This window comes from Salvelinus alpinus, chromosome 2, assembly GCF_045679555.1.
Source record: "Salvelinus alpinus chromosome 2, SLU_Salpinus.1, whole genome shotgun sequence".
In the NCBI taxonomy this organism is placed as follows: Eukaryota; Metazoa; Chordata; class Actinopteri; order Salmoniformes; family Salmonidae; genus Salvelinus; species Salvelinus alpinus.
This window is the reverse complement of record NC_092087.1, coordinates 93,300,309-93,372,397: the sequence shown is the minus strand read 5'-3', so window position 1 is coordinate 93,372,397 and position 72,089 is coordinate 93,300,309. Positions and strand designations below refer to the sequence as shown.

The 72,089-nt window shown below is 43.4% G+C and overlaps 1 pseudogene; it reads left to right on the top strand.

The window, feature by feature from the left end:
* Positions 1-12,191: 12,191 nt before the first annotated feature.
* LOC139541717 (GTPase IMAP family member 8-like) lies at positions 12,192-26,079 on the top strand (annotated as a pseudogene).
* The last annotated feature ends 46,010 nt before the right edge of the window (positions 26,080-72,089 follow it).

The window sequence follows — 72,089 nt, the reverse complement described above, 5'->3', positions numbered from 1 at the left end:
AGGACCCTAGTACACTACTTTAACCAGGACCATAGTGCACTACTTTGACCAGGACCCTAGTACACTATTTTAACCAGGACCCTAGTGCACTACTTTGACCAGGACCCTAGTGCACTGCTTTGACCAGGATCCTAGTGCACTACTTTAACCAGGACCCTAGTGCACTACTTTAACCAGGACCCTAGTGCACTACTTTAACCAGGACCCTAGTGCACTACCATTTAGAGTTTCTGTAATACACATGATATACAGTGTGCTATATATGACACTCAAGGTGCAGGTTTATAGTCACCAGACTTGTTCTGGTTTGTTGTCATATCTGTTGACATAGTGAATGACCATGACATCCAAGACTATACAAAAATGAATTGTTCCTGTTCTACACTTCCTGTATATACTCGTTGTTTGTTGGTAAAGTCTGTTTGTTCAGGGAAGTGGAAAGAACAGGAGGCAGAATGAGTGGAAATATAAAGTGAAGAAGGAGATTTAAGATGGCTTGTTGACAGCAACAGCAGTTGTTCTGTAGGACGTAGCAGCACCAGTAGTAGTTCAGAAGGTGGTACTGTAGCAGCACCAGTAGTTGTTCAGACGGTGGTACTGTAGCAGCACCAGTAGTTGTTCAGACGGTGGTACTGTAGCAGCACCAGTAGTAGTTCAGAAGGTGGTACTGTAGCAGCACCAGTAGTAGATCAGAAGGTGGTACTGTAGCAGCACCAGTAGTAGATCAGAAGGTGGTACTGTAGCAGCACCAGTAGTAGTTCAGAAGGTGGTACTGTAGCAGCACCAGTATTAGTTCAGACGGTGGTACTGTAGCAGCACCAGTAGTAGATCAGAAGGTGGTACTGTAGCAGCACCAGTATTAGTTCAGACGGTGGTACTGTAGCAGCACCAGTAGTAGATCAGAAGGTGGTACTGTAGCAGCACCAGTATTAGTTCAGACGGTGGTACTGTAGCAGCACCAGTAGTAGATCAGAAGGTGGTACTGTAGCAGCACCAGTAGTAGTTCAGAAGGTGTTACTGTAGCAGCACCAGTAGAAGTTCAGACGGTGGTACTGTAGCAGCACCAGTAGTAGTTCAGACGGTGGTACTGTAGCAGCACCAGTAGCAGTTCAGAAGGTGGTACTGTAGCAGCACCAGTAGTAGTTCAGAAGGTGGTACTGTAGCAGCACCAGTAGTAGTTCAGACGGTGGCACTGTAGCAGCACCAGTAGTAGTTCTGACGGTGGTACTGTAGCAGCACCAGTAGTAGTTCAGAAGGCGGTACTGTAGCAGCACCAGTAGTAGTTCAGAAGGGGGTACTGTAGCAGCACCAGTAGTAGTTCAGAAGGTGCTTCTGTTGCAGCACCAGTAGTAGTTCAGATGGTGGTACTGTAGCAGCACCAGTAGTAGTTCAGAAGGGGGTACTGTAGCAGCACCAGTAGTAGTTCAGAAGGTGGTACTGTAGCAGCACCAGTAGTAGTTCAGAAGGTGGTACTGTAGCAGCACCAGTAGTAGATCAGAAGGTGGTACTGTAGCAGCACCAGTAGTAGATCAGAAGGTGGTACTGTAGCAGCACCAGTAGTAGTTCAGACTGTGGTACTGTAGCAGCACCAGTAGTAGTTAGGAAGGTGGTACTGTAGCAGCACCAGTAGTAGTTCAGAAGGTGGTACTGTAGCAGCACCAGTAGTAGTTCAGACTGTGGTACTGTAGCAGCACCAGTAGTAGCTCAGAAGGTGGTACTGTAGTAGCACCAGTAGTAGTTCAGAAGGTGGTACTGTAGCAGCACCAGTAGTAGTTCAGAAGGTGGTACTGTAGCAGCACCAGTAGTAGTTCAGAAGGTGGTACTGTAGCAGCACTAGTAGTAGATCAGAAGGTGGTACTGTAGCAGCACCAGTAGTAGCTCAGAAGGTGGTACTGTAGCAGCACCAGTAGTAGTTCAGACGATGGTACTGTAGCAGCACCAGTAGTAGTTCAGACGGTGGTACTGCAGCAGCACCAGTAGTAGTTCTGACGGTGGTACTGTAGCAGCACCAGTAGTAGTTCAGACGGTGGTACTGTAGCAGCACCAGTAGTAGTTCAGACGGTGGCACTGTAGCAGCACCAGTAGTAGTTCAGAAGGTGGTACTGTAGCAGCACCAGTAGTAGTTCTGACGGTGGTACTGTAGCAGCACCAGTAGTAGTTCAGAAGGTGGTACTGCAGCAGCACCAGTAGTAGATCAGAAGGTGGTACTGTAGCAGCACCAGTAGTAGTTCAGACGGTGGTACTGCAGCAGCACCAGTAGTAGTTCTGACGGTGGTACTGTAGCAGCACCAGTAGTAGTTCAGACGGTGGTACTGTAGCAGCACCAGTAGTAGTTCAGACGGTGGTACTGTAGCAGCACCAGTAGTAGTTCAGACGGTGGCACTGTAGCAGCACCAGTAGTAGTTCAGAAGGTGTTACTGTAGCAGCACCAGTAGTAGTTCAGAAGGTGGTACTGTAGCAGCACCAGTAGTAGATCAGAAGGTGGTACTGTAGCAGCACCAGTAGTAGTTCAGACGGTGGCACTGTAGCAGCACCAGTAGTAGTTCAGAACGTGGTACTGTAGCAGCACCAGTAGTAGATCAGAAGGTGGTACTGTAGCAGCACCAGTAGTAGTTCAGATGGTGGTACTGTAGTAGCACCAGTAGTAGTTCAGACGGTGGCACTGTAGCAGCACCAGTAGTAGTTCTGACGGTGGTACTGTAGCAGCACCAGTAGTAGTTCAGACGGTGGTACTGCAGCAGCACCAGTAGTAGTTCTGACGGTGGTACTGTAGCAGCACCAGTAGTAGATCAGAAGGTGGTACTGTAGCAGCACCAGTAGTAGTTCTGACGGTGGTACTGTAGCAGCACCAGTAGTAGTTCAGACGGTGGTACTGTAGCAGCACCAGTAGTAGTTCAGACGGTGGCACTGTAGCAGCACCAGTAGTAGTTCAGAAGGTGGTACTGTAGCAGCACCAGTAGTAGTTCTGACGGTGGTACTGTAGCAGCACCAGTAGTAGTTCAGAAGGTGGTACTGCAGCAGCACCAGTAGTAGATCAGAAGGTGGTACTGTAGCAGCACCAGTAGTAGTTCAGACGGTGGTACTGCAGCAGCACCAGTAGTAGTTCAGAAGGTGGTACTGTAGCAGCACCAGTAGTAGATCAGAAGGTGGTACTGTAGCAGCACCAGTAGTAGATCAGAAGGTGGTACTGTAGCAGCACCAGTAGTAGTTCAGAAGGTGGTACTGTAGCAGCACCAGTATTAGTTCAGACGGTGGTACTGTAGCAGCACCAGTAGTAGATCAGAAGGTGGTACTGTAGCAGCACCAGTATTAGTTCAGACGGTGGTACTGTAGCAGCACCAGTAGTAGATCAGAAGGTGGTACTGTAGCAGCACCAGTATTAGTTCAGACGGTGGTACTGTAGCAGCACCAGTAGTAGATCAGAAGGTGGTACTGTAGCAGCACCAGTAGTAGTTCAGAAGGTGTTACTGTAGCAGCACCAGTAGAAGTTCAGACGGTGGTACTGTAGCAGCACCAGTAGTAGTTCAGACGGTGGTACTGTAGCAGCACCAGTAGCAGTTCAGAAGGTGGTACTGTAGCAGCACCAGTAGTAGTTCAGAAGGTGGTACTGTAGCAGCACCAGTAGTAGTTCAGACGATGGTACTGTAGCAGCACCAGTAGTAGATCAGAAGGTGGTACTGTAACAGCACCAGTAGTAGTTCAGAAGGCGGTACTGTAGCAGCACCAGTAGTAGTTCAGAAGGCGGTACTGTAGCAGCACCAGTAGTAGTTCAGAAGGGGGTACTGTAGCAGCACCAGTAGTAGTTCAGAAGGTGCTTCTGTAGCAGCACCAGTAGTAGTTCAGATGGTGGTACTGTAGCAGCACCAGTAGTAGTTCAGAAGGGGGTACTGTAGCAGCACCAGTAGTAGTTCAGAAGGTGGTACTGTAGCAGCACCAGTAGTAGTTCAGAAGGTGGTACTGTAGCAGCACCAGTAGTAGATCAGAAGGTGGTACTGTAGCAGCACCAGTAGTAGATCAGAAGGTGGTACTGTAGCAGCACCAGTAGTAGTTCAGACTGTGGTACTGTAGCAGCACCAGTAGTAGTTAGGAAGGTGGTACTGTAGCAGCACCAGTAGTAGTTCAGACTGTGGTACTGTAGCAGCACCAGTAGTAGTTCAGAAGGTGGTACTGTAGCAGCACCAGTAGTAGTTCAGACTGTGGTACTGTAGCAGCACCAGTAGTAGCTCAGAAGGTGGTACTGTAGTAGCACCAGTAGTAGTTCAGAAGGTGGTACTGTAGCAGCACCAGTAGTAGTTCAGAAGGTGGTACTGTAGCAGCACCAGTAGTAGTTCAGAAGGTGGTACTGTAGCAGCACTAGTAGTAGATCAGAAGGTGGTACTGTAGCAGCACCAGTAGTAGCTCAGAAGGTGGTACTGTAGCAGCACCAGTAGTAGTTCAGACGATGGTACTGTAGCAGCACCAGTAGTAGTTCAGACGGTGGTACTGCAGCAGCACCAGTAGTAGTTCTGACGGTGGTACTGTAGCAGCACCAGTAGTAGTTCAGACGGTGGTACTGTAGCAGCACCAGTAGTAGTTCAGACGGTGGCACTGTAGCAGCACCAGTAGTAGTTCAGAAGGTGGTACTGTAGCAGCACCAGTAGGTGTTCTGACGGTGGTACTGTAGCAGCACCAGTAGGTGTTCTGACGGTGGTACTGTAGCAGCACCAGTAGTAGATCAGAAGGTGGTACTGCAGCAGCACCAGTAGTAGATCAGAAGGTGGTACTGTAGCAGCACCAGTAGTAGTTCTGACGGTGGTACTGTAGCAGCACCAGTAGTAGTTCAGACGGTGGTACTGTAGCAGCACCAGTAGTAGTTCAGACGGTGGTACTGTAGCAGCACCAGTAGTAGTTCAGAAGGTGGTACTGTAGCAGCACCAGTAGTAGTTCAGAAGGTGTTACTGTAGCAGCACCAGTAGTAGTTCAGAAGGTGGTACTGTAGCAGCACCAGTAGTAGATCAGAAGGTGGTACTGTAGCAGCACCAGTAGTAGTTCAGACGGTGGCACTGTAGCAGCACCAGTAGTAGTTCAGAACGTGGTACTGTAGCAGCACCAGTAGTAGATCAGAAGGTGGTACTGTAGCAGCACCAGTAGTAGTTCAGACGGTGGTACTGTAGTAGCACCAGTAGTAGTTCAGACGGTGGCACTGTAGCAGCACCAGTAGTAGTTCTGACGGTGGTACTGTAGCAGCACCAGTAGTAGTTCAGAAGGTGGTACTGCAGCAGCACAAGTAGTAGTTCAGAAGGTGGTACTGTAGCAGCACCAGTAGTAGATCAGAAGGTGGTACTGTAGCAGCACCAGTAGTAGCTCAGAAGGTGGTACTGTAGCAGCACCAGTAGTAGTTCAGACGATGGTACTGTAGCAGCACCAGTAGTAGTTCAGACGGTGGTACTGCAGCAGCACCAGTAGTAGTTCTGACGGTGGTACTGTAGCAGCACCAGTAGTAGTTCAGACGGTGGTACTGTAGCAGCACCAGTAGTAGTTCAGACGGTGGCACTGTAGCAGCACCAGTAGTAGTTCAGAAGGTGGTACTGTAGCAGCACCAGTAGTAGTTCTGACGGTGGTACTGTAGCAGCACCAGTAGTAGTTCAGAAGGTGGTACTGCAGCAGCACCAGTAGTAGATCAGAAGGTGGTACTGTAGCAGCACCAGTAGTAGTTCAGACGGTGGTACTGCAGCAGCACCAGTAGTAGTTCTGACGGTGGTACTGTAGCAGCACCAGTAGTAGTTCAGACGGTGGTACTGTAGCAGCACCAGTAGTAGTTCAGACGGTGGTACTGCAGCAGCACCAGTAGTAGTTCTGACGGTGGTACTGTAGCAGCACCAGTAGTAGTTCAGAAGGTGGTACTGTAGCAGCACCAGTAGTAGTTCAGACGGTGGTACTGCAGCAGCACCAGTAGTAGTTCAGACGGTGGTACTGTAGCAGCACCAGTAGTAGTTCAGACGGTGGTACTGGAGCAGCACCAGTAGTAGTTCAGACTGTGGTACTGTAGCAGCACCAGTAGTAGTTCAGACGGTGGTACTGTAGCAGCACCAGTAGTAGTTCAGACGGTGGTACTGGAGCAGCACCAGTAGTAGTTCAGACGGTGGTACTGTAGCAGCACCAGTAGTAGTTCAGACTGTGGTACTGTAGCAGCACCAGTAGTAGATCAGAAGGTGGTACTGTAGCAGCACCAGTAGTATTTCAGACGGTGGTACTGTAGTAGCACCAGTAGTAGTTCAGAAGGTGGTACTGTAGCAGCACCAGTAGTAGTTCAGACTGTGGTACTGTAGCAGCACCAGTAGTAGTTCAGAAGGTGGTACTGTAGTAGCACCAGTAGTATTTCAGACGGTGGTACTGTAGTAGCACCAGTAGTAGTTCAGAAGGTGGTACTGTAGCAGCACCAGTAGTAGTTCAGAAGGTGGTACTGTAGCAGCACCAGTAGTAGTTCAGAAGGTGGTACTGTAGCAGCACTAGTAGTAGATCAGAAGGTGGTACTGTAGCAGCACCAGTAGTAGATCAGAAGGTGGTACTGTAGCAGCACCAGTAGTAGTTCAGAAGGTGGTACTGTAGCAGCACCAGTAGTAGTTCAGAAGGTGGTACTGTAGCAGCACCAGTAGTAGTTCAGAAGGTGGTACTGTAGCAGTACCAGTAGTAGTTCAGAAGGTGGTACTGTAGCAGCACCAGTAGTATTTCAGACGGTGGTACTGTAGCAGCACCAGTAGTAGATCAGAAGGTGGTACTGTAGCAGTACCAGTAGTAGTTCAGAAGGTGGTAGCAGCACCAGTAGTAGTTCAGAAGGTGGTACTGTAGCAGCACCAGTAGTATTTCAGACGGTGGTACTGTAGCAGCACCAGTAGTAGTTCAGAAGGTGGTACTGTAGCAGCACCAGTAGTAGTTCAGAAGGTGGTACTGTAGCAGCACCAGTAGTAGTTCAGAAGGTGGTACTGTAGCAGCACCAGTAGTAGTTCAGAAGGTGGTAGCAGCACCAGTAGTAGTTCAGAAGGTGGTACTGTAGCAGTACCAGTAGTAGTTCAGAAGGTGGTAGCAGCACCAGTAGTAGTTCAGAAGGTGGTACTGTAGCAGCACCAGTAGTAGTTCAGAAGGTGGTACTGTAGCAGCACCAGTAGTAGTTCAGAAGGTGGTACTGTAGCAGCACCAGTAGTAGTTCAGAAGGTGGTACTGTAGCAGCACCAGTAGTAGTTCAGAAGGTGGTACTGTAGCAGCACCAGTAGTAGTTCAGAAGGTGGTACTGTAGCAGCACCAGTAGTAGATCAGAAGGTGGTACTGTAGCAGCACCAGTAGTAGATCAGAAGGTGGTACTGTAGCAGCACCAGTAGTAGTTCAGAAGGTGGTACTGTGTCAGCACTAGTAGTAGATCAGAAGGTGGTACTGTAGCAGCACCAGTAGTAGTTCAGATGGTGGTACTGTAGCAGCACCAGTAGTAGATCAGAAGGTGGTACTGTAGCAGCACCAGTAGTAGTTCAGAAGGTGGTACTGTAGCAGCACTAGTAGTAGATCAGAAGGTGGTACTGCAGCAGCACCAGTAGTAGTTCTGACGGTGGTACTGTAGCAGCACCAGTAGTAGTTCAGAAGGTGGTACTGTAGCAGCACCAGTAGTAGATCCTCTTGCAGCTTGTTTATCGGGGTACATTTTTGTATTTTTACAGGTGTTTTAACGTGTACATTTTCATGGTTCAATGCCTTTAAAAAGACTGAAAGACCCTGACATATAAAGATTTGGAAGATAAGAGGTTGGAGTGGGGAAAACACTCAGAGTGATGTAAGTGTAGCAGTAGAGTAGATTAATACTGTACAATGAGAATCAACAGACGTCAGATACACTGAGTGCAGACAAGCTTCTTTTATTTTGACATATAACATGATTGGTAACACTTTACTTGACATCCAGCATCATAACAGATTATAACACGTCATAACCATGTCTTAATATGTCATAACAGGTTATAACACGGTCATAGTCATGTATTAATATGTCATAACAGCTGACATAACGTGTCATAATTGGGTAATAACACTGTCATGACACTGTCATGACACATATATTTAGATATGTTGTAACATATATTTTGCAATATTTTATGGCTGGTTACGACACCTACATATGAGTGTCAAAACCCACACAATCTACCACACAAGACAAACATTCCATTACACCATAGCCTACTTTTCAACAGTAGATTTGTGTTATATAACATTTTCTGAAATGTACCATATTAAATTATCATTGTAATTGCAGACATGTACCTACCCCAATGCTCTGTTGCTGATGACTGGGATGAATGCAGGAGCAGATTTCAGGAGCAGGACAAAACACACTCTTTTTGACTGATGACTGACATACTGTAAGTGTATGATAGGCCTATCTGGCATAAATTATTATGATGACCATAATGCCTTATCACAGTGTCACAATGCTTTATCACAGTGACGTAATGCCTTATCACAGTGACATAATGCTTTTTCACAGTGACATAATGCCTTATCACAGTGACATATAGTGTATGTTCTTTGTCCAAGTGAAGGGACACAGGAGCGATATAATGCTTTATTTTGAGACACTGTTTAATTTAAAATATGATTAAAAATAATTATTCATTACAACAACAAAGGACTTAAGAAACACTTTCAAACGAAAGGAAACTTCTTGGCAGGGTCATAACCAGTCATTAAATAACGCAATGTATGTCACAAGAGGTGTAAATATATGGGTCATAACAGTGTTAAGACCATATTATGACAGGTTATGACAATTTATTTCAGCTGTTATGACATATTATGACATGGTTATAAACATGCTTTTTCATCATAATCTTATGTAGTTGTCATAACCAGCCATAAAATAACTACAATGGTGGGTTCTGTGGGTTTTGACTCTTATGTAGGTGTCATAACCAGCCATAAAATAACTACAGCGGTAGGTTCTGTGGGGTTTGTCTCTTATGTAGGTGTCATAACCAGCCATAAAATAACTACAGTGGTGGGTTCTGTGGGTTTTGTCTCTTATGTAGGTGTCATAACCAGCCATAAAATAACTACAGTGGTAGGTTCAGTGGGTTTTGTCTCTTATGTAGGTGTCATAACCAGCCATAAAATAACTACAGTGGTAGGTTCTGTTGGTTTTGACTCTTATGTAGGTGTCATAACCAGCCATAAAATAACTACAGTGGTGGGTTCTGTGGGTTTTGACTCTTATGTAGGTGTCATAACCAGCCATAAAATAACTACAGTGGTAGGTTCTGTGGGTTCTGACTCTTATGTAGGTGTCATAACCAACCATAAAATAACTACAGTGGTAGGTTCTGTGGGTTTTGACTCTCATATAGGTGTCATAACCAGCCATAAAATAACTACAGTGGTAGGTTCTGTGGGGTTTGACTCTTATGTATGTGTCATAACCAGCCATAAAATAACTACAGTGGTAGGTTCTGTGGGGTTTGACTCTTATGTAGGTGTCATAACCAGCCATAAAATAATGTAAGATATGTCACAATAGGTCTAAATATATGTATCATGACAGTGTTGTGACCATATTATGACAAGTTATGACATATGATATAGTTATGACACGTTATGTTTGCTATTATGACATATGATATAGTTATGACTTTGTCATAACATGTTATGATGCTGGGTGTCAAGTAAAGTGTAACCATTTTAAGAGTTTCTAAAATCTATGGGACAAATGAATGGTGGAAAAACGAATGGAACCATTTCCCTGTTTGACAGCTAGGCTTTATGGGTAATATGACTCATGCTGTGGTACTCTATGGAGTTGGAAAGAGCAGAAACAGATCTGGGACCAGGTTAGGCAACTATAAAGTTACAACTACAGTATAAAGTTACATTTCAAAATGCAGTTTTATATGTTATTACATTTGTAACCTTTATTTGTGTCCCATGTGTCCAACACATTTCATCTAACCCAAAGATGTGGCCTATCTTCTGATTCTGGCAAGTAGCCAAGGTTAAAGTTAAAAAGCAACTTCCAATCAGAATTCAGACCCTACCTGTCCTGAGTAGAATAATATTTGCCTAGCAGCACTCTCTCATTGGCTAGAAATTATTTGTTCCTGGGAAAATGAAACTTAACAGAATGTAAGGTGCAGCACATTGGGCGCTTTAGTATTGCATGAGTTTTAGACCATTCCATTGGTCCTTAAGGTAAATCTCCACCCACCTGCGGCACCTGGCTATGCAAAACCAGCAGGCCCACTGCTTCAGCTCTCTGTGACAACAGGGGACAACAATTAACAGATTTGTGCAACCACACTAAAAGTGAGTACTCAACTTAACTACCTTACTAATTAAATGTTGTACAACAATCTACTCTACAGTATTTGAATAACTGTAGCACAATATTAAGTAGACCTTTAATTGATACCAGGTCTGTTAACATTTATGCATAAATAATCATATGATTACATTACTTATCATCAAAATGTCAAAACAGTAAAATCATGTAGCTGTTAACAATCACATTATGCTATGTGTGTATTTATACACATGTTTTACAATTATAGAACATTGAAAGGAGAAACATGGTTAGACTTACCTTGTTTAGTGCAGAGATAGTGCAGTATACTGTATCTTGTTTAGTGCAGAGATAGTGCAGTATACTTTACCTTGTTTAGTGCAGAGATAGTGCAGTATACTGTACCTTGTTTAGTGCAGAGATAGTGCAGTATACTGTATCTTGTTTAGTGCAGAGATAGTGCAGTATACTGTACCTTGTTTAGTGCAGAGATAGTGCAGTATACTGTGCCTTGTTTAGTGCAGAGATAGTGCAGTATACTGTACCTTGTTTAGTGCATAGATAGTGCAGTACACTGTACCTTGTTTAGTGCAGAGATAGTGCAGTATACTGTACCTTGTTTAGTGCAGAGATAGTGCAGTATACTGTACCTTGTTTAGTACAGAGATAGTGCAGTATACTGGACCTTGTTTAGTGCAGAGATAGTGCAGTATACTGTGCCTTGTCTAGTGCAGAGATAGTGCAGTATACTTGACCTTGTTTAGTGCAGAGATAGTGCAGTATACTGTACCTTGTTTAGTGCAGAGATAGTGCAGTATACTGTACCTTGATTAGTGCAGAGATAGTGCAGTATACTGGACCTTGTTTAGTGCAGAGATAGTGCAGTATACTATACCTTGTTTAGTGCAGAGATAGTGCAGTATACTGTGCCTTGTTTAGTGCAGAGATAGTGCATTATACTGTATCTTGTTTAGTGGAGAGATAGTGCAGTATACTGTATCTTGTTTAGTGCAGAGATAGTACAGTATACTGTATCTTGTTTAGTGCAGAGATAGTACAGTATACTGTACCTTGTTTAGTGCAGAGATAGTGCAGTATACTGTGCCTTGTTTAGTGCAGAGATAGTGCAGTATACTGTATCTTGTTTAGTGCAGAGATAGTGCAGTATACCGTATCTTGGGTCAACACCCATCATATAGCAGGTTGTTGCTGTGAGGGACACACCTGCAGGTTTTTATCAGTACTGACTAAGGTCACACTGCTTAGACGTTGCATGAATCAACCAATGGTTGACTGACAGATTGCTGAAACACATGATGTGGTTAGCTGATATGTAAAATACCTATCCAGGCGTTGTAAGATCTGGTGTTAGCAACGTCTGAGCAGAGGAACAGAGGAACACATGCTTTGTGTTCAGACATCTCCTGATTTACACATTAAGTACTGGTTTCAGTTATACTGATTCCACTTGTTTATTGTCTGAACTCTTCCTGTCTGTCTACACAGTAGATGTGATGTAATGTAATGTAATTATTGTCTGAACTCTTCCTGTCTGTCTACACAGTAGATGTGATGTAATGTAATGTAATTATTGTCTGAACACTTCCTGTCTGTCTACACAGTAGATGTGATGTTTGATGGTAATGGGACACAACCTCTAACTGGTTTATCTGGTTTTAACAGCAGCAGCCAGGCAACGGTAGAATAGTAGCCATGTTTAGAATGTCATTTGATATGCATGTGGGTAAATTATGTACGCCCTATCTTAGGGAATGTACTGTGTTTTACAACAGAAGTACCGCATATCATTACTCTTTTTATAGTTTATAGTTTTATCGTTTTTATTGTTTAGAAGTCAAATAGATGAAAAAATAAATAATTTAGTCTTTCCTCATCTGTGAACGTTGGAACTTGGCCAAACGCTTTGGATGAGTCACTGAAGAAATGTGGACTTTGTATTTTGTAATGAGGTCATTGTCTGTTTCCATGTGTTTGATTGGCTGCAGTAGTAGAGATGGAACAAGGGACAGGAGGGACTCTGAAGATTATGTTCCTGTTGACACTCTGTCTGCATGACTTCACTGGTCAATGCCAAGGTACACACACACACATACTCTGCATGAACACACATAGTGTCTTGATAAATGGCTACTGAAAACGATCAACCTTTTGTCTGTTTCCAGTTTCAGGGCATCCCTCTAACCTGAGAATAGTTCTGGTGGGGAAGACTGGATCAGGGAAGAGTACAACAGGAAACACAATCCTGGGTAAAAATGTGTTTAAAGTGGAGGCTTCTCCAGTGTCTGTGACTGCACAGAGTGAGAAACAGAGTGGAGTGGTGAATGGGAGGAAGATTGATGTCATCGACACCCCGGGGCTCTATGACACAAAACTGTCTCAAGAAGAGATGAAAAGTGAAATAGAAAAGGCCATCTACATGTCAGTTCCAGGACCCCACGCCTTCCTGCTGGTGATCAGACTGGGGAGGTTCACAGAGGAGGAGCAGAACACTGTGAAGTGGATCCAGGAGAACTTTGGAGAAGATGCCTCAATGTACACCATCTTGCTGTTCACTCATGGTGATCAACTGAAGGGCAAAACAGTCAAAGGGTTTCTTGCTCAGGGCAAAGCGCTACGGAGACTCATCAATATGTGTGGGGGCAGATATCACTCCCTAATCAATGACAAGAGAAGAGACAACACTCAGGTTAGAGAGCTGCTGGAGAAGATCGAGGAGATGGTGGAGGAGGACAATGGAGGAGAATACTACACCAGTGCTGACTATGAAGAAGCTCAGAGAAAGATCAACGATATTACGTTTTACTGTAAACTGGCAGCGTATGGTGGTCTAGCCGCAGCAGGACTAGGGATGGTGTTTGCTTCACCAGTATTGGTGGCAGCAGGTGTAGCTGTAGGTGTCAGCCAAGGGTTTGAATGCACTAAGGCGATGCTAGGCTTTTAAAACAACAGGGGTACGTTCAGTTGGTCTTAACGTTTTGCTACGTATGGCAACGGTACTTACTGAATGATATAACAGTTCTTTCAAAACCATTTGCAATGTTATAGATATGCTAGCCGTGTGGCAGGATGGCCCTAGCAGGGTGTGAACGTGGAAAATGTTAACAAAACACTCCTGCTGCACTGTACACAATCACCCTCTCATCACCTATAGTTACAATGTTCCTCAACTCAAATCATGACCGTTTTTGAAAGCAGCCCAGGTGTTGACCATGTTTATCTTAGTGCATGTATTTAGTGTGGATATATAGTATTGTCGTGTCTTTACTATGGATTAAATGATATGACATGCTATTTTATCAAATCAATTCTCTGTAATTAATATTACCTGATTAAACTAATCATGTAAATGTAATTAACTAGGAAGTCAGGGCACCACAGAATAATGTTTATAGAGCTGTTGTCTTCCTAATAAACTCTTAAAGACCAGGTAATCTTTTACATCAATAGCAGTCAATTATGAATCGTCACCTTGTTCAGTCTCATCTGAACGTCGTAAAATGATTGGTTATCTTCCCGAACCCTGGCTAACAAGTTGAATCTGCAATACAACATGTGGTTTAATTATTTATTTACTAAATACCAAATTAGTCACACAGAACGACATATACACAGGATGGATCATACATTGATTACTAATTATGTCATAAAAGAAAACGTCCCAAGCGGATGAATCCGATATGACGGCTAGTTACACAAAGAAAGGGGGTTGGGTTTGAATGAAAGTGCGGGAAGACTGAGGAACAAAAGTATTGGGTCTCTATCAGACCTTTATGCTATCGTAAATACAGAATCTTATGCATTCTAAATAACCGCCCATTCGGAAAAGGAAAATGCAAGAAATATATTTTCTCTGAGCTGTGCTTTGATAGTTTGGTCGAAGATGGAAGGCTGGGTTGCCCAGCAGAGATCTCCCTTGTCCTTTGAAGAGTATTTCTGGGCGGATACGTTGTAGTCGTTCGTCTGGTAGTAGAACAGATACGATGTAGTACCCTGTCATTCCTTAGAGATTCTCCGTCCCTTCCCAGGCCACGCACGTCCACAGCTGCTGCTGAAAACTCGACGGCCAGGATGTATCACTTCTTTAGTGAACATAAGTCCCCCCTTGTTGGGTTCGATCTTGCTATTAACCTGCGCGTTGCAAACCAACATAAAAATGACCGTGGGTTGTCCTGGTTGTGGACCATTGTAGTGGTCCCCCTCTGGTGGTTGACCCGGGTAGGGTTTATGTGAATGAAGCAGGCCGCTCCAAGGCTGGGCAGCGGATGTCCAGTTGGTGATCACTGTTGCGGTCCCCCCTCTGGTGGTCTACCTTGGTAGGTTTTCTGGCAGCTGCAAAGCATCACAGGAATGGCCAGGAGATGTCCGGATAAGGGATCGACATTGCAGTCCCCCTCTGGTGGTTGACCCGGGCTGGACTTCTGCAAATGAAGAATTCCGCTCCAAGGCTGGGCAGCGGATGTCCGATTGGGATCGTCGTTCCGGATGTCCAGTTGGTGATCACTGTTGCGGTCCCCCCTCTGGTGGTCTACCTTGGTAGGTTTTCTGGCAGCTGCAAAGCATCACAGGAATGGCCAGGAGATATCCGGATTGGGGATCGACATTGCAGTCCCCCTCTGGTGGTTGACCCGGGCAGGACTTCTGCAAATGAAGAATTCCGCTCCAAGGCTGGGCAGCGGATGTCCGGATTGGGATCGTCGTTCCGGACCCGTCGTCTGGTTGTCCAGACTGGAAGATCTGGGCAGTAACTTAGGCATATGTTAACAACGCACACAAACTCATGAAATATATAATTAAATTTCTTTCCAAATGAGCGGCATTGTTGCACTAACTGAGGGTTGTATGGGGAAGTTGGTTATGGCTCTATCACTTTCTAAGTGTCAAAAGAAAATGAAAGAAAATGAATGAAAGCATAAACAAAACAAATAGAGTTATCCCACCTTAATCACCTAATTGGACTGTATTCTATGTAAGCCCATGGTCTTGGCAAAATGACCCTATCGTGGCATTGTGTAATGTCATATCTAGGGCTTTCCTAATTTGCGGTGTGGTACTTAGGGCACTATCCTAAGTTGATAACTATATGATAAATCTACAGTTGTAAGGCACTAGTTTTGGGCAGTCTACAGGGATGACCTATGGACTTCTGGGTAGAAAACTGGTGAGTACTGTAGCTGTAGAGTCAAAGGCCTCAAAGTAAATTTTCAACTTTACTAAGGCTTGTATTTTGCTCGGACCCTTAAGTGATCCTAGCATAAATCGTAATTGAATGTTCGTTGTACATGTGCGTTTATGCTTACACAAGCTCGCATGTCAAGGGAAGAAAACAAAGTATCCTGGTAGACTACGACTTGTTCAGAATGAGTCTGATATAATCAGGTAATTTTCAGGTCAATGCCTGGAGGTCAGTCAGAATTGGTGTCGAGGGAGTCTGTAGTGGTTTTACTGTCTTCCACTATTGCAGTGGCGGTAGGTATGAAGAAGTCTATTTCATAGCTATGTTATCCACGGAGGAGCTAACCTCACGGCGGAAGTAATCTCTAAGCACTGCACCAGTCGTATGCGGTGTGATCCTGGTTCATGACTTCTAATAACTTTCCTCCTGAATGGAGGGTTCTATTAATTAGTGGCATGTGTGTTGACCATCAGCAGAGTGTTTTGGTAATTCCCTTACACGTGTTGCAATCTGAGTGACTACTAACTCCTCTGTCGCTATTATCAATAGAAATTTGACTTGCAAGGACTCTAATCCTCTTACTGATTGTTGCTGGACTGACTGTGGTATTGGTACTGGTACTCAAGGGGACCAGTTGTCCTACCGATTTATTCTGAAATGTTCTCCTACAGGAACACATGATTAGAGCATTTTACTAATTGTCTTGTAGTGGCTACTACACATGGCAAGGAATGATTATTGTTGCCATTTGTTTTGGAGGTGGAAAAGTCCACTGGACGTCCTTTACGACCAGTGTGGTACACTGGTACACCTCAGTAATATCTTAGATGTGTTCCTCACTGTCAGGGGAGCTCACAGGGGAGTTTACAACTAGATTTGTTTTATGCTCTGGTGGCCTTGTACAGTGTTGCACGTAGTCTCGTCCCTCACACCGGCCTCGATGAGGCTCATCATGGGTCTGGGCTACTATTCCCCCCTTTTGTGTCTCGGGACCCCCCCACCAGCGGTTGGTTTTGATATCCGAGGCGCAAACAAAAAGGTTGGACCCTATGTACGAGTTGTCAGTGGTCGCGCTGTTATGAGAATGGCTGTACCCTTTCAACCAAATCTCCTGATGTTTGTGCTTCACAACGCTCAGTGGCTGTCGAGGCCTGTCAGTCACCACAGCGTCCGCGTGTGGCAACCTCTTCAGTACCTGCGAACTGAGACGAGGATATCTGTCTGTGATATCGCAAGGTGTTTCACCAGTGGGAGTCATCGGGTCAGTTGCTGGACTGACACCGTTAGTGTCATTGTAAGGGGTGACAGTCCCCCACAAAGCAGAAGATGTATCATCGGAAGCAGAGTACACTCTGCGCATCAACGTTTTTCTTGCTGAGGTGCTTGCGGAAGTGTCCGAAGGGCAAGAGAAGTTAACTACTGTATTGCATGACTGCAAGGAGGAGGAAAGTTGCTCATTCCCAGATGCAGCTGGCTCAAAATCATGAAAATAATGGTCAATCAGGTCTGCTGCTGGGATGTTTTGAGATATCGTAATATCTCCTTATTATCCGATTCTGTCCCAAGAGGTTTCGAAACGTATTTTTCACAAGGGGTGATTTCGACAGATACCCCTCGTGGGTGACTGCATTGCAGCTAGCGTTAGGAGAAGACAGTGTGGTCAGTGGAGAAGGCACTGTGACCCGTGACCATACATGGTTGGTTTTCCAATCCATTAGTGGGAGTAACCGATCCATCAAGTCAGCTCCAAGTAGCAGAGGTTCAAATTCGAGGCTGGTAACATACACAGGGTGAACGAGCGATACGTCCTGGAAGTGTAGTTTCAGCATGACTCTCAATGTGAAAGGCGATGTAGTCTGAGTGAAACCTCGAAGTGTAGTGTCGCATCATTGCACTTTTAACCAACTTTTAGTTGGCTTCAACGCCATTTTGAGATCATTGAACAATGTTTGAGAGATGACAGATATTGTCACACCCGAATCAATTAGCGCATGACAAGTTAAGCAGTCCTCCAGGACTGTTTCCAGGTATGGCCGTTTAGAGTCGTGTCTAGTGGACATATTCCCCACAAAGTGGAGTGGTCGTTGGCAACGACGTGATGTGCTATTTCTGTTCAAGGTGAAAGCAGATTGACTTTTCGGATTTTGAGTGAGCTTGGCTTTAGCAAAGCTTTTGACCTTTTTCTTTGCAACCTTTGTATCAGAGTCTATAGACAAAGCCTGTGGGCTTGTTTCTTGATCAAGCGGCCGTGGATAGGGTCTCGAGTGACAGTGGTAGAAATTAGATTTTTAACGTCCTTGCTAAGGGTGTTAATTCCTGCGGACCTGGTGTCCGGCAGTTCCCCGTCTAGTCCTTGTGACTTATCTTTTACCTATTTCACAAAATCTTTCTCCCTTTAGTTCTTCATGCAGTGGAACATTTAGAGAACATTGGTCTATGTTTTGATCATCCTTTAACCCTTTGTTACCCTTGTGCTCTGACACTTTGTGTGGGTTGGGTGCAGGAACGTAATGAACAGGTCGATTGTAGCGGTTGTCGTTTCGATGGCGAAGTACTTTACAGTTATTTCGACCACGGTGGTTATTGGATTCGTGGTTTCGTGGTAGAAACCGTTGTTGTCCACCATCTCTCAATACTCCAATACCTGTTAATGCACCATTTAACTGGAGTGAGTGCTCCTGGTCAAACTTCACAACCGAGTGGTCAGGGCTCTTAGAGTTGCCAGCTTTTGATGCCTCAAAAGCTGTGGTTGCAAGCTCTCTGAGTTGTAAGATAGGCAAGCCAACGTGGGCTGCAGGGCCCAAGTAGGTAATGAAGGTGGGATACATGTTCGATAGAAACATTTGTTTAAATGGTAACAGCTCTTCCATTCCTGTTTCAGTGAGTAGACCAAAGTAAGCTGAACGAAGCCTATGATAGTACGCTTTTGGGTGTTCGTTCCGAGCTTGTTTGACAGTGTTAGCCAGTGAGCTATCGTGTTTGCGAGTCGCAGAACCATTGAATTCTAATTTGAAAGCTGTGGCAAGTTTAGCGTAGTCATTTAGCACGTGTTGCTATTGTAGACAAATGAACCTCTTCACGTGTCTATTCAACGTTTGCTTCAACAGGTAAACCCTGTCAGAACCCGTAGCGTTCGTGTAGCCATCCAATGCGTCCTCTATGTCAGCTAGGAACGTCTCAGTATCGTTTGGCTTACCTAAAACGGGGTCAAAGGTGGGAAATTCTTGACGTGTTTGTCAAGGTATTCCGCGTCAAGCGAGCTTCATCCTGTGGGGAAGTTGGTGCCGAAGGGCCAAGAGAAGACTGAGGGACACCAGAGGGAGGCAAACTCTAAAACCTATCGTCTTCCCTCCTTTGAGTACCGGACTTCGGTTGCTTGGTTAGGTAGTCACGCTGTAGCTCGTGAGCGTTCTGGAATTCCACCAGGTTGTACCTAAGGGTGGTATTCTGCTGCATAGCAGAGTCCACTTGAGTGCTTAGATTACTGAATTTGGACACGTGAGTGTCGCACTTGCTCCTTTTGGTCTCAGACTTGTCTGTCATGGTTTGCAGATCGAGGTCTTGAGTACGGAGTGAGAGATTCAGTGATGAGATTTCCGCCGCTTTCTTAGAAAAATCCATCTTCATCACCTGAGTTCTCTCATCATTCATTTGGTCAGCGACTTCAATGAGTTCTGTTGATTTGTCATCCAACTTTGTCATTGTGTTCATTAACTGATCGTCTTTGGTCTGTGGAATTTGGAGCAGAACATTGTTACTTTTGGGTAAGAGTTCAAAGTTCATACCAAGTTGCCATACCATAAGCTCATGCTATATTCTGGCTGGGATAGTCGAAATTCATCCCTTCAGCGTGTTGATCGTCACCTCCACGTTGAAATTTGCCCTTTTTAACGTATGGACAGCAGTACTCACGTCATCAGGAACATAAGAGGTTGACTTTCGTCAATGCGCATTTGTAGTGGGGGATAGAAGGGTGTATTTCATAGTTCACAACCAATGCCTGTTCAATTGGGCGGGGCCACTGTGTGAGCATAGTTCACTTATGAAAACAATTCTCTCATTTAGAAGCTAAAATTACATTTAATCTTTTCACAAATAGTTTAATATTTAAACATTTAAATTGCACAGCAATTCCATGTGAATCTGATAACTAGAATGTGTAGACTTTCCAAGGTACAGTTTATGTCATCCTATCATCAGTAATAATGTCTCAGACGACAACTGATCTGACATCACATTTTTTAAGTACCAACGGATACTTTCAACTGGTTGGATTACCGAAAAAAAATTCCATTCCCCAACCTTTTGATGTTACCATACTCTCTCTATGTTAACAAAGGGCTTTCCAAGAGTCCATTCGGTAGTGGAGAGAAAAAGGGAGAAAGGTATTTATGGGGGGGCCATAATACTCCGCCAACAGGGCAACGTCATGACAGTATGTATTAAATGGTAGTGTATGTATTTAGTGGGGATATATTAAATGGTAGGGTATGTATTTAGTGGGGATATATAGTGTATATTAAATGGTAGTGTATGTATTTAGTGGGGTGTATGTATTAAATGGTAGTGTATGTATTTAGTGGGGATACATAGAATAAATTAAATGGTAGTGTGTGTATTTAGTGGGGTGTATGTATTAAATAGTAGTGTATGTATTTAGTGGGGATATATTTAGTATAAATTAAATGGTAGTGTATGTATTTAGTGGGGATACATAGAATAAATTAAATGGTAGTGTGTGTATTTAGTGGGAATATATTTAGTATAAATTAAATGGTAGTGTATGTATTTAGTGGGGATACATAGAATAAATTAAATGGTAGTGTGTGTATTTAGTGGGGATATATTTAGTATAAATTAAATGGTAGTGTATGTATTTAGTGGGGATATATTTAGTATAAATTAAATGGTAGTGTGTGTATTTAGTGGGGATATATTTAGTATAAATTAAATGGTAGTGTATGTATTTAGTGGGGATACATATAATAAATTAAATGGTAGTGTATGTATTTAGTGGGGTGTATGTATTAAAGTGTTTTAGATACATTTTTAAATTAAGCTGTTTTTTGATGATTTGAGGTGACAGTTGTAGCCAATGTTGTATCGTGTTTCCATATTGTCAACAAGACTATAATAAAATTAATTGATCTTGTTCTACACTTCCTGTATATACTCTTTGTTTCTTGGTAAAGTCTGTTTGTTCTGAGAGGTGGAGGAAAGAACAGGAGACAGAATGAGTGGAAATATATAGTCAAGAAGGAGATTTAAGATGGCTTGTTGACAGTAACAGCATTTGTGCTGACGGTGGTAGCAGCACCAGTAGTAGAACCCATTACAGGTGTTTTAACAAGGTATTTTCAGGGTTCAATGTCTTCAAAAAGACTGAAAGACCCTGGCATATAAAGAGACTCATTCCACTGGATATCATAAGGTGAATGCACCAATTTGTAAGTCGCTCTGGATAAGAGCATCTGCTAAATGACTTAAATGTAAATGTAAATGTGGAAATTAAGAGGTTGGAGTGGGAAAACACTCAGTGGTTTAAGTTTAGCAGTAGAGTAGATTAATACTGTACAATGAGAATCAACAGACGTCAGATACAAATCAAATCAAACTTTATTTGTCACATGCGCCAAATACAACAAGTGTAGACCTTACCATAAAGTGCTTACTTACAAGCCCTTGACCAACAGTGCAGTTCAAGAAGAGTTAAGAGTATTTACCAAATAAACTAAAGTAAAAAATTACAAAAGTAAGTAACACAATAACATAACAATAACGAGGCTATATACTGTACAGGTCAGTTGAGGTAATTTGTACATAAGGTGAAGTGACTATGCATAGATAATAAACAGCGAATAGCTGCAGTGTACAAAACAAATGGAGGGGGGGATGGGGGTTCAATGTAATAGTTTGGTGGCCATTTGATTAATTGTTCAGGAGTCTTATGGCTTAACACACAATTATTTCTGAAGGAAAAATATACAAATATATGCAAGCTATTGTGAGGAGTTTGTAATAAATACTTTTTAACAACTGAACTCATCATTATACTTTGACTGTTTTCCCCTATTTGGTCTGATGGGTCCTTCGATTGGTGACCATGACACAACACTAGATGAGAAGGCCAGTGTTTCTCAACCTTTTTCAGTTACTGTACCACCAAGTACATTCTGCTCAGCCCGGATTACCTCTAAAGTAAACCATCATTAAATTTTAACCGGTAAATAATGAGTCTTCTCGCGTACCCCCTTTAGAAAGGCCAAGTACCCCCTTTAGAAAGGCCAAGTACCCTTAGGGGTCCATCAGCCCTGGTTGAGAACCACTGGTGTAGGTCTACTGTAGAGACAGAGTCCTGGTTGATATCCACTGGTGTAGGTCTACTGTAGAGACAGAGTCCTGGTTGATATCCACTGGTGTAGGTATACTGCAGGGACAGAGTCCTGGTTGATATCCACTGGTGTAGGTCTACTGTCGGGACAGAGTCCTGGTTGATATCCACTAGTGTAGGTCTACTATAGGGACAGAGTCCTGGTTGAGAACGACTGGTGTAGGTCTACTATAGGGACAGAGTCCTGGTTGATATCCACTGGTGTAGGTCTACTGTCGGGACAGAGTCCTGGTTGATATCCACTGGTGGAGGTCTACTGTAGGGACAGAGTCCTGGTTGATATCCACTGGTGGAGGTCTACTATAGGGACAGAGTCCTGGTTGATATCCACTGGTGTAGGTCTACTGTAGGGACAGAGTCCTGGTTGATATCCACTGGTGGAGGTCTACTGCAAGGGGCAAGGGTAGAGACAGGTAGAGTCTGATTTAACACAGCTAGAGTAAAATAGATGCCAGTGCGGGGTCCCAAAAGGTTTCTTTCAGACCCTGCTGAGGGTGTCTTCTTGTGGAAGAATGGTGTCACATCTCTCCAATAGACAGACACTTGTAGAATCTGTGCCAAGGAGCATTGAAGCAGTTCTGGCGTCTTGTGGTGGCCCAACGTCCTATTAAGACACATTATGTTGATTTTTCGTTTATTTTGTCAGTTACCTGTAAGGTCCAGCTGATAGCTTCACCTCTCAGCAGGCGACAACAATTAACAGATTTGTGCAACTACACTAACAGTGACTATTCAACTTAACTACCTTACTAACTAAATTATGTACAACAATTACATTAGAAGACCTAGGCCACTAATACCCTGAGTGCCAGTCTGTTTGTGCTATCTTTACAGCTACTTGTCACTCATTGGCATGGCTTGATAGTGATCAATGGAGTTGAAAGGGCACAAACAGATCTGGGACCAGGCTAGACAACTACATCGTTACATTTTAAAATGCTGTAAAAAAAAAACACACAAAAAAATCAATCATATACCTTTTCCCCTAAAGGTGTCAGACACATTTAATTTTACTCAGAGATTTGGTATACCTTCTGACTCTGGGCAGACAGCCAAAGTTAATTTGTAAGGAGGAGGTTGATATGCAGCGACACCCAATCAGAATTCATCCTCTGCCTGTCCTGAATGTAATTATTTTTGCCTAGCAACACTCACCCATTGGCTAGAAATGACTAGTTACGAGGAAAACGAAACCTAACTGAATATAGGCTCTCACAGTCACAACAGGGGACAACAATCAACAGATCAGTACAATTGCACCAAAAGTGAGTATTCAACTTAACTACCTCACTAATTAAATGTACAACAATCTACAGTTTTTTAACAACTATAGCACTACATCAAGTAAATATTTAATTGATACCAGGTCTGTTGACCTTCATGCATAAATAACCATGTTTAGAATGTAATTTGATCTTGATACATGTTATGGGAACATTATGTTGACCTGGGAAGGGAATGTGTTTAACGCCAGTTATACCACATAGCATTCATATTTTTTAGAGTTTAGATTTTTAGAAAGACAAATTGATGAGACACATTATAATTAAGTGATAATGACCGACAATGCAGTATTAATGGCATGGGTGTTGTTAGGTGTTGTAACGGCGTTCCTCTCTCTCTTCATACGAAGAGGAGGAATAGTGATCGAACCAAGGCGCAGCAAGTTGTGAATACATAATGATTTATTAAATAAACAAAATAGACAAAGACGAAAACAAACTATACTGGATATAACTAACAAAATAACAAAACGATGTAGACAGACCTGAACAAACGAACTTACATATACACGAAGCACGCTGACACAGGAACAGACTACATAAACGCACGAAACAAACCGAAACAATCCCGTATGGTGTAACATCGACACAGACACAGGAGACAACCACCCACAACGAACACAGTGAAACAACCTACCTAAATATGACTCTTAATTAGAGGAACGCAAAACACCTGCCTCTAATTAAGAGCCATACCAGGCAACCCTAAACCAACATAGAAACACACAACATAGAATGCCCACCCAAACTCACGTCCTGACCAACTAACACATAAAACTAACAGAAAACCGGACAGGAACGTGACAGGTGTTGCAAATCTTGTCACAATGCCAGAATTTCCTCCAAACACCAGCTTCCAGGTCATTATCACTTTTATACAACGTGTTACCAACATATTAAAATGATGATGATTGACATATTTTCATTAAAAAGGTTATTTTGATGAATTGATTCATACTATTTCATCCTTCCACAAGATATAGTCCCCACACATCTAGACAGATATACCACATATCATTACTCTCTTTATAGTCCCCACACATCTAGGACAGTTACACCACATATAATTACTCTCTTTATAGTCCCCACACATCTAGGACAGGTATACCACATATCATTACTCTCTTTATAGTCCCCACACATCTAGGACAGTTATACCACATATCATTACTCTCTTTATAGTCCCCACACATCTAGGACAGTTACCTCTACAGTTATACCACATATCATTAAAGACCCCACACATCTAGGACAGATATACCACATATCATTACTCTCTTTATAGTCCCCACACATCTAGGACAGATATACCACATATCATTACTCTCTTTATAGTCCCCACACATCTAGGACAGATATACCACATATCATTACTCTCTTTATAGTCTCCACACATCTAGGACAGATATACCACATATCATTACTCTCTTTATACTTTAGATTGTTTGAAAGTTAAATAGCCGAGAAGAAATTCTAATTTAGTTTATCCTCATTTGCAAAAAATGGACCTCGGACAAAAAAGATGAGGTCATTGTAATGAGGTCTTCGTCTTTTACCATGTTTTTGATTGGCCATTGTAACAGAGATGGAACGAGGAAAAGGAGGGACTCAGAGGACTCTGTTCCTGTTGACAATCTGTCTGCAAGCCTTCACTGGTCAATGCCAAGGTATACACACACACGCACGCACGCACGCACGCACGCACGCACGCACGCACGCACGCACGCACGCACGCACGCACGCACGCACGCACACACACACACACACACACACACACACACACACACACACACACACACACACACACACACACAGTTTTCAGTAGCCTTTAATCAAAACACTATCAACTCAAGCACTTCTTGTCTGTTTCCAGTTTCAGGGCAGCTCTCTGACCTCAGGATAGTTCTGGTGGGGAAGACTGGATCAGGGAAGAGTGCAACAGGAAAGACCATCCTGGGAAAAAAGGTGTTTAAAGTGGAGGCTTCTCCAGAGTCTGTGACTGCACAGAGTGAGAAACAGAGTGGAGTGGTGGATGGGAGGAAGATTGATGTCATCGACACCCCGGGGCTCTATGACACAACATTGTCTAAAGAAGATATGAAAAGTGAAATAGAAAAGGCCATCTACATGTCAGTCCCAGGACCCCACGCCTTCCTGCTGGTGATCAGACTGGGGAGGTTCACAGAGGAGGAGAGGAACACTGTGAAGTGGATCCAGGAGAACTTTGGAGAAGAAGCCTCAATGTACACCATCATTCTGTTCACACATCGAGATCAACTGGAGGGTAAATCAGTGTAGGAGTTTCTGGCTGAGAGCAAAGAGTTACGGAAACTCATCAATATCTGTGGGGGCAGATATCACTCCCTAAATAATGACAAGAGAAAACACAACACTCAGGTCCCAGAGCTGCTGAAGAAAATAGAGGAGATGGTGGAGAAGAATGAAGGAAAACCCTACACCAATGAGATGTACCAGGAGGCCCAGAGGAAGATCGAAGAGGAGGAGGAGAGGAAGAGACAGGAAGAGGCGAAGAGAAAGAGAGAGAGGAGACAGGAAGAGGAAGAAATAAGAATAAGAGAAAAAAAATTGAATGACTGCAAGTGGTCAGCACTTGCCAGTACGGCTGCATTGGGATTGGGAGCCATGTACAGCTCTCCATTGTCTTTAGTAGCAGGGGCTACATTAGCCGCTGTTAAAGGTTATGAATGCATGGGCACCTATTTCACCTCAGGTAGTTCCAACTCAGAAGACCAGAAGGAATAAGATTTCCACATCCACCATCTCAGATTAAGATGAATTATTATGTTATAAAATATAAAATTAAGATGAATTATTGTGTTATATAATATAATTGTCATTTGATCTCTGAGAAATTAAGCTAATTTATTGTGGCCAAATTTGACATTTTAATTAACAGGATTACCAGGTACATACACATTACCAGATACATACACATTACCAGATACATACACATTACCAGATACATACACATTACCAGATACATACACATTACCAGATACATACACATTACCAGATACATACACATTACCAGATACATACACATTACCAGATACATACACATTACCAGGTACATACACATTACCAGATACATACACATTACCAGATACATACACATTACCAGATACAAACACATTACTAGATACATACACATTACCAGATACATACACATTACCAGATACATACACATTACCAGATACATACACATTACCAGATACATACACATTACCAGATACATATACATTACCAGATACATACACATTACCAGATACATACACATTACCAGATACATACACATTACCAGATACATATACATTACCAGATACATACACATTACCAGGTACATACACATTACCAGATACATACACATTACCAGATACATACACATTACCAGATACATACACATTACCAGATACATACACATTACCAGATACATATACATTACCAGATACATACACATTACCAGATACATACACATTACCAGATACATATACATTACCAGATACATACACATTACCAGATACATACACATTACCAGATACATACACATTATCAGATACATATACATTACTAGATACATACACATTACCAGATACATACACATTACCAGATACATACACATTACCAGATACATACACATTACCAGGTACATACACATTACCAGGTACATATACATTACCAGATACATACACATTACCAGATACATACACATTACCAGATACATACACATTACCAGATACATACACATTACTAGATACATACACATTACCAGATACATACACATTACCAGATACATACACATTACTAGATACATACACATTACCAGATACATACACATTACCAGATACATACACATTACCAGGTACATACACATTACCAGTTACATATACATTACCAGATACATACACATTACCAGATACATACACATTACCAGGCAACTCTTTTTGTTTATATTTTCAACTCAGGTCAGGTATGTTGGCCTATAGAGTCCCTTGGGAAACCCAACTACCGAACCATCCAATGATGGGATTTATAAATAAATGATCTGGGCTCCTGAAAGGACTGATCTCTATAACATACGTGCTATATATGCTAACTTCTGTAAAGTGGTAAAACATTTTAAACATCTCCTCCCCCTTGTTGTCCCAACAGGGTTTCACAGCCTCTGGTCCCATACTAGAATACATTTACATGTGTGGTACTTTTAATAATGAAAGAGATTTGCGTCAGTTCAAATCTGGCATCAGGACAAAATGTGATTCAGAGTCACCGAATATATTTTAAGTATTTTAATTAAACTCAAACGATAAATGGTAAATGCAATTTTTGTATATACGGGTTCACTGTATCACCACGCAGGGTAAAGCAGAGAACTGTGGAATGTACTCAAATAGCAGTTCTTATACTATGACAGCTTTAGTTCCAACTCGTCCAGTTGGCCTATCATAGTAGAGGCTGAGCACGGTTTAAACTCTTGCTCCGCCTTTGGTGGCACCCGGACTTGTCCAAGCCCCTTGGCGCTTTCCTTTGTCCACATCTGGTTGCTGGGTAGATTAGCTCCGTCTTGTGTCTCCCCCTTGATTCTTCACTCAAACAATTCCTAATATGGTACTGGTCAGTGCCCTAACCTCCCTGATTGGCCTAGAGAGATGCACCCCTCTCCTCTCCAGATTGACCACAGCTTTTATGGCCTGTGTTGGTCAGTCATTACACACCTACACACACACCCATCTGTATTGTTTGTGTGTGTGTGTAACAAAACAATATTCATCTTCAAACAATATGCATTACTAGCTGTTTGGGGTTTTAGGCTGGGTGTCTGTACAGCACTTCGAGATATTAGCTGATGTACGAAGGGCTATATAAAATAAAATTGATTGATTGATTGAATATGCTAACAGGCTATAGTGCATAAACATAAATCCTAACAATAACCATTTATCTTCAGCTGGACAATTATTAGAAAGGATCAGCTCTGAAAATGCATATCATTCTACCAGAGTCCCCTAGTCACATGACCTTGTAGAGAACGATGCACTAACAGACTCACAGACTGTATCTTCATTTCCCCATTTGATGTCTATGATGTACTATGTGTTATGATAAAGAGTGTAAAAATATATATCCAGAGCTCGTAAGATTAGTTAACTCTTGAGGTCCCTCTGGTCTCCAACATTTAGGGAAATCCTCCTTTAGTTTTATTGCCCCTATTGTTGTGATAACCTACAACATTCCTTGCATCTTGTTTCTCTGGAGCCTCTAGTGCAGGTTAGGACTCTGGTGTTGAATTATTTCAATGAAGGTTGTATTTTACCCCTTTTAACTCCACAACTACGATCTTGTCTCATCGCTGCACCTCCCCAATGGGCTCGGGAGGCGAAGGTCGAGTCATGCGTCCTCTGAAACATGACGCACCAAACCGCGCTTCTTAACACCCGCACGCTTAACCCGGAAGCCAGCCGCACCAACGTGTCGAAAGAAACATTATTCAACTGACAACCGGGGTCAGCTTGTAGGCGCCCGACCCGCCACAAGGAGTCGCTTGAGCGCGATGAGCCAAGTAAAGCCCCCCGGTCAAACCCTCCCCTCACCCGGACGATGCCGGCCTATTGTGTGCCGCCCTATGGGGACTCCCGATCACAGCCAGTTGTGAAACAGCCTGGGATCGAACCCGGGTCTGTAGTGACACCCCTAGCACTGCGATAAGGGCTTTAGACCGATGTGCCACTCTGGAGGCGGATTGCAGTTCTTTCGATTGATTGTGGTGGTTTATATTTTGAAATTGTGGTGTTGAGTTGGTTATTTGTGCTTATTTTTATTCTCCTTGTTCTATTTGTCATGTTAGTTTTCCTTCCTGTTTGGGAGAAAATGTTTGTATTCAGTGCACCATTGGGAATGAGACCCTGGTCTCGTTTAGGCTACCCTCAATAAGTAAAAGTTAATAAATAAAAAAATTATAAACAACTATTGGAAAGCTCATATTCTGAGCTAAGCATTAAAAGAGTATGGTCCACAGATCTAATTGAATCTGAACAGCCCTTTAACTGGAACAGAATATGGAAAAATATGGCATCCTGTAATCTGAACCATCAATTTATACATTGTGTGCAACCCAATCATCACCAAGTTGTACCAGGGTGCTGTTGGTATGAACGAAGGCATGACTGGTGGTCCCCGGTGCTGGTGGTATGAACGAAGGCATGACTGGTGGTCCCCGGTGCTGGTGGTATGAACGAAGGCATGACTGGTGGTCCCCGGTGCTGGTGGTATGAACTAAGGCATGACTGGTGGATTCCCCGGTGCTGGTGGTATGAACGAAGGCATGACTGGTGGTCCCCGGTGCTGGTGGTATGATCAAAGGCATGACTGGTGGATTCCCCTGTGCTGGTGGTATGCCTGAAGGCATGACTGGAGGATTCCCCAGTGCTGGTGGTATGCCTGAAGGCATGACTGGTGGATTCCCCGGTGCTGGTGGTATGCCTGAAGGCATGACTGGAGGATTCCCCAGTGCTGGTGGTATGCCTGAAGGCATGACTGGTGGATTTCCCGGTGCTGGTGGTATTCCTGAAGGCATGACTGGAGGATTCCCCGGTGCTGGTGGTATGCCTGAAGACATGACTGGTGGATTCCCCGGTGCTGGTGGTATGTCTGAAGGCATGGCTGGTGGATTCCCCGGTGCTGATGGTATGCCCGAAGGCATGACCAGCAGCATACCACCCTGCATACCACTGCTGGCTTGCTTCTGAAGCTAAGCAGGGTTGGTCCTGGTCAGTCCCTGGATGGGAGACCAGGTGCTGCTGGAAGTGGTGTTGGAGGGCCAGTAGGAGGCACTCTTTCCTCTGGTCTAAACAAAGATCCCAATGCCCCAGGGCATTGATTGGGGACACTGCTCTGTGTAGGGTGCCGTCTTTCGGATGGGACGTTAAACGGGTGTCCTGACTCTCTGAGGTCATTAAAGATCCCATGGCACTTATCGTAAGAGTAGGGGTGTTAACCCCGGTGTCCTGGCTAAATTCCCAATCTGGCCCTCAACCATCACGGTCACCTAATAATCCCCAGTTTACAATTGGCTCATTCATCCCCCTCCTCTCCCCTGTAACTATTCCCCAGGTCGTTGCTGCAAATGAGAACGTGTTCTCAGTCAACTTACCTGGTAAAATAACGGTAAAAAAAAAAAAAAAAAAATGACTGGTGGATTCCCCGGTGCTGGTGGTATGCCTGAAGGCATGACTGGTGGATTCCCCGGTGCTGGTGGTATGCCTGAAGGCATGACTGGTGGATTCCCCGGTGCTGGTGGTATGTCTGAAGGCATGACTGGTGGATTCCCCAGTGCTGGTGGTATGCCTGAAGGCATGACTGGTGGATTCACCAGTGCTGGTGGCGCCGCTCCTGCAGGCGGTGCATCATCTAGACCAACTATTGAGGAAGCCGACTAAACCATTCCAACGTTCCTACAACTACCTTCCCTAACAAGCAACGTTTGAAATGCTGCTTTGAGTCAATGACTATTATCATTGTGACTCCAGTTCACACTGAGCGTAGTAGTAGTCCATCACAACTTTTCCCCACTGATCTTTGTCTATAGCGTCTGCTGAATTCTAGGCTCGTATTTGCAGATGGCATACAAGTTTGTTTTTAAGGCATTTCTGCCAAACAAGCGGTGAAGTAGTGCCTAGCTTCTTGAATCGGGTCACATATGAACTTTCTATCATTAATGAGCTCGAAAAGATAAGAGGATTTATCCTGATTTAAAAACCCTCACATATATCCTCATCACAAGGGTTGCAAATATTGGAACTCTATCACAGCTCACGTTTTGTCCAACAAATCACGTTGGTGTCCGGTAAATAAGCAACTGTTTCGTAAGCTAAACTGACTGGTACACACAAAGAAATAGGATCCGGGTACACACGCTATGTAGTCACACCTTTTACTGGAAATGACATTAGAAACACACCTCGTGATGAGAAGGACGTCATTCCATCAAAACACACCTCGTGATGACAAGGACGTCATTCCATCAAAACACACCTCGTGATGACAAGGACTGTGAGGGAAGTCAGTGCATCATGTTGATGACTGCAGAACAAAGCAGACATTTCATACACCTGTGGTAAGAGACAGGTATCTAAATAGGAAGGACAGTCTGAAACACATCAGCACATGTGGTAAGAGACAGGTATCTAAATAGGAAGGACAGTCTGAAACACATCAGCACATGTGGTAAGAGACAGGTATCTAAATAGGAAGGAGAGTCTGAAACACATCAGCACATGTGGGATGTGTCTCCCAATGGCACCCTATTCCCTTTACATTACTTTTCACCAGGGCCCTAGTGCACTATAAAGTGTCCAGGTCAGAGTCTTGTTTTATGGTACCCATGCTTGTGAGCCTGACCTGAAATTATCCCTGAATAATCGGATTACATTTTTTTAAATCTATCATCATGTCAGTTACTGTCACGTTCCTGACCTGTTTTCTCTTGTTTTGTATGTCTTTATTGGTCAGGGCGTGAGTGTTGGGTGGGCAGTCTATGTTTTCTATTTCTATGTTGGGTTTTGTGTTCGGCCTGGTATGATTCTCAATTAGAGACAGGTGTGTATCGTTTGTCTCTGATTGAGAGTCATACTAAGGCAGCCAGGGTTTCACTGGTGTTTTGTGGGTGTTTGTTTCCTGTGTTAGCGTTTGGGCCACACAGGACTGTTGCAGGTTAGTCACGTTTGTTGTTTTGTTTATTTGTAGTGTTTGTTGGTTTGCCATTAAAATCATGAATACCTCCTACTCCGCATCTTGGTCCGATCCATGCTCCTCCTCGTCTGAGGAGGAGAACGACATTGACAGCCGTTACAGTTACCTACAATTTATCTTTCCTTGTTTAGAAACATGCTGAACTAGTTCCTGCTGATGTCTTCTAAACCAACGGTGGAAAAAGTTCCCAATTGTCATTCTTGAGTAAAAGTAAAGATACCTTAATATAAAATGACTCAAGTAAAAGTGAAAGTCACCCAGTAAAATACTTCTTGAGTAAAAGTCTACAAGTATTTGGTTTTAAATATACTAAGTATCAAAAGTAAATGTAATTACTAAAATATACTTAAGTATCTAAAGTAAAAGTATAAATAATTTCAAATTGCTTATATCAAGCAAACCAGACAGTAATATTTTCTTGTTTTTTTTAATTTACAGATAACCACTTGGACATAATTTACAAACACAGTGTGTGTTGTTTAGGTAGTCCACCAGATCAGAGGCAGTAGGGATGACCAGGGATGTTCTCTTGATAAGTGCATGAATTAGACCTTTTTCCTGTCCTTCTAAGCATTCAAAATGTCTCTTCGGCCCAGTCTGAGGTCCTGAGCGCTCTGGAGCAGGTTTCCATCAAGGAAGTCTCTGTACTTTGCTCCGTTCATCTTTCCCTCGATCCTGACTAGTCTCGCAGTCCTTCCCGCTGGAAAACATCCCCACAGCATGATGCTGCCACCACCATGCTTAACTTCTTGTCAATATGGGAGCGCTGTTTTCACTTTGTAAAAATTCGTTCCCAAATTAAACTGCCTCGTACTCAATTCTTGCTCGTACAATATGCATATTATTATTACTATTGGATAGAAAACACTCTCTAGTTTCTAAAACCGTTTGAATTATATCTGTGAGTAAAACAGAACTCAAGTTGCAGCTAACTTCCTGTCAGGAAGTGAGAAATCTGAAATCGATGCTCTGTTCCAGGGTCAGTTTATTAAATTGCATGTGATCTATGAGTCGACATGCACTGCATACGATTTCCCCTAGATGTCAGTAAGCAGTGAGAATTGGAATGGTGTTGCTAGGCAGATCTGAGGCCACCTTGATGTCATTTTTCAAAACTCTAGACACAAAACTCACAACCGATGATCAAAATGCAAAACACTTTTTCCAATTGCTTGAATACAGTACACATAAAGCTAAGATCATTTGTTCATTGAACTAAAATCACCTGTTCAAAATGACACAACTTAACATCAAAGTACTACCATTTCAAAATGCAATTCACACATTACATCTGAGATGACTGTCTATTCATTTCGTTACAATGATCTAACTATCAATTGATACAACTGCTCAAAATGATAAGTAACTGTTGCATTACTCTTAATGCATAGTTTTATGGAAACTGACAAACAATATTCCATGTTTAGATCATGAAAGTTTCAGGATAACGAGATCCATTGACACCAATTACCGTGGAACATGAACCAATTGGACTACATTATCTATGGATGTAATATTTCATCATCATTCTTTATCAGACACTGTTTCTATGGTCCCATGTACCACTTTTCCAGACCATGTTTTCAGATTTGACATTACTGTATACTCACCGGCCACTTTATTAGGTACACCTATCTAGTACTGGGTAGGACCCCCTTTTGCCTCCACAACAGCCTGAATTATTCATGGTGTTGTACGTTAAGAGATGCCATTCTGCACACCACTGTTTTAAACAGATGTTATTTGAGCGTTTGTGGCCTTTCTCTTAGCTTGAATGAGTCTGGACATTCTCCTCTGACCTCTCTCATTAACAAGGTGTTTTTGCCCACAGAACTGCCGCTCACTGAATGTGTTTTGTTTATCGCACCATTCTCTGTCAACTCTAGAGACTGTAGTGCGTAAAAATCCCAGGAAGGCAGCTGTTTCTGAGATGCTGGAATCACCATGTGTGGCATCAACAATCATACCACGGTCAAAGTTGCTTAGATTACGCATCTTGCCCGTTCTAATGTTTGGTCGAACAACATCTAATGCTCTCTACTCTATATACTCTATATATTGAGTTGCAGGCAGCCACATGATTCGCTGTTCAAATGTAACCTTCCTTGATGAGCTAAATCAGGTCTGTAGAGCTGATGGCGTGACCTATGTCATTGTGTGGGATAATGTCAGGTTCCACCATGCTCAAATGGTGCAAGCATGGTTTCAGGCCCAACCACAATTTACCACCCCGTACTCTCCTTTCCTTAAACCGATTGAGGAATATTTCTCCACATGGAGGTGGAAGGTATACGATAGGCGCCACCCTTCTCCGGGCCATGGATGACGCATGCAATGACATCACGGCAGACCAGTGTCAGGCCTGGATTGGCCATGCCCGAAGATTCTTCCCAAGATGTTTGGCTAATGAAAACATCCATTGTGATGTGGATGAGAACCTGTGGCCAAATCCACAAGACAGGGTTGATGGAAATATAGAAGTACAGTAATCAATCCTTTGTTTTGCTTGTTACAGTAAACCAGGTGAGGAACACTGCAGTTGACCTTTAACTGTTTTTTCTTTTTTTTGTAGCTAATTATTTTTGCTTTGATTCAAAGAAACCTATGTTGTGATTTTATTGTATTTCATCAATACATTTCATATTTTGTTCAATGATTCCACTGTGTCTGTAGTATTCTCTCTACTAGTCCTTTTACAGTGATGTATTTACATGTAGTAGCATAATGAAACATGTATCACATATTTTGTACAACAATATTTAATGATTGTGTGAACAACTTCACTGTGAAACTATTGGTATCTTGTGTGTGGCTGATCTAAATGAATATTCCTATGGTATTTCATGATACATTAGTTATTTGAACCAATGATTCTGCAAGTGCAAGGTTTCTTTAAAGATATGAATGCACAATGCAAAGTTTTGAACATTGGACAGCCTGTGTTAGAAGTGATGACCGTTTTGAGTTTTGTGTCTAGAGTTTTGAAACATGACCACAAGGTTCTGAAATTAGTGCCTAAATGATTGTTAAAAACTGTAACCTTGGAGCAGTCACAAAATGTTTTAATGACTTTCCCTGTTTCCTACCATCTCCATCATACACCACTGTTCCAACGTCATCATGGGTCGAAGAAATGAATGTGTCAACTGTATTGATAGCTGTCTTTCATTGATTGTGTGTGTGTGTGTGTGTGGGTGGGTGGGTGGGTGGGTGCATGTATGTGTGTATGTATTTTTTATTTTTTTATTTTTATTTCACCTTTATTTAACCAGGTAGGCTAGTTGAGAACAAGTTCTCATTTGCAACTGCGACCTGGCCAAGATAAAGCATAGCAGTGTGAACAGACAACACAGAGTTACACATGGAGTAAACAATAAACAAGTCAATAACATGGTAGAAAGAAAGAGAATCTATATACAATGTGTGCAAAAGGCATGAGGTAGGCAATAAATCGAATAATTACAATTTAGCAGATTAACACTGGAGTGATAAATCATCAGATGATCATGTGCAAGAAGAGATACTGGTGTGCAAAAGAGCAGAAAAGTAAATAAATAAAAGCAGTATGGGGGGTGAGGTAGGTAAATTGGGTGGGTAGTTTACAGATGGACTATGTACAGCTGCAGCGATCGGTTAGCTGCTCGGATAGCAGATTTTTTAAGTTGTTGAGGGAGATAAAAGTCTCCAACTTCAGAGATTTTTGCAATTCGTTCCAGTCGCAGGCAGCAGAGAACTGGAAGGAAAGGCGTCCAAATGAGGTTTTAGCTTTAGGGATGATCAGTGAGATACACCTGCTGGAGCGCGTGCTGCGGGTGGGTGTAGCCATCGTGACCAGTGAACTGAGATAAGGCGGCACTTTACCTAGCATAGCCTTGTAGATGACCTGGAGCCAGTGGGTCTGACGACGAACATGTAGCGAGGGCCAGCCGACTAGGGCATACAGGTCGCAGTGGTGGGTCGTATAAGGTGCTTTAGTAACAAAACGAATGGCACTGTGATAAACTGCATCCAGTTTGCTGAGTAGAGTGTTGGAAGCTATTTTGTAGATGACATCGCCGAAGTCGAGGATCGGTAGGATAGTCAGTTTTACTAGGGTAAGTTTGGCGGCGTGAGTGAAGGAGGCTTTGTTGCGGAATAGAAAGCCGATTCTTGATTTGATTTTGGATTGGAGATGTTTGATATGAGTCTGGAAGGAGAGTTTGCAGTCTAGCCAGACACCTAGGTACTTATAGATGTCCACATATTCTAGGTCGGAACCGTCCAGGGTGGTGATGCTAGTCGGGCGTGCGGGTGCAGGCAGCGAACGGTTGAAAAGCATGCATTTGGTTTTACTAGCGTTTAAGAGCAGTTGGAGGCCACGGAAGGAGTGTTGTATGGCATTGAAGCTCGTTTGGAGGTTAGATAGCACAGTGTCCAAGGAAGGGCTGGAAGTATATAGAATGGTGTCGTCTGCGTAGAGGTGGATCAGGGAATCGCCCGCAGCAAGAGCAACATCATTGATGTATACAGAGAAAAGAGTTGGCCCGAGAATTGAACCCTGTGGTACCCCCATAGAGACTGCCAGAGGACTGGACAACATGCCCTCCGATTTGACACACTGAACTCTGTCTGCAAAGTAGTTGGTGAACCAGGCAAGGCAGTCATTAGAAAAACCGAGGCTACTGAGTCTGCCGATAAGAATATGGTGATTGACAGAGTCGAAAGCCTTGGCCAGGTCGATGAAGACGGCTGCACAGTAATGTCTTTTATCGATGGCGGTTATGATATCGTTTAGTACCTTGAGCGTGGCTGAGGTGCATCCGTGACCGGCTCGGAAACCGGATTGCACAGCGGAGAAGGTACGGTGGGATTCGAGATGGTCAGTGAGCTGTTTGTTGACTTGGCTTTCGAAGACCTTAGATAGGCAGGGCAGGATGGATATAGGTCTGTAACAGTTTGGGTCCAGGGTGTCTCCCCCTTTGAAGAGGGGGATGACCGCGGCAGCTTTCCAATCCTTGGGGATCTCAGATGATACGAAGGAGAGGTTGAACAGGCTGGTAATAGGGGGTGCGACAATGGCGGCGGACAGTTTCAGAAATAGGGGGTCCAGATCGTCATGCCCAGCTGATTTGTATGGGTCCAGGTTTTCCAGCTCTTTCAGAACATCTGCTATCTGGATTTGGGTAAAGGAGAAGCTGGGGAGGCTTGGGCGAGTAGCAGCGGGGGGGGCGGGGCTGTTGGCCAAGGTTGGAGTCGCCAGGAGGAAGGCATGGCCAGCCATTGAGAAATGCTTGTTGAAGTCTTCGATTACCACGGATTTATCGGTGGTGACCGTGTTACCTAGCTTCAGTGCAGTGGGCAGCTGGGAGGAGGTGCTCTTGTTCTCCATGGACTTTACAGTATCCCAGAACTTTTTGGAGTTAGAGCTACAGGATGCGAATTTCTGCTTGAAAAAGCTGGCCTTTGCTTTCCTGACTGACTGCGTGTATTGGTTCCTGACTTCCCTGAACAGTTGCATATCGCGGGGGCTCTTCGATGCTATTGCAGTTCGCCACAGGATGTTTTTGTGCTGGTCGAGGGCAGTCAGGTCTGGAGTGAACCAAGGGCTATATCTGTTCTTGGTTCTGCATTTTTTGAACAGAGCATGCTTGTCTAATATGGTGAGGAAGTAACATTTAAAGAATGACCAGGCATCCTCAACTGACGGGATGAGGTCAATATCCTTCCAGGGTACCCGGGCCAGGTCGATTAGAAAGGCCTGCTCGCAGAAGTGTTTTAGGGAGCGTTTGACAGTGATGAGGGGTGGTCGTTTGACCGCGGACCCGTGGCGGATACAGGCAATGAGGCAGTGATCGCTGAGATCTTGATTGAAGACAGCAGAGGTGTATTTGGAGGGCAGGTTGGTCAGGATAATGTCTATTAGGGTGCCCATGTTTACGGATTTGGGGTTGTACCTGGTGGGTTCCTTGATGATTTGTGTGAGATTGAGGGCATCAAGCTTGGATTGTAGGACTGCCGGGGTGTTAAGCATATCCCAGTTTAGGTCACCTAACAGAACAAACTCTGAAGCTAGATGGGGAGCGATCAATTCACAGATGGTGTCCAGGGCACAGCTGGGGAGCTGAGGGGGTCGGTAGCAGGCGGCAACAGTGAGAGACTTATTTCTGGAGAGATTAATTTTTAAAATTAGAAGTTCGAACTGTTTGGGCATAGACCTGGAAAGTATGACAGAACTTTGCAGGCTATCTCTGCAGTAGATTGCAACTCCTCCCCCTTTGGCAGTTCTATCTTGACGGAAAGTGTTATAGTTGGGTATGGAAATCTCAGAATTTTTGGTGGCCTTCCTAAGCCAGGATTCGGACACGGCAAGGACATCAGGATTGGCAGAGTGTGCTAAAGCGGTGAGTAAGGCAAACTTAGGGAGGAGGCTTCTGATGTTGACATGCATGAGGCCAAGGCTTTTTCGATCACAGAAGTCAACAAATGAGGGTGACTGGGGACATGCAGGGCCTGGGTTTACCTCCACATCACCCGAGGAACAGAGGAGTAGTAGGATGAGGGTGCGGCTAAAGGCTATCAAAACTGGTCGCCTAGAGCGTTGGGGACAAAGAATAAAAGGAGCAGATTTATGGGCGTGGTAGAATAGATTCTGGGCATAATGTGCAGACAGGGGTATGGAGGGGCGCGGGTACAGCGGAGGCAGGCCCAGGCACTGGGTGATGATAAGAGAGGTTGTATCTCTGGACATGCTGGTCTCAATGGGTGAGGTCACCGCATGTGTGGGGGGTGGGACAAAAGGGGTATCAGAGGTACGGAGAGTGGAACTACAGGGTCCATTGCAAACCAAAACAATGATAATGATAGCTAGCCTGAACAACAGTATGCAAGGCATATTGATATTTGAGAGAGACATACAATAAGGCATAAAGTGATAGCAGGTCTTGATTGGGAGAGCTAGCTAAAACAACAGGTAAGATAACAGCAGCAATAACAGGGTGCTAGTCTAACACAGCAACAACAGGTAAAAATGGCGACGACTAGGCAGAGAGGGTCGGATTAACTACACACAGATCCTGAGTTAAAGCACAGAGCCGACAGATAAAACACAAATAAACAGAATGGAGTACCGTGAATTAATGGACAGTCAAGCATGCATCAGCTATGTAGCCAAGTGATCATAGTGTCCAGAGGGCAGCCGTAGATGGAGCAGAGAGGCCTCCACTAAGCTAGCACGCGGCGTTTAAAGTTAGTAGCCCGGGGGGTGGTCTGCTCAGACGGAGGGGGTTTGCTCAGACGTGGTCGTGTCGACAGAGAATCCAGAGAATCCAAGCCGAATGGCGAAAGAGAGGTTGTGAATTGTAGAATTGTGTTTGCTAACTGGTGCTAGCTTCGTGGCAGTGGCGCTAACTGCGCTAGCTGGTAAACCTCTTCGGCTAGCCGGCAGATGGGCCTAGCTCGAGGCTAGCTCAAGGCTAACTGGTGCTTGCTTCGGGACAGAGGTGTTAGCCAGTAGTAGCCACTCGGTTGCAGCTAGCTAGCTGTGATAATACGGTGTAATTGTCCAGAGCTTGCGTCAGGAATCCGGTGATGTGGTAGAGAAAAAGCAGTCCTATATGCTCTGGGTTGATATCGCGCTTGCAGACTGGCAGGTATTGGCCCGGTATTGAAGCTGGCTGTGTCCGAGTTAAGGGCGAAGACCGCAGCAGTGGCCAACTGACTACTAGCTAGTAGCTAGTTATCTGGCTAGCTTCTGATTGGGGTTACGGTTCTAAAGTATATAAAAAAAATTGCAGGTCCGTACCACATTGGGTGAGGCGGAATGTAGGAATGTATATTCAGTTCCTAGATGGAAAGTGAAATTAAAATAAATACAAAATGTATACGAAATGTATACGAAAAATACGAATACTATTTACACGGGACAAGACAGGACAAAGACACATCCGACTGCTACGCCATCTTGGATTGGTATGTGTGTGTGTATGTATGTGTGTGTGTATGTATATGTGTGTGTGTGTGTGTGTCTGTGTGTGTGTGTGTGTGTGTGTGTATGGGTGGGTGTGTATGTATGGGTGGGTGCATGTATGTGTGTATGTATGTGTGTATGTATGTATGTCTGTATGTATGTGTGTGTATATATATGTGTGTGTGTGTGTCTGTGATTGTGTGTGTGTGTGTATGTATGGGTGGGTGCATGTATGTGTGTATGTACTGTATGTGTGTGTATATATACAGTGGGGAGAACAAGTATTTGATACACTGCCGATTTTGCAGGTTTTCCTACTTACAAAGCATGTAGAGGTCTGTAATTTTTATCATAGGTACACTTCAACTGTGAGAGACGGAATCTAAAACAAAAATCCAGAAAATCACATTGTATGATTTTTAAGTAATTAATTTGCATTTTATTGCATGACATAAGTATTTGATCACCTACCAACCAGTAAGAATTCCGGCTCTCACAGACCTGTTAGTTTTTCTTTAAGAAGCCCTCCTGTTCTTCACTCATTACCTGTATTAACTGCACCTGTTTGAACTCGTTACCTGTATAAAAGACACCTGTCCACACACTCAATCAAACAGACTCCAACCTCTCCACAATGGCCAAGACCAGAGAGCTGTATAAGGACATCAGGGATAAAATTGTAGAAATGCAACAGGCTGGGATGGGCTACAGGACAATAGGCAAGCAGCTTGGTGAGAAGGCAACAACTGTTGGCGCAATTATTAGAAAATGGAAGAAGTTCAAGATGACGGTCAATCACCCTCGGTCTGGGGCTCCATGCAAGATCTCACCTCGTGGGGCATCAATGATCATGAGGAAGGTGAGTTATCAGCCCAGAACTACACGGCAGGACCTGGTCAATGACCTGAAGAGAGCTGGGACCACAGTCTCAAAGAAAACCATTAGTAACACACTACACCGTCATGGATTAAAATCCTGCAGCGCACGCAAGGTCCACCTGCTCAAGCCAGCGCATGTCCAGGCCCGTCTGAAGTTTGCCAATGACCATCTGGATGATCCAGAGGAGGAATGGGAGAAGGTCATGTGGTCTGATGAGACAAAAATAGAGCTTTTTGGTCTAAACTCCACTCGCCGTGTTTGGAGGAAGAAGAAGGATGAGTACAACCCCAAGAACACCATCCCAACCGTGAAGCATGGAGGTGGAAAAATCATTTTTTGGGGATACTTTTCTGCAAAGGGGACAGGACGACTGCACCGTATTGAGGGGAGGATGGATGGGGCCATGTATCGCGAGATCTTGGCCAACAACCTCCTTCCCTCAGTAAGAGCATTGAAGATGGGTTGTGGCTGGGTCTTCCAGCATGACAACAACCCGAAACACACAGCCAGGGCAACTAAGGAGTGGCTCCGTAAGAAGCATCTCAAGGTCCTGGAGTGGCCTAGCCAGTCTCCAGACCTGAACCCAATAGAAAATCTTTGGAGGGAGCTGAAAGTCCGTATTGCCCAGCGACAGCCCCGAAACCTGAAGGATCTGGAGAAGATCTGTATGGAGGAGTGGCCCAAAATCCCTGCTGCATTGTGTGCAAACCTGGTCAAGAACTACAGGAAACGTATGATCTCTGTAATTGCAAACAAAGGTTTCTGTACCAAATATTAAGATCTGCTTTTCTGATGTATCAAATACTTATGTCATGCAATAAAATGCAAATTAATTACTTAAAAATCATACAATGTGATTTTCTGGATTTTTGTTTTAGATTCCGTCTCTCATAGTTGAAGTGTACCCATGATAGAAATTACAGACCTCTACATGCTTTGTAAGTAGGAAAACCTGCAAAATCGGCAGTGTATCAAATACTTGTTCTCCCCACTGTATATATATATATATATGTGTGTGTGTGTGTGTGTGTGTGTGTGTGTGTGTGTGTGTGTGTGTGTATGTATGGGGGGGTGTGGGTGTATGTGTATGTGTGTGTGTGGGTGTACAGTATGTGTGTGTGTGTGGGTGTGTGGGTGTATGTGTGTGTGTGTGTGTGTGTGTGTGTGTCTTTCATTGATCTCCATTCTAAAATCATTCTCCAAAACACGTCAAAAAGGGAGACATTTACTAAGTCTGAATCGGCTCCATGATGCAATTATGAGTTTGACTATTCAAGAATAAATGGCTATATAACTAATATGTTTTGATGTTGAGTTACCATTCCCAGCCCTTTTAACCCCAGATTAACGCTAAGGTTACCACAAAGCACAGATGATTCATCAGGGCCATCACTGCTGAACTTTTTTCACGAAGGCTCAACACCCGTTGAATATGGCCGGTGTCAGTAAACATTGGCAAAAAAACGTAATTAAATTGTTGCAGGAACACAGTTGCAGTCACCAACACTCTGGATAATATAAAAACAGCCTAACCAGCTCTGCTATGGCCAGTAAAATGGTTAGAGTGAGCTGTTCTCTCATTATGTGTCTGGAAGTAGCTGGCAAGCTAGCCAACGTTAGCCAGTTAGCTTGGGTGCTTGACTGCTGTTAGGTCAGAATGATCAAATCATCCCTTCTCTGAACGCTCCGAGAGCGTAACGCTCTGAGTTTATGAAGGGACAATCTGACAACTCTCTGAGTTTAAGAATGGACAATCTGACAACACTCTGAGTTTATGAAGGACAATCTGACAACGCTCTGAGTTTATGAAGGACAATCTGACAACGCTCTGAGTTTATGAAGGGACAATCTGACAACGCTCTGAGTTTATGAAGGGACAATCTGACAACGCTCTGAGATTATGAAGGACAATCTGACAACGCTCTGAGTTTATGAAGGGACAATCTGACAACGCTCTGAGTTTATGAAGGACAATCTGACAACGCTCTGAGTTTATGAAGGGACAATCTGACAACGCTCTGAGTTTATGAAGGGACAATCTGACAACGCTCTGAGTTTATGAAGGGACAATCTGACAACGCTCTGAGTTTATGAAGGGACAATCTGACAACACTCTGAGTTAAGAAGGTACAATCTGACAACGCTCTGAGTTTACGAAGGGACAATCTGACAACGCTCTGAGTTTACGAAGGGACAATCTGACAACGCTCTGAGTTTACGAAGGGACAATCTGACAACGCTCTGAGTTTACGAAGGGACAATCTGACAACGCTCTGAGTTTATGAAGGGACAATCTGACAACGCTCTGAGTTTATGAAGGGACAATCTGACAACGCTCTGAGTTTACGAAGGGACAATCTGACAACGCTCTGAGTTTATGAAGGACAATCTGACAACGCTCTGAGTTTATGAAGGACAATCTGACAACGCTCTGAGTTTATGAAGGGACAATCTGACAATGCTCTGAGTTTATGAAGGACAATCTGACAACGCTCTGAGTTTATGAAGGACAATCTGACAACACTCTGAGTTTATGAAGGGACAATCTGACAACGCTCTGGGTTTATGAAGGGACATTCTGACAACTCTCTGGGTTTATGAAGGGACATTCTGACAACTCTCTGAGTTTATGAAGGACAATCTGACAACGCTCTGAGTTTATGAATGGACAATCTGACAACGCTCTGAGTTTATGAAGGGACAATCTGACAACGCTCTGAGTTTATGAAGGGACAATCTGACAACGCTCTGAGTTTATGAAGGACAATCTGACAACGCTCTGAGTTTATGAAGGACAATCTGACAACGCTCTGAGTTTATGAAGGACAATCTGACAACGCTCTGAGTTTATGAAGGACAATCTGACAACACTCTGAGTTTATGAAGGGACAATCTGACAACGCTCTGAGTTTACCAAGGGACAATCTGACAACGCTCTGAGTTTATGAAGGGACAATCTGACAACGCTCTGGGTTTATGAAGGGACATTCTGACAACTCTCTGAGTTTATGAAGGACAATCTGACAACGCTCTGAGTTTATGAATGGACAATCTGACAACGCTCTGAGTTTATGAAGGGACAATCTGACAACGCTCTGAGTTTATGAAGGGACAATCTGACAACGCTCTGAGTTTATGAAGGGACAATCTGACAACGCTCTGAGTTTATGAAGGGACAATCTGACAACGCTCTGAGTTAAGAAGGGACAATCTGACAACGCTCTGAGTTTACGAAGGGACAATCTGACAACGCTCTGAGTTTATGAATGGACAATCTGACAACGCTCTGAGTTTATGAAGGGACAATCTGACAACGCTCTGAGTTTATGAAGGGACAATCTGACAACGCTCTGAGTTTATGAAGGGACAATCTGACAATGCTCTGAGTTTATGAAGGACAATCTGACAACACTCTGAGTTTATGAAGGACAATCTGACAACGCTCTGAGTTTATGAAGGGACAATCTGACAACGCTCTGAGTTTATGAAGGGACAATCTGACAACGCTCTGGGTTTATGAAGGGACATTCTGACAACTCTCTGAGTTTATGAAGGACAATCTGACAACGCTCTGAGTTTATGAAGGACAATCTGACAACGCTCTGAGTTTATGAAGGACAATCTGACAACGCTCTGAGTTTATGAGGGGACAATCTGACAACTCTCTGATTTATGAAGGGACGATCTGACAACGCTCTGAGTTTATGAAGGACAATCTGACAACGCTCTGAGTTTACGAAGGGACAATCTGACAACGCTCTGAGTTTATGAAGGGACAATCTGACAACGCTCTGAGTTTATGAAGGACAATCTGACAACGCTCTGAGTTTATGAAGGACAATCTGACAACACTCTGAGTTTATGAAGGGACAATCTGACAACGCTCTGAGTTTACCAAGGGACAATCTGACAACGCTCTGGGTTTATGAAGGGACATTCTGACAACTCTCTGAGTTTATGAAGGACAATCTGAAAACGCTCTGAGTTTATGAATGGACAATCTGACAACGCTCTGAGTTTATGAAGGGACATTCTGACAACTCTCTGAGTTTATGAAGGACAATCTGACAATGCTCTGAGTTTATGAATGAAAAATCTGACAACGCTCTGAGTTTATGAAGGGACAATCTGACAACGCTCTGAGTTTATGAAGGGACAATCTGACAACGCTCTGAGTTTATGAAGGACAATCTGACAACGCTCTGAGTTTATGAAGGACAATCTGACAACGCTCTGAGTTTATGAAGGGACAATCTGACAACTCTCTGATTTATGAAGGGACGATCTGACAACGCTCTGAGTTTATGAATCCCCAGAAAGTACTGGCACTCCAGATTAAATTTACGAACACAACCGTAGTATAAACCAGCCTTTAGTCTTGAAATCTTTGTTTGTTTAGTACAAGGTTTCACATGTGAATCCTTAAAGAGATGGGTGGGGTTTAAACCTTTTCTCAATATAGGGGGTGCTGTTTCAACGTTAGCATTTATCGTCTCCAAATTAAACTGCCTCATACTCAATTCTTGCTCGTACAATATGCATATTATTGTTATTATTGGATAGAAAACACTCTGTAGTTTCTATAGCCGTTTGAATTATGTCTCTGAGTGAAACAGAACTCATTCTACAGCACTTTTCCTGATATGGAGTGAGATTTCAGAAATGTTGGCCTCTGGTCCCAGGTCAGTTTTAAAGTCCCTGTAAATCCTATGAGGATACAAACACTGCCCATGCCTTCCTCTAGATGTCAGTAAGAGGTGACAATTTGAATGGAGTCGATTGCGCAATCAGGGCCTGTATAAAACGCGAAAGACCGGATGTACCGTTCTTTTCCTGCTGCTCCTGACGCAAGATGGACGTCGGACTGGCTCTCTTTCCAAGCGTTGGTTTAGCCACTTATATATCGCCGGTCATGTTTTTACTCGTTATAGGTGTTAAAAACATCATAAGGTAGTTAATTTAAACCGTTTTATAGCAATTTATATCCGTTTAGTGCGATTTTGAGGCATTGCTTTGTGATGCACTTTGAAGCGCCGGGCACGTTTCGGGGTCCCGGTCGAACGTTAGTGGGCATTTCGACGGACAAGAGGACATCTTTCGACCAAAAGAAGATTAGACCCAAGAAAGGATACATTGCCCAAGATTCTGATGGAAGATCACCTCACAGTAAGAAATATTTAAGATGATAAATCGTTGTTCTGTCGAAAAATGTTATACGCATATTCCGCCATTTTTTTTGGTATGGCTTCGCTTGGCGAACCCTGTATTGCACAGTAAGGATAATTTTAGAAATGTAATTCAGCGATTGCATTAAGAACTAATTTGTCTTTCGATTGCTGTCCACCCTATATTTTTTAGTCAAGTTTACGATTAGTTATTCATTACGCCAGATCACTGTCCAAAATGGCGCCCGACATTTTCAGGCTAGTTTTGCTAGTATTGTCATTTTATAACCACGTTTTTTTGTGGCTAAATATGCACATTTTCGAACAAACTCTATATGTATGTTGTAATATGATGTTACAGGAGTGTCATCGGAAGAATTCTGAGAAGGTTAGTGAAAAAATTAATACATTTTGGCGATGATTACGTTATCGCTCTCTTTGGCTTGTATCAATGCTCGGGTAACGTTTGCACATGTGGTATGCTAATATAACGATTTATTGTGTTTTCGCTGTAAAACACTTAGAACATCTGAAATATTGTCTGAATTCACAAGATCTGTGTCTTTCCATTGCTGTGAGCTGTGTATTTTTAAGAAATGTTTTATGATTAGTAATTAGGTAATACACGTTGCTCTCTGTATTTATTCTAGTCGAGTTGTGATGGTGGGTGCAATTGTAAACTATGATTTCTACCTGAAATATGCAAATTTTTCAAAAAGAAACCTATCCTATACAATAATTATGTTATCAGACTGTCATCTGATGAGGTTTTTTCTTGGTTAGTGGCTATCAATATCTTTATTTGGCCGAATTGGTGATAGCACCTGATGGAGTAAGAAACTGATGGAGTTAGAAAAGTGGTGTCTTTTGCTAACGTGGTTAGCTAATAGATTTACATATTGTGTCTTCCCTGTAAAACATTTTAAAAATCTGAAATGGTGGCTTTATTCACAAGATCTGTATCTTTCATCTGGTGTCTTGGACTTGTGATTTAATGGTATTTAGATGCTAGTATTTACTTGTGACGCTATGCTAGGCTATGCTAGTCAGCTTTTTTACTGTGGGGGGTGCTCCCGGATCCGGGATGAGTACCAACTAAAAGTTAATAGGCTGTGAACGATTCTGAAAGGGTGTAGACAAAGAGGAGCTTTCCAGTATGTGCACCAAAACATTCAAGGGCCATTTTCTCAAAAGTGATTTTACAAGTTTATCAACTTTGAAAGCAGGATTACTTTCCCATTGTCCCTCAAATGCAGTGTATGATATAGCATTTTCTAGCTTTGAGTCTCTACCTTTATCCAATGTAAAAAACATAATTCTTTTTTTTTCTTTCTTTTTTTTTTACATAAGATCGAGCCGGTCGGTCAAATATCGCTAATATTTTGTTCTATGTACCAATCCCAGACTGCCCCTTTAACCCCAGATTAACACTAAAGTCACCACAAAGCACAGCTGATTCATCAGGGCCATCACTGCTGTGTGCTGACTTCACCCAATTAGACACTGGCATGGCAGGAATGTATGTAACACTGTACTCTGCCCTTCTTCAGGTACAGGTCGCTATAGTTACAGGAAAAACACCTAATCTGCATAACTCCTCCTCTTCTTTTCTAGTCTGTGATTTTCCAGATCGCTGTTGTGCTGTCATAGAGAGAGAGATGTGAGATGCTAAGCAACAACAACTTTGTGTTTAGTTTATAACACATGTATTACCTCAGCAGTCCAAGACGGGCAATAATCAGATTCTACAGCGGAACTTGCTGGACTTTTTTCATCTATTCTCATCTGACAAAATGGCGGCAACATGCAGCAAAGGTAAGTGCTTGGTGTTTATGTGCAGTTCACTTAAATGTTGCCTGTGAATAAACAAAAACCTAAATTACATAACTTGGTTTATGTCCTTTGATAAACTGGTCCCACAACAGATTCCACCAACATGAGGATAGTTCTGCTGGGTACGCCTGGATCAGGGAAGAGTGCAACAGGAAACACCATCCTGGGGAGAGAGGTGTTTAGAGAGGAGACTGGAGCAGGGAAGAGTGTAACAGGAAACACCATCCTGGGGAGAGAGGTGTTTAGAGAAGAGACTGGAGCAGGGAAGAGTGCAACAGGAAACACCATCCTGGGGAGAGAGGTGTTTAGAGAGGAGACTGGATCAGGGAAGAGTGTAACAGGAAACACCATCCTGGGGAGAGAGGTGTTTAGAGAGGAGACTGGATTAGGGAAGAGTGCAACAGGAAACACCATCCTGGGGAGAGAGGTGTTTAGAGAGGAGACTGGAGCAGGGAAGAGTGTAACAGGAAACACCATCCTGGGGAGAGAGGTGTTTAGAGAGGAGACTGGAGCAGGGAAGAGTGTAACAGGAAACACCATCCTGGGGAGAGAGGTGTTTAGAGAGGAGACTGGATCAGGGAAGAGTGTAACAGGAAACACCATCCTGGGGAGAGAGGTGTTTAGAGAGTAGACTGGATCAGGGAAGAGTGTAACAGGAAACACCATCCTGGGGAGAGAGGTGTTTAGAGAGGAGACTGGATCAGGGAAGAGTGTAACAGGAAACACCATCCTGGGGAGAGAGGTGTTTAGAGAAGAGACTGGAGCAGGGAAGAGTGTAACAGGAAACACCATCCTGGGGAGAGAGGTGTTTAGAGAGGAGACTGGAGCAGGGAAGAGTGTAACAGGAAACACCATCCTGGGGAGAGAGGTGTTTAGAGAGGAGACTGGATCAGGGAAGAGTGTAACAGGAAACACCATCCTGGGGAGAGAGGTGTTTAGAGAGGAGACTGGAGCAGGGAAGAGTGTAACAGGAAACACCATCCTGGGGAGAGAGGTGTTTAGAGAGGAGACTGGATCAGGGAAGAGTGTAACAGGAAACACCATCCTGGGGAGAGAGGTGTTTAGAGAGGAGACTGGAGCAGGGAAGAGTGTGTTGGGGGAAAGAGAGGTGGAGGGGAGGAGCATCAGTGTGATTGACACTCCTGGTATTTACAGCACAACACTGACTGAAGAACAACTGAATGAGGAAATGAAAAGGTGCATCTCTCTCTCTTCTCCGGGCCCCCATGTGTTCCTTCTGGTTATCAGGCTGGAGAGATTCACACAGGAAGACAGGAATACTTTATCGTGGATCCAGGAAAACTTTGGAGAGGAGGCCTTGAGTTACACCATGGTGTTATTCTCCGGAAGAGAAAAACTAACCAGTAAGCAATGGGAGGACTTTGAGAGGACTGAAACAACTAAACAACCAATCAGTGTGTGTGGGGGAGGGCAAATTGTCCTCAACAGTAAGCCAGAGGTCCACACCACTCAGGTCACAGAGCTGCTGAGGAAGATAGAAGAGATGGTGGAGAGGAATGGAGGAGGGCACGACCTAGAGCAGAGGTACCGGAAGAGAACGGAGGAGATGAATGAGAGGGAGAGGGAATTAGGGAGGAGAGAGGAAGTGGTGTGGAGGATGGAGGAGGAGTTAAGGAATGCACAGAGAGAGGAGGAGAAGAAGAGACAGGAGGAGGAGCAGCAGAAAATAGAAGAGAGAGGAGGAGAAGGAACTCTTGTTATTAGCAACTAATACAGGTAGGTTAACATTACTAGCTGCAGCATATTTTTTGCCAAACAATAGATTGAATAAGATGTTTGATTGAATGCTGAATGCTGATTGAGTGTTTCATCTCCTGACCACAGAAGTTACAGCAACTAATTAAATGTTTTGTTCCCATCAATAAGGTATATAGGAATTAGATGTTATGACATAAAGGTATGGACATTTAAGGTATTGTGATATGAGGGTGACATGTAGCCTAGCAGTTAAATGTTGGGCCAGTAACTAAAAGGTTGCTGGTTTGAATCGCCGAGCCGACTAGGTGAGAAATCTGTCGATATGCCCTTGATCACAGCACTTAGACCAAAACTCTCATGTAAATCGCTCTGGAAAAGAGCATCTGCTAAATGACTCAAATGTAGTATGATATGAATTTATGTCAGATTAACGGTTTCATGTTCTACCAACACTTTTGTTTATCTTAGTTGGAATCTCCTTTGTGTTTGACACACGACACAACGTGCATTTCTTCAATAGAGAATATGTAGTACTGCATCTCCTTAGTCATTGATATTGGATATCATGTCAAATAAAATAGGCATATTTGTTTTGTAATTTTAACAAAATCAGCCCAGAAACATCTGACACGTTGGTAGCAAACATAAAGGCAACACAAATGAGTATGTGACAAATGTATTGGTTTGTTTCTCTTGAAATGCTGCTGTCATACCTAACAATGACTCTACAGGTAGATACTACAAGATTATTAATAAGGCAGAGCTAGGGGTTTTCCTAAACTCTGGGTGTGTGTGTGTGTGTGTGTGTGTGTGTGTGTGTGTGTGTGTGTGTGTGTGTGTGTGTGTGTGTGTGTGTGTGTGTGTGTGAATGCATGTATGTGTGTGTGTGTGTGTATGTGTGTCTAGCCGGCAGCTCAATAATGTGAGAGTTGTTGGCCACCTCTGCTATGTCGTCACCATAAAACCAGTTCCTCCAGAAACATGCAAACCACACTTCTTTAGTTCCTCCTATTTCCCAGAATCATTTACATATTAACAGAGAGGACAGTGGTTTTTAATTAAACCAGTCTACTATTTGAAACATGGTTTACTTTGATAATTTATCTATGTACAGATATAGGATCTTCATTTGATCACTCTTTTGTTGCAAACTTGTAGTGTATTTTTAAATAGTTTTAAAAAGGCTTCTAAAGTTTGTAATTTCCACATAGAAACTTCGACTTTCTCTTTCTACCATTTTATTTTGATATTCTCTTAACTTCCTGTCCTCTTCCTGTTATCTAGCTTTCTTTCCTCTCTGATCTTCCTCTGAGCCTCCTGGTACGTCTCCTTGGTGTTAGTGTCCTCCATTCTGCTTCACCATCTCCTCTATTTTCCTCAGCTGAGAAGACATCTATAAACTGTGCGCACATAGAAAATAGACCCTAAAATGTGCGTGCGCCAGTTTTCACGCAAAAGTTATAATTTGTAATATCTGAACTTCACGTGAGAATGTGCTTTCCTCCCCGCAAACTTTACACCATGTATATGCACAGTTTCTAGTGGTAGAAGTATTTCATTGCAAGAAGGCAAGAATAGCCTAGTAGCCTAGTAGCCTTGTAGCCTAGTGGCCTGGTTGCCTGGTAGCCTAGTAACCTAGTAGCCTTGTAGCCTAGTAGCCTAGTAGCCTTTTAGCCTGGTAGACTAGTAGCCTTGTAGCCTAGTAGCCTTGTCGCCTAGTAGCCTGGTAGCCTTTTTTCCTGGTAGACTATTAGCCTTGTAGCCTAGTAGCCTAGTACCCTTGTCACCTAGTAGCCTTTTAGCCTGGTAGACTAGTAGCCTTGTAGATCTAGTAGCCTGGTAGCCTTGTAGCCTGGTAGCCTTGTGCAAATGGGGAACACAATGCCTTCAGAAGGTATTGCACATTTTGTTGTATTAAAAACTTAATTGAAAATTGTATCACCCATCTACACACTATACCCCACAATGACAAAGTGAAAACTTGTTTTTAGAGATCTTTGCAAATTTATTAAAAACGAAATGCAGACATATTACATTTACAGTTGAAGTCGGAAGTTTACGTACACCTTAGAAAAATCAATTTAAACTCAGTTTTTTACAAGTCCTGACATTTAATCCCTGTAACGGCAGTCTATTTCGTCCTCCTCATCGGACGAGGAGAGGCGAGAAGGATCGGAGGACCAATGTGCAGCGTGGTAATGTTCCATAATTTAATGACATGAAAACTAGACAAGAATACAAAACAACAAACGTACTAACCGCCACAGTCCCGTGTGGCACAAACACTGACACAGGAGACAACCACCCACAAAATCCCAACACAAAACAAGCCACCTATATATGATTCTCAATCAGGGACAACGATTGACAGCTGCCTCTGATTGAGAACCATATTAGGCTGAACACAGAAATAGACAAACTAGACACACAACATAGAATGTCCACCCAGCTCACGTCCTGACCAACACTAAAACAAGCACAACACATAAGAACTCTGGTCAGGACGTGACAATCCCAGTAAAAAATTCCCTGTTTAAGGTCAGTTAGGATCACCACTTTATTTTAAGAATGTGAAATGTCAGAAAAATATTAGAAATAATGATTTATTTCCACTTTCTTTCATCACATTCCCAGAGGGTCAGAAGTTTACATACACTCAATTAGTATTTGGTAGCATTGCCTTTAAATTGTTTAACTTCGGTCAAACGTTTCAGGTAGCCTTCCACAAGCGTCCCACAATAAGCTGGGTGAATTTTGACCCATTCCTCCTGACAGATCTGGTGTAACTGAATCAGGTTTGTAGGTCTCCTTGCTCACACATGCTTTTCCAGTTCTGCCCACAAATGTTCTATGGGATTGAGGTCAGGGCTTTGTGATGACCACTCCAATACCTTGACTTTGTTGGCCTTAATGCCATTTTGCCACAACTTTGGAAGTATGCTTGGGGTCATTGTCCATTTGGAAGACCCATTTGCGACCAAGCTTTAACTTCCTGACTGATGTATTGAGATGTTGCATCAATATATCCACATCATTTACTTTCTCATGATGCCATCTATTTTGTGAAGTGCACCAGTACTTCCTGCAGCAAAGCGCCCCCCACAACATGATGCTGCCACCCCCGTGCTTCACGGTTGGGATAGTGTTCTGCGGCTTGCAAGCTCCCCCTTTTCCTCCAAACATATCAATGGTCATTATGGCCAAACAGTTCTATTTTTGTTTCATCAGACCAGAGGACATTTCTCAAAAAAGTACGATCTTTGTCCCCGTGTGCAGTTGCACACCGTAGTCTGGCTTTTTTATGGTGGTTTTGGAGCAGTGGCTTCTTCCTTGCTGAGCGGTCTTTCAGATCATTCCGATATAGGAGTCGTTTTACTGTGGATATAGATACTTTTGTACCTGTTTCCTCTAGCATCTTCACAAGGTCCTTTGCTGTTGTTCTGGGATCGATTTGCACTTTTCGCACCAAAGTACTTCCATCTCTATGAGACAGAATGCGTCTCCTTCCTGAGTGGAATGACGGCTTCGTGGTCCCATGGTGTTTATACTTGAGTACTATTGTACAGATGAACGTGGTACCTTCAGGCATTTGGAAATTGCTCCCAAGGATGAACCAGACTTGTGGAGGTCTACAATTTTTTTTCTGAGGTCTTGGCAGATTTATTTAGATTTTCCCATGATGTCAAGCAAAGAGGCACTGAGTTTGAAGGTAGGTGTAACGATAGTCTATGTCGTCCTCCTCATCGGACGAGGAGAGGCGAGAAGGATCGGACCAATATGCAGAGTGGTTAGTTTCCATGGTAATTTAATCAACACGAAAACGATATGCGAATACAAAATAACAAATGAAACTACCGTGACAGTCCCGTGTGGCGAAACACTAACAAGGAACAAACACCCACAAACCACACGTGAAACCCCGGCTGCCTAAGTATGATTCTCAATCAGGGACAACGATTGACAGCTGCCTCTGATTGAGAATCATACCAGGCCGAACACAAAAAACCCAACATAGAAAACACACATAGACAACCCACCCCAACTCACGCCCTGACCATACTAAATAAATACAAAATAAGGGAAAATAAGGTCAGGAACGTGACAGAACCCCCCCCTTAAGGTGCGAACTCCGGGCGCACCACCTAAAACTCTAGGGGAGGGTCTGGGTGGGCGTCTGTCCGCGGTGGCGGCTCTGGTGCGGGACGTGGACCCCACTTCACCATTGTTTTTGACCGCCTCCTTAATCACCCCCGTGGCCTCTTATGAGCGGCGACCCTAGCCATGGGTCCCGAATGCACAGGGAATTCCGGCAGCACCGGACAGGCGGGAGACTCCGGCAGCGCTGGAGTGAAGGGCGCCTCCGGCAGCTCCAGAGTGAAGGGTGATTTTGGCATCGCCTGGCTGACTGCAGGCTCTGGCGGATCCTAGCTGGCTGGCTCTGGCAGCTCCTGGCTGGCTGGCTCTGGCAGCTCCTGGCTGGCTGGCTCTGGCAGCTCCTGGCTGGCTGGCAGCTCCTGGCTGGCTGGCAGCTCCTGGCTGGCTGGCTCTGGCAGCTCCTGGCTGGCTGGCTCTGGCAGCTCCTGTCTGGCGGACGGCTCTGGCAGCTCCTGTCTGGCGGACGGCTCCGGCAGCTCCTGTCTGGCAGACGGCTCCGGCAGCTCCTGTCTGGCGGACGGCTCCGGCTGCTCCTGTCTGGCGGACGGCTCCGGCTGCTCCTGTCTGGCGGGCGGCTCCGGCTGCTCCTGTCTGGCGGACGGCTCCGGCTGCTCCTGTCTGGCGGACGGCTCCGGCTGCTCCTGTCTGGCGGACGGCTCCGGCTGCTCCTGTCTGGCGGACGGCTCTGGCTGCTCCTGTCTGGCGTACGGCTCTAGCGGCTCGGGACAGACGGGCGGCTCTGACGGCTCGGGACAGGCGGGCAGCTCTGACGGCTCGGGACAGACGGGCAGCTCTGACGGCTCGGGACAGACGGGCAGCTCTGACGGCTCGGGACAGACGGGCGGCTCAGATGACGCTGGGCAGGCAGGCAGCTCAGACGGTGCTGGGCAGGCAGGCAACTCAGACAGTGCTGGGCAGGCAGGCAGCTCAGACGGTGCTGGGCAGGCAGGCAGCTCAGACGGTGCTGGGCAGGCAGGCAGCTCAGACGGCGCTGGGCAGGCAGGCAGCTCAGACAGCGCTGGGCAGGCAGGCAGCTCAGACAGCGCTGGGCAGGCAGGCAGCTCAGACAGCGCTGGGCAGACGGGTACACCTGTATGGAGGAGACGGAGAGACAGCCTGGTGCGGGGGGCTGCCACCGGAGGACTGGTACGTGGAGGTGGCACCGGATATACCGGACCGTGAAGGAGTACACGCGCTCTTGAGCACCGAGCCTGCCCAACCTTACCAGGTTGAATGGTCCCCGTAGCCCTGCCAGTGTGGCGAGGTGGAATAGCCCGCACTGGGATATGCTGGCGAACCGGGGACACCATTTGTAAGGCTGGTGCCATGTACGCCGGCCCGAGGAGACGCACTGGAGACCAGATGCATTGGGCCGGCTTCATGACACCCGGCTCGATGCCCAACCTAACCCTACCAGTCCGGCGAGATGGAATAGCCGTACTGGGCTAAGCACGCGTACTGGGGACACCGTGCGCTCCACCGCATAACACGGTGTCTGACCAGTACGACGCCCTCTCACTCCACGGTAAGCACGGGGAGTTGGCTCAGGTCTCCTACCCGGCTTTGCCACACTCCGCGTGTGCCGCCCCCCAAGACATTTTTGGGTCTGAATCTCGGGCTTCCAACCGCGTCGCCGCGCTGCCTCCTCATACCAGCGCCTCTCTGCCTTCGCTGCCTCCAACTCCGCCTTGGGACGGCGATATTCCCCTGGCTGAGCCCAGGGTCCCTTGCCGTCCAGGATCTCCTCCCAAGTCCAGGAGTCCTGTGTCTGTTTCTGCTGCTGCCCTTTCCCACTCTGCTTGGTCCTTTGGTGGTGGGTGTTTCTGTAACGATAGTCTATGTCGTCCTCCTCATCGGACGAGGAAAGGCGAGAAGGATCGGACCAATATGCAGAGTGGTTAGTTTCCATGGTAATTTAATCAACACGAAAACGATATGCGAATACAAAATAACAAATGAAACTACCGTGACAGTCCCGTGTGGCGAAACACTAACAAGGAACAAACACCCACAAACCACACGTGAAACCCCGGCTGCCTAAGTATGATTCTCAATCAGGGACAACGATTGACAGCTGCCTCTGATTGAGAATCATATCAGGCCGAACACAAAAAACCCAACATAGAAAACACACATAGACAACCAACCCCAACTCACGCCCTGACCATACTAAATAAATACAAAATAAGGGAAAATAAGGTCAGGAACGTGACAGTAGACCTTGAAATACATCCACAGGTACACCTCCAATTGACTCAAATGATGTCAATTAGCCTATCAGAAGCTTCTAAAGCCATGACAATTTCCCAAGCTGTTTAACCTCTCTAGGGTATGTGGGACGGTAGCGTCCCACCTCGTCAACAGCCAGTGAAACTGCAGGGCTCCAAATTCAAAACAACAGAAATCCCAAAATTTAAATTCATCAAACATACAAGTATTTTACACCACTTTAAAGATACACTTGTTGTAAATCCAGCCAAAGTGTCCGATTTCAAAAAGGTTTTACGACAAAAGCATACCAAACGATTATGTTAGGTATGAGCCCAGTCACAGAAAAAGACAGCCATTTTTCCAGCCAAAGAGAGGAGTCACAAAAAGCAGAAATAGAGATAAAATTAATCACTAACCTTTGATGACCTTCATCAGATGACACTCATAGGACTTCATGTTACACAATACATGTATGTTTTGTTCGGTAAAGTTCATATTTATATTCAGAAATCTGAGTTTAGGCGGGACGCTACTGTCTCACTTGGCAAAAAGCCAGAGAAAATGCAGAGCACCAAATTCAAATTAATTACTATGAAAATTACTATAAAAATCCAAAAAGTTGACTAGCATAGCCTAGCCTAACGGGACAGGGATATCATATAATATAATTTCATGAAATCACAAGTCCAATACAGCAAATGAAAGATAAACATCTTGTGAATCCAGCCATCATTTCCGATTTTTAAAATGTTTTACAGCGAAAACACAATATGTATTTATATTAGCTAACCACAATAAACAAAAACACAACGGCATATTTTCACCATGTTTCCACCGCATAGGTAGCCTTCACAAAACCCACAAATAGAGATAAAATTAATCACTAACCTTGAACAACTTCATCAGATGACAGTCTTATAACATCATGTTATACAATACATTTATGTTTTGTTCGAAAATTTGCATATTTATAGCTACAAATCCTGGTTTTACATTGCAGCCACCATCACAAATAGCACCAAAGCAGCCAGAATAATTACAGAGAGCAACGTGAAATAAATAAATACTCATCATAAAACATTTATGAAAAATACATGGTGTACAGCAAATGAAAGATAAACATCTTGTGAATCCAGCCAATATTTCCGATTTTTTAAGTGTTTTACAGTGAAAACACCAATATATATTTCTATTAGCTCACTACAGTAGCCAAACACACAACGCAATTTACTCCCCGCCAAAATAGCTTGCACAAAACCGACAAAATAGAGATAAAATTAATCACTAACCTTGAACAACTTCATCAGATGACAGTCTTATAACATCATGTTATACAATACATTTATGTTTTGTTCGAAAATGTGCATATTTAGAGCTGCAAATCGTGGTTATACATTGTGAATACGTAGCAACGATTCACCAGAATGTCCGGAGATATTTTGGACAATTACCTAATCTGACCAAAGAACTCATCATAAACTTTACATAAAAATACTTGTTGTATGGCAAATGAAAGATACACTGGTTCTTAATGCAACCCCTGTGTTAGATTTTTTTTAAATAACTTTAGTACAACATACAGCATGCGTTATTGTGAGACAGCGCTCACCAACACGGCGGAGAATAGGAGTCAACATATTACACAGAAATACGAAATAACATCATAAATGTTGTCTTACTTTTGCTGAGCATCCATCAGAATGTTGTGCAAGGAGTCCTATTTCCAGAATAAATTGTTGTTTGATTTTAGAATGTCCATTTCTTCTGTCGAATTAGCAACCTTGGCTAGCATTGTGGCGCAAACATTCCCATCTCTTGGCGCAAAGAACGGAAAATTCCAAAAGTCCCAATAAACGTTGAATAAACTGATCAAACTCGGTTGAAAAATCCTACTTTATGATGTTTTTCTCATATGTTTCAAATAAAATCAGAGCCGGAGATATTTGCCGTGTATACCGAACGCTTTTCAGAAGACAATGTTGAGGTTCCCCGCGCGCCGTCGAAAACAAACAAAATACCGGACCTGTCACTCTAAAAGCTCTTATTCGGCCTCAGATCAAGCTAGACACCCCATTCAACCTTCCACTGCCTGTTGACATTTAGTGGAAGGCGTATGAAGTGCATACATATCGATAAATAAAAGCCAGTTGAATAGGCAGGCCCTGAAACAGAGCCTCGTTTTCAGATTTTCACATCCTGTATGGAAGTTTGCTGCCAAATGAGTTCTGTTTTACTCACAGATATAATTCAAACAGTTTTAGAAACTTCAGAGTGTTTTCTATCCAATAGTAATAATAATATGCATATTGTATGATCTAGAACAGAGTACGAGGACGTTTAATTTGGGCACGATTTTTTCCAAAGTGAAAACAGCGCCCCCCTATTGACAAGAAGATATGATAGGGAAGCTGTTACACTACAATAGTACAGCATCACTACTGAACTGTCCTCTCCTATAGGATAGGGAAGCTGTTACACTACAATAGTACAGCATCACTACTGAACTGTCCTCTCCTATAGGATAGGGAAGCTGTTACACTGCAATAGTACAGCATCACTACTGAACTGTCCTCTCCTATAGGATAGGGAAGCTGTTACACTACAATAGTACAGCATCACTACTGAACTGTCCTCTCCTATAGGATAGGGAAGCTGTTACACTGCAATAGTACAGCATCACTACTGAACTGTCCTCTCCTATAGGATAGGGAAGCTGTTACACTGCAATAGTACAGCATCACTACTGAACTGTCCTCTCCTATAGGATAGGGAAGCTGTTACACTACAATAGTACAGCATCACTACTGAACTGTCCTCTCCTATATGATAGGGAAGCTGTTACACTACAATAGTACAGCATCACTACTGAACTGTCCTCTCCTATAGGATAGGGAAGCTGTTACACTACAATAGTACAGCATCACTACTGAACTGTCCTCTCCTATAGGATAGGGAAGCTGTTACACTACAATAGTACAGCATCACTACTGAACTGTCCTCTCCTATAGGATAGGGAAGCTGTTACACTACAATAGTACAGCATCACTACTGAACTGTCCTCTCCTATAGGATAGGGAAGCTGTTACACTACAATAGTACAGCATCACTACTGAACTGTCCTCTCCTATAGGATAGGGAAGCTGTTACACTACAATAGTACAGCATCACTACTGAACTGTCCTCTCCTATAGGATAGGGAAGCTGTTACACTACAATAGTACAGCATCACTACTGAACTGTCCTCTCCTATAGGATAGGGAAGCTGTTACACTACAATAGTACAGCATCACTACTGAACTGTCCTCTCCTATAGGATAGGGAAGCTGTTACACTACAATAGTACAGCATCACTACTGAACTGTCCTCTCCTATAGGATAGGGAAGCTGTTACACTACAATAGTACAGCATCACTACTGAACTGTCCTCTCCTATAGGATAGGGAAGTTTGGGTAAAGTACTCACCTGAAGTCATCATGTTGTTGTACTTTTCCTCTGTTGTTGATCCTGAACTCAATTCAACTCAATGAAGAGGGTGTCTACAATAAAGCACAGAAATTAGACAACGAAGTGAGGTTGTTTACTAGTTAAACAATGAACATAGAACAGAATATACATAGAAAATAGAACAGAATAAACATAAAACAAAATAAACATAGATCACAGAGAAGAATAAACATAGAACATAGAACAGAATAAACATAGAAAATAGAACAGAATAAACATAGATAATAGAGAAGAATAAACTTAGAACATAATAAACACAGAACAGAATTAACATAGAACAGAATAAACACAGGACAGAAGGGAATAAACATAGAACAGAATAAACATAGAACACAATAACAGATTTAAACAGAACAGACTGTTTCACAATAAACAACGAGTCTATTGATTCATCCTTGCTTTAATCTAAGTAACATAATCAAAAATCCCCAAGAAAATCCATCAGTTTAAGTTAAAGATACTGTGTGTGTTGTTTTGCATGGGCTGCTTCTCAATCTCAAAACTGAAGAACATAAGCTCGTCCAGGTACTTTCCGCAGGCGCTGGAGTTGTAGGCAAACTCATGGAAAAGTGTGCAGCGCTTTCCTTTCTGTTTTCCACTGCTTCTCAATCTACCAAATCCGCCTATATCGGATTTCTGCATCTGCGGTGAAGGTGGCCGAGATATAGCGGTGTTTGTCAGACTATGAGGCATTGCAAAAATCGGTCTTCACACTTAAACGGCTGTAGCGTCCGAACGGTTTGGCCTACAAAACAATGTTCTTCGTTTTGCTCTACGACCCCCACAAGTGTTACCAGACTCGCCTGAAGTCAGTACCGCCGATGTGCCAACTTCTGTCTGTAGCGTCTGAATGGTTTGGACTACAAACTAATATGACTCCACTATGGAAAGGGGAGAATCTCACAAGCACGATGGTATGTGACGGGATCTAAAGTAACGGGTACCATTTTTAAAAAATGAATGGAAGAATGTAACAGTACTTGGGACGTTAGCGTGTATCCTTTCATACACATTGTTCAGGTATCCTTGATTCAAATCGAATTTCATCATACTAAACCATTCAACACCTACCCGTTACTTTGTCCCGTCTGTCTCTGCTGCCTCAGTTGATGATATTGTGATGATGAGGATTTAAGTTTCATTTTCCCTGACCTGAAACCAAGATGAGAGGCACCGCCCCCATTCATAGTTCACTACTGCTAAGTGACAGATACAAACCATTATTAACACAGGATAGTAACACAAACACTACAGCTATGAAGACACCCTCAACAATCTGGAAGTGACTTTCAGACAAGGTGCCTATTCATGAAGGGACGACAAATATAACGTTAAATCCTGTTAGACTAGTTTGTTGCTTTTCTCATGCTCGCTTTCTCGTCTTGTGTTTGTTTGAGAGACCTGTAGTCACATGGTATATTAATATCATTCTGTTAGAGAGACCTGTAGTCACATGGTCTATTAATGTAATTCTGGAGCATTAGAGGGGCGTGTCCTTACAGGTGTTTATCTGGTGTTGTCTCGACAACTGGCACAGGTCATTTGAGATAATACAAGGTTTAGATTCTTTGAGGAAAGAGACCCAGGAGGGAGGGAGGGTGGCCTCACATACTTACTACGGCACCAGTCTATAATGTGTGTAGCCTACAAGTGTTGGTTCACCTGAGAGAGAGAAGGACTGGAGCACACAGTAATAGGAATATTAGGTGAGTGTTTTAGTTGACTTGCTGCATGGCTTGCTGAGTCACACACACACACACACACACACACACACACACACACACACACACACACACACACACACACACACACACATTATTTCCTCATTCAGTAATAGTGTTTTCCATAACTTCCTCAGTGTGGTGTGATAACATTACTTGTTGTGAGAGTCTCCTTTTCCCCGGCTGAGCTAAGATGGATGTGCGTCTGAGTAAGTTCTGAACATTCCTTGACTTGCTTATTTCCTAATATTAAACAATACTAAAGATTGAGAAATCACTAAATATCCTGTTGTAGTGCCTTGCTCAGGCCAAACTCCAATGTGGAGAATGTTACATAGCAGAACAAAACTCCAATAACTACATTTCCCACCTCACCAGCCAGTCCCACTGGGGAGAACCCAGAGGAGTATCAGCAAAGGATCATGGGAGAAAGGGTCCAGAGACAACTGCTGACTTCCTACAAAGAGGAGCTGGTCAGAGCTGCACAGAGTACTCCTGTGTTTCAGAGTCCTACAGTGGGTGAGTGACTCATCATAAAGCAACATACTACATTCCATATTGGCCCCTATATATCTGATGTGATTGAGCTCTTTAATGGTGTGGTTAGTATTTAGTCAGGGTAATCTGATCCTAGGACAGCCATTAGGACCTGTATTAAAGCTGTACTGTAGTACCACCTTACTCTTTAATGGTTTGGTTAGTATTTAGTCAGGGTAATATGATCCTAGGACAGCCATTAGGACCTGTATTAAAGCTGTACTGTAGTTCCACCTTACTCTTTAATGGTTTGGTTAGTATTTAGTCAGGGTAATCTGATCCTAGGACAGCCATTAGGACCTGCATTAAAGCTGTACTGTAGTTCCACCTTACTCTTTAATGGTTTGGTTAGTATTTAGTCAGGGTAATCTGATCCTAGGACAGCCATTAGGACCTGTATTAAAGCCATACTGTAGTTCCACCTTACTCTTTGAAAGGCTCTGTGAACATTCCTACACCTTGATTGCACCTGAAACACAAAACTGATCTCAGATCAGTGTCTGGGGGCTACTTCATCTTTCTCCAACCTATCCATTCCTGTCAGGGCCTACTTACAGGCCCAAAACACAAATCTGACCTCAGATCAGCTACTTCATCTTTCTCCATAAAGAGATTTAGCTCCTATTCATGTCTTTTAGAGAAAGCACTATATCTAGCGGTGAATTGTGAAATCTGTTGATGAAATTATCTCTACCATATAATTACAATTTTTTACTTATTAACAATGGTTGATATTAATATTACAGTAAAATACAATACAATACATTATTTATACGGTTATTTTTCATACACTTCCCTCAAAGAATGTAGATGTATTGCTGCTTGGTGACCGCTCTCCCCTGTGAGTAACGATGTGTGTGTTAAGACTGACTGATCTACAAATCACCTTGCATCATAAACATCTATTCAATATCATTTGTAGATCAGTCAGTCAGTCACAATTTACCCATGTGACATCACGGTTTAGATTCTCTGGAACACGGCCAATGTCTATGGTTTTAAACTGGCGTACGAAACCGGAACTAAAAGATGCAAAAGCTACACTTAAGAGTGGGAAGCATAGAAATAGCACACATAGAACATATCTTCTGCTTCTTAGACTTGCTTTCGATACGAATGGCAGATCTATAACTTACATTTCTATGTGAATTTGGTCGCCCAAAAAATTACATATTGCATTCCATTGTTTCAATAGGAAGGAACCTCAGATCAGTGTCTAGGGGCGTCTTTATCTTTCTCCAACCTATCCAATCCTGTCAGGACCCCCTTTATAGGACTAAAACACCAAGGCTGACCTCAGATCAGTGTCTGGGGGCAACTTCATCTTTCTCCAACCTATCCAATCCTGTCAGGACCCCCTTTATAGGACTAAAACACCAAGGCTGACCTCAGATCAGTGTATAGGGGCTACTTCATCTTTCTCCATAAATAGAAATATCTCCTTTTCAGTCTTTTAGTGAAAGCTCTCCATCCAACGGTGATTTGTGAAATACGTTGAATTAATAATCTGTGCCATTTACTTAATTATACTTATTCATAATAGTTAAAATACAGTAAAATACAGAACAATATAGTATTTATGAGGTTATTTTTCATACACTTTCCTCAAAGAACATAGATCTCTTCCACCTTGGTGACTGTTTCTCCCTGTGAGTAAAGAGGGTTGTGTCTTTCTCTTGGCAGTGCGGACCAATGAGGTGGAGGAGAGGGAGCGCTACAGATACCAGTGGAGGAAGGAGGACAGGCAGAGAATCGTCTGTGACAGATTGGAGCTCTTCGTCGCCATAGGGACGGGGTTGTTGATGGGGGTTCTGACAGGTGGTTTTGGAGGTGTTGTCATGGGAGGGTTGACAGGGGCGTTGACATGGTTTACAACAGGACTGGTCAGGAACTGGTGGAGCCCCTGATTCACTGGGAGACACCATGTGTAGATCTACTTTTATAAAGACATTTGGAGGATAAAACTATTTTTAATGTGTAAAAATGGAAGGACTTTGGTGATGGATCATGTTTCTTGATGCAATTATCAAATTTAATTTTGAATCATTTGGAAGTGAATAAAAATCCCAATAAAGAGAGAAAAGAAACAGAGAATATATTGATTATTTTTAAAGAGAGATGAAACTCTCATATTCATCACCAGTGCTAACCTACTTCTGTGAAGTCAGTCCTGATATGGGTCTGAACCTGTTAGTCATGAAGGGATTAAAACAGAGATTCATCCAGAAATATCTTTCCCTGATTTCAGCTGACCAAATATTCAGATATTGTGTGACAGTAGTTATGGCCAGGCCAATGAAAGACCTTCATCCTACCCTGTAAAATCCTTACAAATAACAGCAACAAGAACTAATGACTGGATCGCCATATATACATTATCAAATAATTGTTTATGTAAACAAACATAGTGGTCCCACTAGAACCCCGATCCAGTGACTGTCAACCCAACACATTCTGGCTAAGATCACATCCCGTATCCAGAAAGCATCTCAGAGTAGGAGAACTGATCTAGGATCTGTCCATATATTCATTATGATCTAAAGTCCAATCTGATGCTAGATCAGCACTCCTACGGGCCCTGGTCCCTACTAATCTCAACTATGTTGTTATTGCTGTCGGCTCAATCTGTCCTGGAATCAGTAAACCCTGCTCTCATATCTGTTATGGAATCAGTAAACCCTGCTCTCATATCTGTCATGGAATCAGTAAACCCTGCTCTCATATCTGTCATGGAATCAGTAAACCCTGCTCTCATATCTGTTATGGAATCAGTAAACCCTGCTCTCATATCTGTCCTGGAATCAGTAAACCCTGCTCTCATATCTGTCATGGAATCAGTAAACCCTGCTCTCATATCTGTCCTGGAATCAGTAAACCCTGCTCTCATATCTGTCATGGAATCAATAAACCCTGCTCTCATATCTGTCATGGAATCAGTAAACCCTGCTCTCATATCTGTCATGGAATCAGTAAACCCTGCTCTCATATCTGTCATGGAATCAGTAAACCCTGCTCTCATATCTGTCATGGAATCAGTAAACCCTGCTCTCATATATGTCATGGAATCAGTAAACCCTGCTCTCATATCTGTCATGGAATCAGTAAACCCTGCTCTCATATCTGTCATGGAATCAGTAAACCTGTCACGTTCCTGACCTATTTCTGTTAGTTTGTTTTATGTGTTAGTTGGTCAGGACGTGAGTTTGGGTGGGCATTCTATGTTTTCTGTTTCTATGTTGGTTTAGGGTTGCCTGGTATGGCTCTCAATTAGAGGCAGGTGTTTGGCGTTTCTTCTAATTGAGAGTCATATTTAGGTAGGTTGTTTCACAGTGTTCGTTGTGGGTGGTTGTCTCCTGTGTCAGTGTTTGTCGCACCATACGGGACTGTTCGGTTTGTTTGTAAGTTCGGTCTTTTGTGTAGTCATTTTCCTGTTCGTGAGTTCTGCGTTTTATGTAAGTTCGCATGTCCAGGTTTGTCTACTCCGTTTGTTGTTTTGTTAGTTTATAGTCAAGTTTGTGTTTTCGTCTGTTCTGTAAATAAATATGTCATCACAACCCGCTGCGCCTTGGTTCAATCACTACTCCTCCTCTTCGGATGAAGAGGAGGAGGAAAACCGTTACAAAACCTTGCACTCAAATATGTCATGGAATCAGTAAACCTTGCTCTCATATCTGTAATGGAATCAGTAAACCGTACTCTAATATCTGTCATGGAATCAGTAAACCGTGCTCTCATATATGTCATGGAATCAGTAAACCCTGCTCTCATATCTGTCATGGAATCAGTAAACCTTGCTCTCATATCTGTCATGGAATCAGTAAACCCTGCACTCATATCTGTCATGGAATCAGTAAACCCTGCTCTTATATCTGTCATGGAATCAGTAAACCCTGCTCTCATATCTGTCATGGAATCAGTAAACCCTGCACTCATATCTGTCATGGAATCAGTAAACCCTGCTCTCATATCTGTCATGGAATCAGTAAACCCTGCTCTCATATCTGTCATGGAATCAGTAAACCCTGCTCTCAATCTGTCATGGAATCAGTAAACCCTGCTCTCAATCTGTCATGGAATCAGTAAACCCTGCACTCATATACAGTGGGGAGAACAAGTATTTGATACACTGCTGATTTTGCAGGTTTTCCTACTTACAAAGCATGTAGAGGTCTGTAATTTTTATCATAGGTACACTTCAACTGTGAGAGACGGAATCTAAAACAAAAATCCAGAAAATCACATTGTATGATTTTTAAGTAATTAATTTGCATTTTATTGCATGACATAAGTATTTGATCACCTACCAACCAGTAAGAATTCCGGCTCTCACAGACCTGTTAGTTTTTCTTTAAGAAGCCCTCCTGTTCTCCACTCATTACCTGTATTAACTGCACCTGTTTGAACTCGTTACCTGTATAAAAGACACCTGTCCACACACTCAATCAAACAGACTCCAACCTCTCCACAATGGCCAAGACCAGAGAGCTGTGTAAGGACATCAGGGGTAAAATTGTAGACCTGCACAAGGCTGGGATGGGCTACAGGACAATAGGCAAGCAGCTTGGTGAGAAGGCAACAACTGTTGGCGCAATTATTAGAAAATGGAAGAAGTTGAAGATGACAGTCAATCACCCTCGGTCTGGGGCTCCATGCAAGATCTCACCTCGTGGGGCATCAATGATCATGAGGAAGGTGAGGGATCAGCCCAGAACTACACGGCAGGACCTGGTCAATGACCTGAAGAGAGCTGGGACCACAGTCTCAAAGAAAACCATTAGTAACACACTACGCCGTCATGGATTAAAATCCTGCAGCGCATGCAAGGTCCCCCTGCTCAAGCCAGCGCATGTCCAGGCCCGTCTGAAGTTTGCCAATGACCATCTGGATGATCCAGAGGAGGAATGGGAGAAGATCATGTGGTCTGATGAGACAAAAATAGAGCTTTTTGGTCTAAACTCCACTCGCCCTGTTTGGAGGAAGAAGAAGGATGAGTACAACCCCAAGAACACCATCCCAACCGTGAAGCATGGAGGTAGAAACATCATTCTCTGGGGATGCTTTTCTGCAAAGGGGACAGGACGACTGCACCGTATTGAGGGGAGGATGGATGGGGCCATGTATCGCGAGATCTTGGCCAACAACCTCCTTCCCTCAGTAAGAGGATTGAAGATGGGTCGTGACTGGGTCTTCCAGCATGACAACGACCCGAAACATACAGCCAGGGCAACTAAGGAGTGGCTCCGTAAGAAGCATCTCAAGGTCCTGGAGTGGCCTAGCTAGTCTCCAGACCTGAACCCAATAGAAAATCTTTGGAGGGAGCTGAAAGTCCATATTGCCCAGCGACAGCCCCGAAACCTAAAGGATCTGGAGAAGGTCTGTATGGAGGAGTGGGCCAAAAAACCCTGCTGCAGTGTGTGCAAACCTGGTCAAGAACTACAGGAAACGTATGATCTCTGTAATTGCAAACCAAGGTTTCTGTACCAAATATGAAGTTCTGCTTTTCTGATGTATCAAATACTTATGTCATGCAATAAAATGCAAATTAATTACTTAAAAATCATACAATGTGATTTTCTGGATTTTTGTTTTAGATTCCGTCTCTCACAGTTGAAGTGTACCTATGATAAAAATTACAGACCTCTACATGCTTTGTAAGTAGGAAAACCTGCAAAATCGGCAGTGTATCAAATACTTGTTCTCCCCACTGTATGTCATGGAATCAGTAAACCTTGCACTCATATCTGTCATGGAATCAGTAAACCCTGCTCTCATATCTGTCATGGAATCAGTAAACCCTGCTCTCATATCTGTCATCAGTAAACCCTGCTCTCATATCTATCATGGAATCAGTAAACCCTGCACTCATATCTGTCATGGAATCAGTAAACCCTGCTCACAATCTGTCATGGAATCAGTAAACCCTGCTCTCAATCTGTCATGGAATCAGTAAACCCTGCTCTCATATATGTCATGGAATCAGTAAACCCTGCCCTCAATCTGTCATGGAATCAGTAAACCCTGCTCTCAATCTGTCATGGAATCAGTAAACCCTGCACTCATATATGTCATGGAATCAGTAAACCTTGCACTCATATCTGTCATGGAATCAGTAAACCCTGCTCTCATATCTGTCATGGAATCAGTAAACCCTGCTCTCATATCTGTCATGGAATCAGTAAACCCTGCTCTCATATCTATCATGGAATCAGTAAACCCTGCACTCATATCTGTCATGGAATCAGTAAACCCTGCTCTCAATCTGTCATGGAATCAGTAAACCCTGCTCTCAATCTGTCATGGAATCAGTAAACCCTGCTCTCATATATGTCATGGAATCAGTAAACCCTGCCCTCAATCTGTCATGGAATCAGTAAACCCTGCTCTAAATCTGTCATGGAATCAGTAAACCCTGCTCTCATATCTGTCATGGAATCAGTAAACCCTGCTCTCATATCTGTCATGGAATCAGTAAACCCTGCTCTCAATCTGTCATGGAATCAGTAAACCCTGCTCTCAATCTGTCATGGAATCAGTAAACCCTGCTCTCATATATGTCATGGAATCAGTAAACCCTGCTCTCATATCTCTCATGGAATCAGTAAACCCTGCTCTCATATCTGTCATGGAATCAGTAAACCCTGCTCTCATATCTGTCATGGAATCAGTAAACCCTGCTCTCATATCTATCATGGAATCAGTAAACCCTGCACTCATATCTGTCATGGAATCAGTAAACCCTGCTCTCAATCTGTCATGGAATCAGTAAACCCTGCTCTCAATCTGTCATGGAATCAGTAAACCCTGCTCTCATATATGTCATGGAATCAGTAAACCCTGCCCTCAATCTGTCATGGAATCAGTAAACCCTGCTCTCAATCTGTCATGGAATCAGTAAACCCTGCTCTCATATCTGTCATGGAATCAGTAAACCCTGCTCTCAATCTGTCATGGAATCAGTAAACCCTGCTCTCATATATGTCATGGAATCAGTAAACCCTGCTCTCATATGTCATGGAATCAGTAAACCCTGCTCTCAATCTGTCATGGAATCAGTAAACCCTGCTCTCATATCTGTCATGGAATCAGTAAACCCTGCTCTCATATCTGTCATGGAATCAGTAAACCCTGCTCTCATATCTGTCATGGAATCAGTTAACCCTGCTCTCATGTTAACACAAATATTTGGCCTAGATTTGGTCATTTAAATTATATATATTCATGATTGCTCTTCTGCTGTTCTCACATGTAAGTCATTTAGCAGACGCTCTTATCCAGTGTGAACCACAGGAGCAATTAGGGTTACGTGCCTTGCCCAAGAGTATTTTGACAGATGTTTCAGCGAGTCGGCTCAGGGATTCAAACCAGCAACCTCTGGGTTATTGGCCCAACATTCTTACCCGCTTGTCTACCTGCCTACCTGAAAGAGGCCTCCACTAAAGTATTAGAACTGACTGTATAAAATGTCATTGCATTTTACAGGCATGGCAGATGATGTTGAAACTACATTTCAAATAGTCTGTTATCAGTAGTGTTGAAGCTTGTTCAGTTATAAGAGTTGAATGGTGCCCCCTGCCGTATGTTGATGGGATTACATGAACTTTGAACCAATCCCTAACCTTCCTTCTATTCAACTTTCAAATGTTGTACTTTCAAACGTTGTATCCACAAGTGTTATTTCATAATGATTTCCACCATATTGTTGATTTATTTGAACACACTCTGATGACTACAATCATCTTCAGGGCCAAATGTATTTTAATCTAGTTTTTGTCCTCAACCCTATTGTGTTTATATTAATGTATATTAATGTCATTTACTATCTACATGATGTTTAAGGCAAATAAAACTTTGATGGAAATCATTATGAGTTATTTACTCATGATATTAACGGCATTCGCAAGGTGTAATCTTGGATTCAAATGCCCCAAAAAGTAGTTACTCAGCCACGTTTTGGTAAACAGCTGAGGACTGGGCCTGTAGAAATCTACCCATCACAAATTCATAAACACAGCTATGGGTACAAAGACTGACCATGATATAAAAATTACAGTTTTAACTATGTTTTGCTCATTTTAAACAAACAAGCTATAGTGTTTGTTAACAATGATTATTTTAACTAAACTCATGGGGGAAAATTCCTACCCGAATTTTGCGTGCGTAAATGAAACATCACTCATGTTTATGTATTTTTATACATATATATGTATTCTGACCTTAAACTTAATAATGGGTTAATTAACACATGTGCCAGCCATTTTGCAACTAAAACAAGAGTTTCTATTGGACAAATTCAAGTAGGTCCCTCCCCATTTCGTTCAGTTTTCTTATGTTTAAGAATCGGCGTAATGAATACTCCCCTGGTGTTGGTTAGGGGTGTGTCTACAGATATGTTTAAGAATCGGTGTAATGAATACCCCCCTGGTGTTGGTTAGGGGTGTGTCTACAGATATGTTTAAGAATCGGCGTAATGAATACCCCCCCTGGTGTTGGTTAGGGGTGTGTCTACAGATATGTTTAAGAATCGGCGTAATGAATACCCCCCTGGTGTTGGTTAGGGGTGTGTCTACAGATATGTTTAAGAATCGGCGTAATGAATACCCCCCTGGTGTTGGTTAGGGGTGTGTCTACAGATATGTTTAAGAATCTGTGTAATGAATACCCCCTGGTGTTGGTTAGGGGTGTGTCTACAGATATGTTTAAGAATCGGCGTAATGAATACCCCCCTGGTGTTGGTTAGGGGTGTGTCTACAGATATGTTTAAGAATCGGCGTAATACCCCCCTGGTGTTGGTTCGGGGTGTGTCTACAGATATGTTTAAGAATCGGCGTAATGAATACCCCCCTGGTGTTGGTTAGGGGTGTGTCTACAGATATGTTTAAGAATCGGCGTAATGAATACCCCCTGGTGTTGGTTAGGGGTGTGTCTACAGATATGTTTAAGAATCGGCGTAATGAATACCCCCTGGTGTTGGTTAGGGGTGTGTCTACAGATATGCTTAAGAATCGGCGTAATGAATACCCACCTGGTGTTGGTTAGGGGTGTGTCTACAGATATGTTTAAGAATCGGCGTAATGAATACCCCCTGGTGCTGGTTAGGGGTGTGTCTACAGATATGTTTAAGAATCGGCATAATGAATAACCCTGGTGTTGGTTAGGGGTGTGTCTACAGATATGTTTAAGAATCGGCGTAATGAATACCCCCTGGTGTTGGTTAGGGGTGTGTCTACAGATATGTTTAAGAATCGGCGCAATGAATACCCCCTGGTGTTGGTTAGGGGTGTGTCTACAGATATGTTTAAGAATCGGCGTAATGAATATCCCCCTGGTGATGGTTAGGGGTGTGTCTACAGATATGTTTAAGAATCGGCGTAATGAATAACCCTGGTGTTGGTTAGGGGTGTGTCTACAGATATGTTTAAGAATCGGCGTAGTGAATACCCCCCCTGGTGTTGGTTAGGGGTGTGTCTACAGATATATTTATGAATCGGCGTAATGAATAACCCTGGTGTTGGTTAGGGGTGTGTCTACAGATATGTTTAAGAATCGGCGTAATGAATACCCCCCTGGTGTTGGTTAGGGGTGTGTCTACAGATATGTTTAAGAATCGGCGTAATGAATACCCCCCTGGTGTTGGTTAGGGGTGTGTCTACAGATATGTTTAAGAATCGGCGTAATGAATACCCCCCTGGTGTTGGTTAGGGGTGTGTCTACAGATATGTTTAAGAATCGGCGTAATGAATACCCCCCTGGTGTTGGTTAGGGGTGTGTCTACAGATATGTTTAAGAATCGGCGTAATGAATACCCCCCTGGTGTTGGTTAGGGGTGTGTCTACAGATATGTTTAAGAATCGGCGTAATGAATACCCCCCTGGTGTTGGTTAGGGGTGTGTCTACAGATATGTTTAAGAATCGGCGTAATGAATACCCCCTGGTGTTGGTTAGGGGTGTGTCTACAGATATGTTTAAGAATCGGCGTAATGAATACCCCCCTGGTGTTGGTTAGGGGTGTGTCTACAGATATGTTTAAGAATCGGCGTAATGAATACCCCCTGGTGCTGGTTAGGGGTGTGTCTACAGATATGTTTAACAATCGGCATAATGAATAACCCTGGTGTTGGTTAGGGGTGTGTCTACAGATATGTTTAAGAATCGGCGTAATGAATACCCCCCTGGTGTTGGTTAGGGGTGTGTCTACAGATATGTTTAAGAATCGGCGTAATGAATACCCCCTGGTGTTGGTTAGGGGTGTGTCTACAGATATGTTTAAGAATCGGCGTAATGAATATCCCCCTGGTGATGGTTAGGGGTGTGTCTACAGATATGTTTAAGAATCGGCGTAATGAATACCCCCTGGTGTTGGTTAGGGGTGTGTCTACAGATATGTTTAAGAATCGGCGTAGTGAATACCCCCCTGGTGTTGGTTAGGGGTGTGTCTACAGATATATTTATGAATCGGCGTAATGAATAACCCTGGTGTTGGTTAGGGGTGTGTCT